Here is a 72,089-nt window from a genome sequence, read left to right as displayed (position 1 = left end):
GTCTGTCTGTGTTCAGAATAAAAGGAATAATTATGTATGCAGGGTTTTAAGGGACTATCACATAATTAGGGCTGCAGTTTAGAATGTGACCATGAATATGTATGGGGTAGGGGTTGCAGAAGTTGAGGGGATGTTTAGTTGTAAAATGTGTGGTGTGAAAATGTGACCCATGTATATTGGGGCATGATCACAAATAACATAAGTAGTGTTCCAGGGAATTCTGATTTATTATGACAGATTCTGTAGATTGGATTGGCAGTCAACACTACAGAGGTGATTATAACAGAGTAGGACTGGGCGCGGTGGTTTACGCCTGTAATCCCAGCACTTTGGGAGGCCAAGGTGAGCAGATCACGAGGTCAAGAGATCGAGACAATCCTGGCCAGCGTGGTGAAACCCTGTGTCTACCAAAAATACAAAAATTAGTTGGGCGTGGTGGTGCATGGCTGTAGTCCCAGTTACTTGGGAGGGTGAGGCAGGAGAATCACTTGAACCCCAGAGGAAGAGGTTGCAGTGAGCCGAGATCATGCCACTGCATTCCAGCCTGGTGAAAGAGAGAGTCTCCCTCTACCAAAAAAAAAAAAAAAAAAAAAAAAAAAAAGAGTAGAGTAGAACAGATAAAGTCTCTGAGGGAGAAAGTGGGAGGAGAAAAGGATGAACAAGGAGAGCTAAGATCGGAAAGCTCTTACAACTGGAGAAACATTCTAAAAATGAACAAACGATAAACATGAAAATAAGCAAGCAGCTACCAGGTGAACATGTGGATGGCAAGATCAGTATGACTGAGCATCTATATTCCAAGATGTGCAGTAAGTTCTCCAGCATCAGCAATGGACAGCCATGAAACGGAGTGCACAACTGGTATGGCGCATATATGATAGGATATTATAGGGAGCTTGTTTTGCTCAGGGCGGTGGTGGCATTGGTGCCACTGCCTGTAGAGAAGAAGACGCATAGGAATTCTTGAGCTAATAGAGTGGATAAAGTGGGAGTTATTGTTAGAATAATGGTTGTGTCGTGGGGAACAAAGGGATCCAAAGACGTGGGGGTATCTGAGGAAGTGGGGACTAAGGGAATATCAGAATGAAGAGATAGAAGAGACCAAGACAGAATTATTTTCAGTATGTAGCAATACTTCTTTATTAAATGTGTCAGGAGAGGCAGAAGTACATATTAAGGATTTACCTGTCATGAAAATTAATTTATTCCAATGCCTTGCCTGAAGCAATAATCACCAACTGATCATGGTTTCTTTTCATAGGAAGCCCAGACAAACCCTAGAATCTTTCTTGACTTAATGAGTGTATTCTTACTTAGGGAGTTTACCAAAGGCAATTATTAGTGTACAAAATAAAACTCATTGCTATTGATAGTTTGACTGTAAAGGAAGACAAAATAACACAAAAAAGAGAGGTCAGATTGTTAGTATGGATATTTGTATTAAGAAAGATATAGAGAGATAGAGGTGAGGAGGATCAAACTGATATGCTGAAATAATATATGGAGTAGGAAATTAATAGAAGTAACAGATAATCAATATTTGCAGTGATTTAAAGCATGTCCTTTCCTTCTTACATGTTAGTTAACAATGGCTTAAGAAAAATTGGTGCTTAGCATGATATTGGAAATTCGGAATTGCTAAATTCTTTCTTCAGGTGTGCTGTGCTTGATTTATTTAATGGTCTGTGCTCTTTGCAGTGTGACATCACAGTTCATTGGCTAAGTGGTTATTTGGGTTTATATTTACATTTTGTTCTAGGTACCCATATCAGGAATTGTATTTTAAGAACAATTTGAATTTTTAAAGAACTTTTAACTCAAAAGTGTTATAACAACATTTGTTAAAAAAAATAAAACTGAAATTTGTTATGAAAAAAGTAGGTCTGAAGGTCACTTATAACATGATCAGAAAGAAAATAAAAATGGAACCTCCCAAATCTCCCTATTTAAGCTAGAGGTTTTCTTTACATATTTAAACTTGTTCATTGCATATCTAATCCTTTTACCCTGAAGTCCTTAATTATAATACAGGCTTTAGTCCAATTTCATCTCATAAGAATTTTTTTCTGAAACAATAGCCATGCTATAATTTGGTTTTATTATTTTAAAAATTACAGCAATATATCAAATACTATCAAATTATATAACAAAAAGTGTAAGGAGTGGTTGTAGATGATTAAAAAGAAAGATGGCTTTTAGAGAGGAAATATAAGTATAAATTAGCCTTGAGAGAATAAAGGACAATATTCCAAGCACAGGGTGCCTAATAATGGTTTATGACTTATATATGAGAACTAGAGAAAAAGGATGAAATAATGAGTTGATAAGAAAAATATGCAATTTATATTCTAAGTGAGCTAAAAAATCAAATGAGAGAAGAGCCAGTAATTTTTACTCATTATAAAATACAAGAAGGACAATTCAATATATAAGCTTATTCATATATATATATAAACACATACATATATATATAATTTATTTGAATAAGACATAGAAAGTGGCTGGCCAGAGGGAGAGTGGAAAGAGGCAGAGGCCATATTTCTCTAATAAGTAAACTTTCTGTAACCCCATCACAACATTTACCACTAGAGGCAGCAGGGATGCTGTTGGACCACACGACACAAGAGCTGTAAATTTTTCAAAATTCCAAGCAGAATTTTCTCTAAGTTATTTTGCCTCAGAAGATTTCCACTTAATGGTGTATATTTATGAGATCAGTTGCTTAGAAACAGAATAAAGAGAGAAACTGATGACAAGAAAACCATGATACACTCTCTCCAAGATTTCTTGTGAAAATTTAGTTTTCATTGAATTTTTTAGTTTTAGTTTTGTATGTATTTGAATCAAGATATTTAGTGCAAGATATTAATAACGTTTCATAATTGAGAATTGTACTTTTTAAATACATAGAGTCTTTCCCTTTATCATTTTTATTTGAAATTATATCTTTAATAATACAGGTATTATAGTTTCTACTTTTATTTAAAATACATTTAATTTCATGGTTTCCCTTGCATTACTTTTACAACCCACATATCTGTGTCATTTGACTTTACAGACTGTTTGCAGTTGGGGTCATTATTATTCTGGTCTGCAAATTTTGACTTTTAATATTTGTTCGCTTTACAAGACCAATAGTCTTTCTGTGCCAGCCATTGTTCTAGATGCTAAGGATACAGCCATGAATAAAACAAAGTCCTTGCTCTCATGGACATCATGTTCTACTGTGAAGAAGCTGACAATAAAAAAAATAAATCTATAATATTTGGGATATTGATAAGTGCTAGAAATATATAAAGAAGAGTAGAGAAAAGGTGTGCATGTCAGACTGGAGGGCATTTGAGCAAGCCTTAGAGGAAGCAAGTCAGTGAGCCTCCTGAATATTTGCTGAATAGCAAAGGTTCCTGAGAATAGGAAGGTAGTAGCATGCTTACTGGGTTTCCACAGCTGGCCATCAGTGAGGCCAGAATGAGAAGGACAGAGCAAACAAGAGGAAGAGCAATAGGAGAGGTCAGAGAGGTAGTGGGGTTCAAGGCCATGTAGAATCTTGTAGAGCATGGGGAAAGAACTTGAGAGTTTCCTCAGGGTAAGGTGACAAGTGCCAAGGCAGAGGAATGGCATATATTGACACACTAAAGGATTACTAGGGCTGCCACCTGGAGAAAGAACTGGAAAGTGGGGCAAAAGAGAAGCAGCCAGGCTGTTTAAACAGCTATTTACCTTAATCCAGGTGAAGGGAATGGTAGGCTGAACTGAAGTTCTAAATAATCCACCTCGCAATTTACAGGCAATTTGAAAATGGGTAAAAGTGAGTATAAATACAGTTGCCAACAGCCCACACCTTGCCAATTCTGGGTACGAGGCCTATGAGTTAGCCCTGGTCTGCAAGAAACAGTACTATTCAATAATCAGATTTCTGTATGACACCACTGGCTCACCCTTGAATTCTCTCCAGGGCAAAGTCAACAACTCTCCCAGGTTAAGCCCCAGTTTTGGGGCTTGCCTGTCCTGCATCATAATCTTGGGGGAAAAATCAGCATGATGTGGACAGAGGAGACTCTACATACTTCTAAATAGAAAACCAAAGTTGCACGTGAAGATTTGAGATTTTTTTCAACCAGTATAATGAAATATAGAAAACACAGGAGCAAGAACTTTCCAAATTCTGAAAGCAAAACCTTTCAATCTAACAATGCATACCTAGTGTGACGATGATGCAGGACAGGTAAGCCTCAAAACTGGGGCTTACCCCAGAAGAGTTCTTGGTTTCATCCAATAAAGACTTCAACAGCAAGCTGGTAGTACTGGACAGTAATCTTTTGTTGAATGGTACTACTTTTTGCAGAGCAGGATTAACTCATAGCCAGCCCAGAGTGAGCAACACTCACTCTGGTGTTGACAACCCTATTTATACTCGCTTATACCCACTTTCAATTACATGCAGATTGAGGAGTGGGTTAATGCAAACTAAAGAGGGTGGTATATAGAACTTTCTAGGAAAGGGGCAGTAACTCCTCATTACCATGGAGGAGGGTGGTAGCTTCCAGGTCATTGCCCATAGCATTTGTAAACTGTCATGGTGCTGGTGGAAGCCTCTTATATTAAAGAGTAATGAGGGCAGCTATGGAGCGCTTTATTCCCACCAGCTGGTCCTGCTGGTTTCTTTACTTCAGGCCATCAAATAAATCCTGCCGGTTTTCTATCTCAGTTTGACTCAGTGGCTTATACTGTCATTCATTGTGCCAGACATATATGGTGCCTTCTCTGCCTAGGACATCGTATCTTCAGTTTTGCATAATTTTCTTAAAATATTTCACTGATGCTCATCTCAACTCTGTTTTCTTTTTAAAGTCTTTATAGAATTTCTACTATTGATTTGGAGAGTGGAGCTCTCTGACCACCTTTCTAACTTTCTTTTCTCTCCATATTTACTTCTCTTTGTTGCTTTGCTTTACTTTCTGGAAGCTTCCCTCAAATTTACTTTTCAAACCTTCTGAGCTTTTCATTTCTGCTTCCTTCTTTAAATTTCCAAGAGTGCCTTTTCACTCTCTGAATATTTCATCCCATTATATTCTGTCCTTTTGTAAATAATACAATATATTTACTTACATCCCTGAAGATATTACACATATTTTGAAGTTTTCTTTTTCTACAGAACTTGTTTTCTCAAAGTTGCTTTTACTTATTCATTTAAGTTAGTCTTGACATCTATATATTAGAGATTTTTCTCAAAATTAGTTGTCTACCTATGTTTACTTATTTACTATTTTTAAAAAGCTGGTTGTTAGTTTTGAGCATGTTATCAGGTCATTGAACTTAATTGCAGGATGGCTTACCTGGGTCTTTGGCAAAGAATCCCCATATTAGGAGGATAATAAGGAACTTAGTTTTCAAACAGTTTTAAAACAACTCCCCTTACTTTAATCCATGTCTCCTTCACTCTCATGTCTGGAGGCAACTGTTGCTGCCAAGTTCTGAGAATTCAGTGATATCTATTAAACTAGCTCTCTATGTTCCCCACTGTCATTTATGGCTCAACTTCTCCCCAGTCACTAATGCAATTACCACTTATCCACTTCTTTATAGTAAATATACATATACACCATACACACACACACACACACACACACACACACACACACACATATACTCACTCTGTTGAGTCTCACTCTGTTGCCAGGCTGGAGTGTAGTGGTACGATCTTGGCTCACTGCAACTTCCGCCTCCCGGGTTCAAGCGATTCTCCTGCCTCAGCCTCCCGAGTAGCTGGGACTACAGGCATGTGCCATAGTAAACATATTTTTCCAAAAATTACTGCTGCTCTTTTCATTCTTGTTTCTGAATAATTATGGTTTTGTTTTTGTTTGATTTTTGTCGGCCTAATCAGTAGTTTCAAACTCAAGGTTTTAGAAATAAATAAAAGTAGTAGGATATTGCCATTTTTTTAATTGGAACTCTTCCTCAGGTTTTATGTCTACAGGTGATTAAATTTATGCATTCGAAAACATTATTCCAAAACTTGTCTTTCTGGATATGATGAGGCAAAAATAAAACTGAAGTGCTGTGTCTCTTTTATGATACTTCCTACCTTCAGCACTGCTTTAACCTCCCATTTTGTTAAATATTGCTGGTAGTTAAAATTTGAAGTTTGAAATAGGAATTATTATGTTAGGATTTTTATAAGCAATTCCACAGTAAATATTTGGATATTTTATTTTAACTGATTTTTACTTAATCACTAGTCAGTTATTAGTGAGGTATACTCATTTTTTAACTTAATCTGTCAGCAGGTAGAAGTGTGTCTTCTAATTTTTTATAGAAATTCACATGAATAGGATATTTCTTGCATTTATGTTTATAACAGACAGTTTGGATGAATATAAAATTATTGAGTCTATATAATTTTCTCATAAAACTCACCAGATTTTCTTTAGTATAATTTCATGTTTAGCTATTATTCTAGCAGACAAATCTGAGGCGATCCAGATATTCTGATTTATGCTGCTCTATCTGTTAGTTGTGGTTTAGATATTGCTGTGAGTTTTTAGTCGTGTTTTTGGTCTTCACAGATAATATTGTCTCAAGTCAAGGCAATAGGATTTTCTGCTACAAGTCTCTTTTCAATGTAATAAAAATGATTTTTGAAAATTTAGGTATGGATTGAGTTTATGGAAATTATGAAGAGAGATTTTTAAACTGAACTGGTTCCTCTGCCCCCCACACCCCTGCTCCCTACCGCCAGGCCAGAAAAAGTGGGATTAAGAGTACCCGAGTATTGCACAGAAGGAAACCAAGGAGAAAAAGTTACCTTTATCCTTCTTTCAAAATATACTTCCCCAAACCAACCAAAGTGGAAAACTAGGCACACTGGGCCACCAGGTAATAGTGCTTCCTCGGCCCTTCTCTCTGCTCTGTGTTTTAGAGGCACTTAGAATTATCTGGACTATCTAGAGTCAGAAATATGAAGTGAGGTTGAGGGGAGTAGGGGAATCTGACCTGGTCCCACAGGAGCTTGGCTGGAGAACCTTCTGCCTGTTCAGCAGACCTATGCCCAAATCAGGGTACCAAGGGCAAGGCTTGCCTGGAGAGAACTCATTTCCCTTAGCTTCCAGGTAACTAAAAAGTTCTCAGGGAACAAGCTGCAGAGGCCAGATAATGATGTTTAAATATTTAGACCTATGATATATGGTTCTTAATTTGCACTCCCACCCTGGGTGAGTGCCACAAATTTTAAGAGCAAGATGGTTCATGGATATTTTAGTTAGCAGAATCTGTAGTGAGGGTTATGAGTCAGACAGTATTTTGAACTAAATAGCTCCCAGTTTGGTTTTTTTTTGGCAAATGTGTGCAAACATACATAGAACAACAAAACAAAACAAGAGATCTCCTCTTTGCGTGCTATACCAACTGGATACATAATTTTTCCCTCTCATTGCTACTACAAACCTTTGGGTGAATTGTCCCTATTTTTAAATAATTTAGTATCTAGTCCAACTGGCTTCTTCAAAATCCACAGTAGCTAATATTAGCGCTTTATGTTCTGGATTACACTGTCACCCAGAATTATTCCTGTTCTGGAATCTTAAATTCCAAATATGAAAACCTCTGAATGTTTTCTCCCATACTTCCAATGTATTCATCCCCAGTTCTTTCTAATTTTTTAAAAATTATATTATCAAGGTATCTATTCAAAAATGTCATCCTTCTTTTTCTTTCCTGTTTTTGGCTTATCTTCATTCTCTATCCAACCTGGATAACAGGGAGGTGATTCATGAAGCTGAGCTACTTCATGAGGCTTGTGGTTGAATCAATGGTAAAGAATAGTAAGACTAACAAAAAACTCACTAGGCTGAGGAAGCAACCATGTACAAAGCAACAGGAAAGAAGACATCTGCGAAACTAGATAACACTAGAGATTCAAAGTCATGGAGACTGGAGGTTGAGTCTGGAAGAACTTTTGTTTTCAAGGTATTTTCAGCTATGAGTATAGGGATCAGAGGAAAAGGATAGAAAGGAGTAAGATCATAAATTCTGCTGGCAAAAGAGGTCCATATTCTTGAGGTACATACCTATCATCCAGGTACTACTAGATTTGCAGGTAATAACTTACATGATGCAAGTCATTCAACTACCATGTGTTCTACTTTGATCATTTATTAAATGGGGATATGAATAGCTTCTATTCCATGAGCTTGTTAGTTACTAACCCAATTACTACGTGTAAAGTGCCAAAAAAAAAAAGGGGGGCTAATTTTAATAGAATTCAAGAAACATGGCCAGGTGTGGTGGCTCATGCTTGTAATCCCAGTACTTTCAGAGGCTGAGGCAAGAGGATCACTTGAGGCCAGGAGTTCCAGACCAGCCTGGGTGAAGTAGCGAGACCCTGTCTCTGAAAATAAAAAGAAATGTTACTTGTTACTATAGATATTATTCAAATGACAGTGAAACCTAATGAACCATCTCTGTCCCACTGCAAAGTACACTGCTGTGATACTTAAGTATTCTTCTACCTTCTACTTAATATCCTTCCTCTTAAACTTCAAATACAGGGAAATTCTCTCCTGATATAGAAAATGCCACTGATCAGGTTTTAAGTTTCATTCACAGTCAGTTAAGATGCCTGTTAAGATTTTCAGACCCTTCCTGCCTGTCTCTCCTCTAGCCTCACAGACATTCTGACTTAAATGGACAATGAAAGTAGCCAAATTCGTGTACTGTGTCTTGATTTCACACAGTACCTACTATGGTTTGTCCCCTCCTAAATTCACATTGAAATTTAATCCCTAATACAATAATATTAAAAGCTGATTAAGTCATGAGAGTGAAGCCCTCATAAATGGGATTGGCAACATTATAAACAGACTGGACGGAACTAATTTTGCCTTTCTACCTTCCGCCATGTGAGGAAGCAGCAAGAAGGTCCTCACCAGTCACTGAGTACCAGTACCTGGCCTTGAAGTTCCCACCCGCCAGAACAGTTAGAAAATATATTTTCATTCTTTACAAATTGGCCAGTTTCAGGTATTTTGTTACAGCACTACAAATAAACTAAGACAGTATCTTTCCACATAAGCACATGGTAATGGCCACATTAAAATATCAAAACTAATTATAAATTGAAACATACTTCAGCTGGGTGTGGTGGCTTGTGTCCGTAATCCTAGCACTTTGGGAGGCCGAGGCAGGCGGATCACCTGAGGTCGGGAGTTTGAGACTAGCCTGACCAACATGGAGAAACCCCGTCTCTACCAAAAATTACAAAATTAATCAGGCATCGTGGTGCATGCCTGCAATCCCAGCTACTCGGGAGGCTGAGGCATGAGAATCGCTTGAACCTGGGAGGTGAAAGTTGCAGTGAGCTAAGACTGCACCACTGCACTCCAGCCTGGGCAACAAGAGTGAAACTCTGTCTCAAAACAAAAAAAAAAAAAAAAAAAAAAGGAAATATATTTCAATCCAGTGAATGTCAGTTTATTCAACATAAACTCAATTGTTTTCTAAGACTCAATTTTTTTTATGGAGGAAAACAAAACAAAATAAAATAAAACAAAATAAAAAATCTAAATGAACTTGTCTATTCTATGGTGGTAACTGTACTAGAAATGTATTTAACAACTATATCAAGTACGATTAAATATTATATCTCATACAAGGACTTTTATGCACTATATAAATGTAAAAAACTTGATTGATAAAAATAAAAAAATCAAAATTACGGTATACAGAAGCAAACTATAATCTGAAAGATTATATAGAATTTTGTGTCATGCATACCACTGTACTTCTCTATGTGAATTTTGAAAATGGTATGTTAAAGTAATAAAAAACATTTGTATTTGTATAACAAATAACAATTAATGTTAATTGTTATTAACATTAATATTTAAGAATTCCACCCTTTGGGAGGTCGAAGCGGGAGGATCACGAGGTCAGGAGATCGAGACCATCCTGGCTAACACGGTGAAACACTGCCTCTACTAAAAATACAAAATTAGTCAGGTATGGTGGTGGGGGCCTGTAGTCCCAGCGACTCCGGAGGCTGAGGCAGGAGAATGACGTGAGCGCAGGAGGTGGAGCTTGCAGTGAGCCGAGATCTCACCATTGCTCTCCAGCCTGGGCGACTGAGTGAGACTCCATCTCAAAAAAAAAAAAAAAAAAAAAAAAAAAAGAATTCCACCAATCTAGATTTCTTAAAGAAAAACATCAAAAAAATAAAGAATTGGCCGGGTATGGTGGCTCATGCCTGTAATACCAGCACACTGGGAGGCCAAGGCGAGTGGATTACCTGAGATCAGGAATTCAAGACTAGCCTGGACAACATGGTGAAACCCCATCTTTACTAAAAATACAAAAATTAGTCCGGAATGGTGTCAGGCGCCTGTAATCCCAGATACTCAGAAGGCTGAGGCAGGAGAATGGCTTGAACCTGAAAGGCGGAGGTTGCAGTGAGCCGAGATTGCACCATTGCACTCTAGCCTAGGTGACAAGAGTGAAATTCCATCTCAAAAAACAAACAAAAACGAAAACAAAAAATGAAGAAAAAAATTAAAAATACAAAAGAATTGTATGATTTTTGGTTCAATATGTTTTATTTCATTTTTATGTCTTACATGTATGAAATATTTGTGTATAAATTTGTATGTTCTCAAGGAGCAGTTATTTTCTCTTCCCAATTTATATCATATTGTAAACATAATATACAAATAACCTCAACAAGTAAAAATGTGTCTAACTAAAAGATCTAAAAGCATATCGTAAAAACAAAATTTAAACCAATATAAACCGAATGAGTTTATATACATTAAATACTCCTCCTGTATATTTCCGGCAAAGGAATGGAAAAAGCCAAAGCTATGACTTCAACAACTTATTCTCAAAAAAAGTCATTACATTGCTTAAAAACTTCACTGATCATGCATCCTGTTCACACACAAAACTATTGTTGATTATATTGAAAGAATTCTGTCTGCAAAGATTGTAAAATCAAGTCATGTTCTGTGAACAATACTTTTAGAGACTTTAGTTAAATCTTTGACTCATAAAATTGCACCTGCATTTGAAATGGGTTTTACTCATCATCCCAAGTGCTCAGTTAAGTCAATGTGTGCAAAATTGTATCAGCAACTGCAACACTGAAGCAATGAAGTGAATTTTGAAAAACTCTGTGAGAATGGTAATGGAAACATAATTTGCAGAAGTATTCTGAGTTCACTGTAAAGCACTACATCATACTTGCTTGTGTATTTTATTTTCCAATAATAATAAACTTATAAAAATGTGTGGCATTTCTTTATATTGATTATATGGCTTGAGCACTGTTACATACATTTTAATAAAATGTTAAGGTTTCACAGTTTTATACTTTTATTTTGATCATGACAATAGTAAAGTATAACTCATAAGAAAATATTGATACAAATTTATGATTTACAGCCATCTCATACAAATACATTTAATTAATTTAAGGATTTGAAAACACATATATTTTAATTAGGCATGTAATTTGTTTTATTAGGAAATCTTACTGCTACATGTTATACGTGTCACAGAGATTATCAAAGTGAAAGGTGGGTCAACAGAAAGTAGTATCGCCTTCCACATCTGTGGGTTCCACATCTGTGCATTCAACCAACTACAGATCAGAAATATTCCTGCCAAAGAATGCTTGTACATGTACTAAACATGCACATCTTTTGCTTGTCATTAATCCTTAAACAATATAGGATAACAATGATTTACACAGCGTTGTTGTTGTGTTAAGTATTATACGTTATCTAGAGCTGATTTAAAGTATATTGGAGGATGTACATAGATTATATGCAAATGTTAAATACTACATTTTTCTATATAAGGGACTTGAGTGTCTGTAAATGTTGGGTTCTGTGGGTCATCATAAAACCAATTCCCCCACAGATAGAGAGGGATGACCGTATAAAGATTGGAACACACAAAGACACAAAGATTGACAGTACAGAAGGGAAATGAATATACCTGCCAAACGATGCAGGTATAAAATGCCTAGAGAATAGTTCATGGCATTAAAAGCATATATTAAAAATAAGAAAGGCTCAGAATCAGAAATATACAAGTTCATCTAAAAACATTTGAAAAATAACAGAAAATTAAGACCAAATAATGTGGATAAAAGAAAATATATAAGCAAATATTGCCCATGACCTTCAAGTTTATATAAAATGAACAAATGCAAAGACTCAACTTCCTAAAACCAAACCAAGAAGAAATAGGAGGTCTGAAGAAGGCCATATCAAAGAATATCCAAAAATATCCTACATTTAAAAAAAATCGTATCAAAAAAAGTGAACTCAGTTTTGAAAGTCTTTCTATAGAGAAACCTAAGTTCTAAAGGGCTCTACTGGTAAATTATTCTAGACTTTTAGGGAACAATTAATACTAATTTGGCAAACATTCATCCAGATAATAAAAAAAGAGGCTCACTTCACAACATCTTTTATGAAAGTGGCAAAAACTTCATAGTAAAACTCAACAAGGACATTTCAACAAAGGAAAATTCTAGATCAATGTCTTTCATGAACATGGATGCCAAAATCCTAAACAATATATTAATAAAATGAAACCAGTTCTATTGGTAAAAAATATAGTACATCAAAATCCAAGTTTTTTCTTGCAGAAGTTCAGCCTTAGTAACCATTCAAAAATCAATCATTATCATTCACCTGATTAATAGAATAAAGGAAAAAATATAGCAATCATTTTAATATATATGGGAAACTATTCAAAACAAGTTAACAAAAATTCACAAGAAAAAAAATTTAAGCAAGATAAGAATATAAACTTTCTTTATTAAGAGTATCTGCCAAACATCGAAGTTATTGTGAAATATTGAAGTATTTCCCAATAGGTAAAAGATGTCTATTGTCATGCTTTTAATGCGGCATTGTAGCAGAGATTCTAGTCAATGTAACAAAGTAAGAAAATTAAAAACAGTCAAGAGTTAGAAATAAATAAACTAAATAGTCGTTATTTGGAGATGACATGACTGTGCATGTAAACAAATCTAAAATAAACTACTGACGTATACACAGATAATCCTTGTATTAGTCAGAGTTCTCTAGAGGGATAGAGCAAATAGGACATATATATATTAATCAGGGTTCTCTAGAGGGACAGAACTAATTAAGAATAATAATAATAATATATATCTCGAAGAATATCTTTTTTATGTATATATAAGGGGGAGTTTATTAAGTATTAATTTACATGATTACAGGGTCCCACAATAGGCTGTCTGCTAGCTTAAGGAGCAAAGATAGCCAGTTCAAGTCTTAAAACGGAAGAACTTGGAATCCGATGTTCAAAGGCAGGAAATATCCAGCACTGGAGAAAGATGTAGGCTGGGGGCTAGGCCAGCCTCGCCTTTTCACATTTTTCTGTCTGCTTTATATTCACTGGCAGCTGATTAGATGGTGCCCACCAGATTAAGGGTGGGTCTGCCTTCCCCAGGCCACTGACTCAAATGTTAATCTTCTTTGGCAATACCCTCACAGACACACCCAGGATCAATACTTTGCATCCTCAATCCAATCAAGTTGACACTCAGTGTTAACCATCACAATCCCAGACTTACCATCCCTTAACTTAGCATGGTATTTTTTGACTTTATGATGGTATTTAAGTGATAATCTTTTTATATGATTCAATGGGGCTGTGTCCAAACAAATCCATCATAAATTGAAAATATTTTCCATTTATGATGGGTTTATCTGGATGTATCCCTATTGTAAGATGAAGAGTATCTGTGAAAACACACACACACACACACACACACACACACACACACACGCCTCTCCTATGGTTTGAATATGTTCTTCAAAGTTGAGGTGTTGAAAAACATAACACTTTAATATGATAGTGTTGAGAGGTGGGATCTCCAAGAGGTCAGGAAGGTTCTGTCTTCATGAATAAATTAATGCCATTATCCCAAAAATGGTGTTGATATCATGGAATTTTTTTTTTAAATAAAAGCCATGTGATGACGCCAGGCATGGTAGCTCACACCTGTAATCCTAGCACTTTGGAAGCCCAAGGTGGGTGGATCACTTGAAGTCAGGAGATCGAGACCAGCCTGGCCAACATGGCAAAATCCTGTTTACTAAAAATACAAAAATTAGCTTGGTGTTGTAGTGTGTGCCTGTAGTCCCAGCTACTCAGGAGGGAGGCAGGAGAATCACTTGAATATGGGAGATGGAGGCTGCAGTGAGCCAAGATCGTGCCACTGCACTCCAGCCTGGGCAACAGAACGAGACTCAGTGTGACCCCTCAATCCTGGACTTTCTCACTTCCAAAATCATAAGCCCAATACATTTCTGTTTATTATAAATCACCCAGTCTGTGGTATCCTGCTATAGCAGAACAATAGGGACTAAGACAATATTATATAATACATATGATGTATTCTCTGTATGAGAAACATTTCTAAAATGAATTTAAAATGTATCACTTGTAATAGCATCAATAAAACCAAATAATGAAGGATAAATCTTGCCAAAAATTGTATCATGTCTCTATACTAAAATAATAAATGTAATTAGTAAAACTGAAGGGGATATAAATAAAAGGAGGTGTATTTTATGTTCATAGGTTTGAAAGCATGGTTCTCAAATGGAGCTTTAAATTCTATATAATGGCAAAATGACATAACAAACTTTCAGAAAGAGATCATTTCTAAAATGCATTTGCAAATATAAAGGCTAAGAATAGCTGAACTAATCTTGAAGGAAAAAAAAAATAAGGGAGAAGTACCTCTACTAAATGTTCAGATTTTTAATTAACAATTTAGAATATGTGCTTTATTTTCAAATACGGACATGTAGAACAACGGAACGAAGTAGAGAATTCGGAAACATTGCTACACATATATGACTGATTTTGAATGAAGGTGGCGTAGTAGAGACAAATAGCCAGTAAATGTAGTAGCTAAGACAACTGGATATAAAATCCCCCTCCACCATTTTTCTGTCCTCTCTACCACTCACCATATACAAACATCCGTGTCAAGTAGATTATAAATATAAATGAAAAAGGAAAAAGCTTTAAGCTATTGTTAAAGTGTTGTCAAGCTATGCCATATAGACCAAAACCAACTTACGACCTGCTTTTGTATGGCCTGTGAGTTAAGAATGATTTTTACATTTTTAAATAGCTAAACAAAATCAAAAGAAGAATTTCATTTTATGACGTGTGAAAATTATATGAAATTCAAATTTCAGTCTCTATAAATGAGGACTTATTGGAACATCAATATTCTCATTAAATTAGGTATTTTTTTATGGCAGCTTTTGTGCTACAACGACAGTCTTCAGTAACTGACAAAACAGTGTGACCTGAGAAACCAAAGATATTTACTACCTGGCTCTTTACAAAAAAAGTTTTTGGCAACCTCTGCATTAGAGGATGATATAGAAGAATATCTTTTTTACCTTTGTACTGATAAAGATTTATTAAACAGGACTGAGTGAAGATGGATAAATTGGCCCTTAATAAATTAATAATTTATTTCAGTCAAAAGACATCTCATAAAGAAAGAACAGACAAGCCACATAATGTGAGAGGTATTTGCAGCATATGTTATTGAAAAAGGGTTACATTTACCAAAAGAAAAAAAAAAAAAAAAAAAAAAAGAGGAAAACTTTAAATGCACAAAATTTGATCAAGCACTCTAAAAGAAAGATATTCATATGGCCAATAAGCATATCAGAAGGTGTTCAATCACATAAATCATCAGAAAAAAATCAAAGTAGTAATAACAACGGAATGCTGCAGCAAATCAACAAATATGACAAAATTAAAAGGCTAAAACAGCAGTTATTACCAATGACCTAGAAAAAATAGGTATTTTATATATTCCTGGTGAGAAGGTAATTCGGTACAATTATTTTGAGAAACTTTTAGTGTCTGTCAAAGTTGAAAACACACATAACCCATTTATCAAGTAAATCCCTTCCTATCCAAAACAAAGGTACCATTTGTATTCATACAAAAATGTATAGCACTATATATAACATTACTATTCTGGAAGTGGCACAAACACCCACCAGCTGTAGATAAAATACATATATTGTAGAATGATCATACAGTGGAATACCATACAGAAGTGAAAATAAATGAACTATTTTTCCATGCATTAACATGAATAAATAAAATAGGCATAGTATATTGACTGAAAGAAACCAGATACAAAAGGGTATATCCTGTACAATCACATTTATACAAATTCCAAACACTGACAAAACGAATGTTATTGGTCATATTTGTAGAGATGAGAAGGGGTGTTAGAGACAAGAGGGTGACCTGGAATGTGCTGCTGATTTTATCTTTCTTGACCTGCATGGTGGTTATTTGAATTCATGATTTGCACACTGTCCTGTTTATTTTAAAACATGAAAGGATAAAATCAAATGAAGGAATTTTATGACATGTATTTAAATTAGACAAACAAATTTGTCTTAAGAACTAAACTTTCTTAGAAAAATCTTGGACAGATTGGAGTCTATAGTGTCATCACTTCTATCTAAATATCCAAGAAAAGTATATTCTTTTTTTATTTTTACAAAGCAAAGGAAGAGTCAAGAACAACAGTATTTTAAATAGCAATGTTCCAGACAAAACAGGCTATCTAAACCTGGCAATATTGTATTGAATCAGCCATAGGAGATGCATGATGTGCATTTTGGCACTCCTTTTAAGCAATACTATTAGGATAGAGTTTATGTTCAATAAGTATTATCGAAAGCTACTGCTTCCTTTTTAAATGGTCTATGCCAAAATATTTCTTCCTCATTTTAATACTCTACTTATATCTTTTTGCAAATTGTATTAAAGTTTTGAGAAAAGTAAATTGGTTTCTAGAAGAACTGAAAGCATGGGCACTTGCCTTTTGGCTCCAATTTATTATTAAATGCATCATACAGAAAATAATGTACATTTCTAATAAGTAAACTTTAATGAAACATAGAAAATTACAAATAAGTAAATTGAAATAAATACAGTTTTAAAAAATGTCACCCTAATGATGAGTATGAAATATTCATTCTAGCCCAAGTTATGAGAGTACTTTCTGGCATAGTTATATTTAGGGTAAAACAAATTCACTGTGAAATCATGTATGTAATCGATCTAAGTCTCCTTACCCTTATTACAAGACAGTATGCCACCTCTCATCAACAACTAATGCTATATTTAATCAAACAGAAAAGTCCTAAGATAGCTGAGGTATTAAAATTCTAGTGGACTAACACCCATTAAACATAAGATTTTTTAAAAGTTCAACTGAAGAGAATATAAAGCACCCTTTATTAAATGTAAAACAAACAAGACCTAAAGTAGAATATTAAGTTAACTCAAAAAGGATTTTTACAGTTTCTCTTTATTTTTATTTCTGGTTTTAAGGTTTAGAAATATGCTCATAGAGTTAATGTTTACATTTTATGCTTAGTCCTTTATTTATTTGGCAAACAGTTCAGAACAGGGAGGCACCTGCTCCATTTTACTTGTAAAATTCAATGGATAATCAAGAAAAAACTCATGGTGGATATAAACCTGCCTCCTCCAAAAAAATAAAGAAGGGGAAAAGGGAGCTCAAAGAAAAAAAAAAAAGAAAGAAAGGAAAACCTAGTAGTACTCCTTCCCTGGATGTTTGAATATGCTTTCCCTGCTCAAATGATAGAATTTCAGCTACACAAGTGCATGGTGAATGAGAAAGGGAAGCCACATCAAAGTGCCTAGAACAAGTGAACTGATTCCTGAGCCTTCTCCACAAATCTACACTCAACATCTCAGGACTGAGATAATCTAAAGGAAAACAATTATGGGAGAACAGAGAACCAGGGGTGCCTGCAAGACACCATCTCATTCCCGAGTCCTCCACAGTAGCACACACTGGGCCTAGTTTTTATTCTTATCTTTAGAAAAAAAATACGTTCTACCCAAGAAAAAAAATCATTAAACCTATGAAGAATTCAGACTCTTAAAGGAAAAAATATAATAAAGACAATCTATATCACTGAAGGCAAAATTAGTGGAGCAAACAGATAAGGTTTTTTTTTTTTTTTTAAGTTCAGGTTTATCGAAGTATAACTATACATACAGTCAAATTCTTAGAGATACATATCAAACGTTTCTGATATGGTTTGCCTTTGTTGCCACACAAATCTCATCTTGAATTGTAATGCCCAAATATCGCGGGAACTCCCTGGTGGGAGATGATTGGATCATGGGGGTGGTTTCCCCCACACTGTTCTCATGATTCTTATAAAATCTGATAGTTTTATAAGTGTTTGACAGTTCTTCCCTAACACACACACACTCTCTCCTGCTGCCTTGTGAAGAAGGTGTCTGCTTCCCCTTCCACCATGATTGTAAGTTTCCTGAGGCTTCCCCAGTCACGTGGAACTGTGAAACAATTCAACTTCCTTTGTTTATAAATTACCCAATCTTGGGTAGTATCTTCTTAGCAGAGTGAGAACGGACAAACACCGTATCGAAATCAAATGAAGAATAATTCCAACACCCCGAAAAATTGCCTCAAAATACTTTGTCATCAATCTCCTTTTCCCACAAGTCCTTGAAAATTGCTAACCTGTTTCCATTCCTTTAGTTTTGCGTTTTTCAGAATGTCTTATAAATAAACATCATATAATATGTAACCATTTGAATCTGACTTCTTTCATTTATCATAATGCATTTGGGATCCATGTATATGTTTGCTCATATCAGGAATAGTTAATTCTTTTGTATTTCTGAATAGTATTCCATTTTAAAGGATGTACTCTATTTTGTTTACCTATTTATCTATTGAAAAATCATTTGGGTTATTTCCAGATTTTGGTAATTATGAACAAAGCTACAACAAATATTGTATAGATTCTTCTTACATGTAAAACATAGAATACGTTTTACATTCTTTTGGGTAAATATCTAGAAGTAGGATTGCTGCATCTCGAGATAAATGAAAATTTGGTTTATTATAAAAAACTGGCAACTGTTTTCTAAAGGGGCTGTGCTATTTTGTAATTCTGCTATCAGTGTAAAAGAGTGCCAATTACACCATATCCTATCAGCACTTCATACCGCCACTTTTTAAAAGTGTAGTTATATTAAAAGTTGTTGAGTAGTACTGTCTTTTTAAAATTTGTATTTATCTAGTGAATGGTGATGGTGAATATCTTCATCTATTTATTGGCCAAATGTCTATTTCCTTAGGTGAATGGGAAATCTTTTGCCCATTTTTTCTCACTGTTTTAAAAATTATTATTGTGGTTCAGTTTTAAGAAACTTTAAAATCTCAGCAGACTTGTATCAGATATATATTTAAAAATATTTTTCTCAATCTGTAGCTTATGGTTTTATTTTTTAATATGGTCATTTGAACGTAAGTGGTTGATTTTGATATATTCCCGTTGATCATTTTTTCTTTAATGAGTTGTGCTTTTGTGTACTACTTAAGAAAACATTTTCTAACCTAGAGTACCAAAGTTTTTCTTCTCTGATATAGTCTAGAAATATTACAGCTTTGGGTTTATTATTTAGGTTTAGGATCCATTTAAATTTTAATACGCTTCAAAGTATGATTTGAAGTTCTTTTTTAAATATGGATGTCTAGTTGTTTCAGCACTCTGTTGGAAAGATTACCTTTTATGCATTGAATTGCCTTTGAGTCTTTGTCAAACATCAGTGAGCTATATATATGCAAGTTCCATTTTGCACTTTTTTTCCATTGACCTATATATCTATTCTTTCACCAATATTACACTGTCTTTTTAATCACTTTTATTTCAAGTTTGGGGGTACATATGCAGGTTTGTTACTTAGGTAAACTTATGTCATAAGGGTTTGCTATATAAATTATTTCATCACCCAGGTATTGTGCCTAGTACCCATTAGTTATTTTTTCCTAATTCTCTTCCTCCTCCCATCCTCCACCTTTCAGTAGGCTCTGGTGTGTGTTGCTCCCTGCCATGTGTTTATGTATTCTCATCATTTAGCTCCTACTTATAAGTGAGAATATGCAGTGTTTGGTTTTCTGTTCCTGTGTTAGTTTGCTAAGGATAATGACCTCCAGCTCTATCCATGTCTCTGCAAAGGGCATGATCTCATTCTTTTTTATGGCTGTGTAGTATTCCAAGGTGTATATGGAGCACATATTCTTTATTCAGCCTATTATTGATGGACATTTAAGTTGATTCCATGTCTTTGCTATTGTGAATATGCTGTCTTATTACTGTAGGAAAGTCTTGACATCAGATAGCGTGCATACTTCAACTTTTTCACAATTGTTGTGACCAATGAAAATTCTGTGATTTTCCTTATAAATTTTAGAATCAACTTGATGGTGTTTATGTGAGAAAAAACCTGTTGAGATTTTCAGTGAATAATGATAAATTCATAGAACAATTTGGGGACAAGTAGTGTCTGAACAACACTGGTTCTTGCCATCCAGGAACATGACCTATTTAGGTTGTCTCTGATTTCTCCTATCAGTGTTGTATAGTTTTCAGCATAGAAAATTTATCTATAAGTGGCTAAAAGTCTCATGTTTTTGGTGTTACTGTAAATTAAGCTTTTTATATTAACCTCATTATCCAATTGTTTATTGCTCATACACAGAAATACAATCAATTTTTGAAATTTTTGACTTTCTTAAACTAACTTCCTAGTTTTATTAGATTTTTGATAGACTTTTTGGGGTTTTCTGCATAAAAATTATTTTACTTTTAAATATTGATAATTTTATCTTTCTAAACTGTATGACTTTACTCCAATACAAGCTGAGTAGAAGTGGTGACAGCAATCATCTTAAACATCTTACCAGTCTTAGAAGAAAGCATAAAGGCTTTCACAGTTAATTATCGGTATATCCTTAGATTTTTCTTTTATGTGTGTTATCAGTGTTAGCGTATTTTTTGAAACTCATAGGCTTTTTATAATAATAGTTTTAGATTTACAAAAATGTGAGCCAATGGAAAATAGTACATAAAGTTGCCATATACCATTACCCTATATAGTTTCCCCTGTTATTAATGTCTTGTATTAGTGTAGTACGTTTGCTATAAATAATGAACCAATATCAATAGATTTTGATTATTAAAGTTTTTGCATTAAGGTTCATTCTTTCTGTTAAATAGTTTTATCAGTTTTGACAAATGCATAAATCATGTATCAATTCGTTACCATATCCTGTAGAATAGTTTCACTATTCCAAATATTCTTGTGTGTCACAATTCATCCCTCATTTTCCTCGTAAACTCCTAGTAACCTTTTTCTATAGTTTTGTCTTTTCCAAAATGTTATGTGTTTGTAACAATACAGTATATAGCCTTTTCAGACTAGCTTCTTCCACTTAATAATATGCGCTTAAGGTTTCTCTATGCCTTTTTGCATCTCCATAGTTTACTACTCTTGTTTTTTGAGACGGAGTCTCACTCTGTGACCCAGACTGGAGCGCAGTGGCGCCATCTTGGCTCACTGCAAGCTCCGCCTCCCGGGTTCACGCCATTCTCCTGCCGCAGCCTCCCTAGAAGCTGGGACTACAGGCGCCCGCCACCACGACCGGCTAACTTTTTGTATTCTTAATGGAAACAGAGTTGTACCATGTTAGTCAGGAAGGTCTGGATCTCCTGACCTCGTGACCCACCTGCCTCGGCCTCCCAAAGTGCTGGGATTACAGGCATGAGCCACTGCGCGCGGTCCATAGTTTGCTGCTCTTTACAGCTGAATAACGTTTGATTACATGGCTGTACCATCATTTATTCATCTACTCACCTATTGAAGGACACCTTTGTTACTTTCAGGTTTTGGCAATTATGAATAAAGCTACAATAAACACTCATGGAACCTAAGTTTTAAACTCAATCGGGTAAATAGGAGTGTAATTACTGGATCCTATGGTAAAAGTATATTTAACTTTGTAAGAAACTGTCAAACTGTCTTCCAAAGTGTCTGTACCATGTGCATTTTTACCGGCAATAAATGAAAGTTCCTCATGCTCCATATTCTTGCCAGCAAATGGTATTTTCAGGTTTTTTTGGATTTTAGTCATTCTAGAAGTTTTGTATTCGTATGTCTTGTTCTAGTTTGCAAGTCCTTAAAGATGTACAATGTTGATTATATTTTCTCATGTTTTTTTGCCTTATGTGTATCTTTTTGGTGAAATGTCTATTCATGTATTTTGTCAATATTTTTTCACGAATATTTCCTCCAAGTCTGTGGCTTGCCTTTTAATTATTTTAACTATGTCTTTTGCAGAGATTATTTTTTTATTTTTAATAACATCCAACTAATATGTTGTTTTGAATCATAAATTTGGTGTTTTATCTAGAAATTCATCATCAAACTTAATATCAGCTAGATTATACCTATGGTTTTTCCTACAAGTTTTACAGTTTTGCATTTTGCATTTAGGTCTATGATTCATTTTGAGTTAATTTTTATACAAGGTGTAAGGTCTATGTTCAGATTCATTTTTTGCAGATGTAGATATCCAGTTGGTCCAGCATCATTTGTTGAAAAATGACCATTTCGTTGCCTCTGCACCTTTGTTAGAGACAGGAAAATCGTTGAGCCCAGGAATGCTGTGACCAGCCTGGGCAACAAAGCAAGACTGCATCTCAATAATAAATAGATAAATAAAAAGAAAGATCAGTCAACTATATTTTTGTCCAAACTTTTGTAAGGAGGAATCTAATTTTATACACATGTATTCTTTTTATATAATTTTCAAATGTTTTAAAACCTGTTTCTTAATATTTCTCATGCAATATGTAAGTTTTACAAACAAGTATACTTTGCATATACTACCCAGTTTAGGAAATAAAGTATTTAAAGTCCTTTATGTATACTCTCTTTTTATAACATCTGAGCTTATCATTTTATTTATTATTTTACTACATAAGAATATATATCTAAGCAAATTATTTTACATATTTTAAAATGTTATATCTATAGTCACATTTAAATCTTTTTGCAACTTGGTTTTTGCTCAATATTATGTAGCTGTAGCATGTTATTAAGATTCATCTATTGTGAAGCTGTAGTTAATTTTTCCATTTGAGTTTTAGTTTTAAAAAATATTGAGTTGCAAAAGTATATATTCTGGACACAAAATAATTTTTGACATGTATTATAGAATATTTTATACCAGTTTTCATATTGCTTTTGCTTTTTACTATCATTTTAAAACTAAAATTGTACTGTGGGATAATTTTAGAATTACTTAGAAGTTTCAAAGATTGTACAGAGTTCCTATATACCCCTCATCCAGTTTCCGCTATTGTGAACATCTTACATACATATGGTACGTTTACCACAATTTATAAACCAACATTGTTATACTACTATAAATTAAACTCTGAACTTTGTTTTTATTTCACCAGTTTCCTGCTAATATCCTTTCTCTGTTTTAGAATTCAATCCAGAATACCACGTTGCATTGAGCATGTTATATTTTAATGAAGATACATTTTCTATTTTTTTAAATCAACTTTTATTTTAAGTTCCAGGGTACATGTGCAGGATGTGCAGGTTTGTTACATAGGTAAACATGTGCCATGTTGGCCACATGAATGTCTTCTTTTGAGAAGTGTCTGTTCATATTCTTTGCCCACTTTTTATGGGATTGTTTGTTTTATTCCTGTAAATTTGTTTAAGTTCATTGTAGACTCTGGATATCACACCTTGTCAGATGGATAGATTGCAAATATTGTCTCCTATTCTGTAGGCTGTCTGTTCACTCTGATGATAGATTCTTTTGCTGGGCAGAAACTCTTTAGTTTTATTAGACACCATTTGTCAATTTTTGCTTTTGTTGCTATTGCTTTTAAGCATTGAATTTTGTATTTTTTAATATTTATGTTGGAGAATTTTTCCTATAATTTGTATTCTGTGCAGTGTAAAAAAACTTCTTCCCCATCTAAAATAATAATAGAGTTTCCTACATTTTCCTGGAAGATTTAAAGTTTTGTTTTTCACATTTTTAGTTAATTAATCTTTATTTTGTTTTTGTAAGATGTAAGGAGGGTTTACTTTTTTTTCCCATGTGGAAAACCAGTTGTACTAAGACCATTGGTTGAATAATTATTCTTTCCACACTATCTTAAATGTCTTCTTTGTCATATCAAGTTTCCATGGATATTTTATTTGGTGAATTTGTTGACATCTGGGAGATATTGCATGGCCATTTTCAAACAGATCCCTCTTTTTCTTCTTTATAATTAGTAAATTTCATCCTTTGGTCCACAAGATAATTTTTTAAATTGTTTTCTCAATTTCTACAAGAAGTTTCTATTGGAATTATATTTGAAAATGCTTTACATGAGTAAGTTATTTGGAAAGAACCGGCATTTTTGTGAAATAGCCAAATGTACTATAATAATTTTAATAGGTGAGACAATTCAATTGTCCAAAGTGTGGGTATTCCAGATTGAGTTTCTTGGTAAAGTGACTCCAAGAAGAGTAGCATGCAGGAAGTTTATTTGACAGTGCTCTCGGGATCAACATGTTTTTGAGGCAAAATGAGGAAGCAGAAAGAAAAAAGCAGGATTGTCTAGAGGGAAAAGTTAGACTGTAATGCAGTCACGGTAAGGTGGCAACCCCAATGGGAGAGCTGATGGTAGGACTAGCTTTCAGAGTTGCCAGAGTTGGGCAAAAGAGGCCAGGCATCTACAGCTATGGGTAGACCAGCCATTGGAAAACAACTGGACATCCAGGTGTCTTAGCGAGTTTGGGCTAACATAACAAAGTATCATGGACTGTGTGGCTTATAAACAATGAAAATGTATTTCTCAAAGTTCTAGAAGCTAGAAGTCTAAGATCAGGGTGCCAGCATGGTCTAGTTCTGGTAAAGGCCCTTTTCCAGGTTGAAGACTGCAGTCTTCTCATTGTATCCTGGCAAAAGAAGGCCAATACCACTCTCTCTAGGATAATGAAGACTCCACCTTTATGATATAATTACCTCCCCAAGGCCAAACCTCATAACATCACATTGGGGGTTAGAATTTCAACATAGGAGTTTTAGAAGGACACACACATTCAGTCCATTGCATCAGGTTAGTTTTTCGTTTGTTTGTTTTTACTGGTTTGTTTTTTAATCCAAATTCAGTCTAGTCCTTGTCAAGGTTTGAAACAAACTAGCTATTGTCTATTCTAGTAAAAATCATTTGATCCTGTAGCTTCAGGAGAATTGCAGCTCGGAGTTGGGCTAGAAAATACGTAGTAGACTGGCTACCACCTCCGACTTCCTCATTTCTTAGCTCCCCACTGCTTTCTCCATTCACTTTTATTATTAAGAGCTACAGTGTACATGCATGTTGGTAGCCTTAACAGACTATGAAGTCCCAATGAAGATGTACACTATTTATACTCCAAAGCAGAAGGGAGAACAACTTCTTTTACCTCATCAAGAGATAAATGGTTACATCACAGAATAAGCTGCTAGGCTAATTCCTAGGGTAAGTGTTTACATTTCACGGAGTTATGAAGTCAATAACGTTGAGGACGTACTGCATTATAAACTGGAAATAGAGATTATCTAGGACATGGAGAGAATCATTTACATTCAAAAAAGTTATGTTTACAAAGAGGCGCAAGAGTCAAAGGGAAGTTGACTGCGTCTTTCCTCCTTTATAAGCAAATACAATTCATTTTTAAAAGTTACTTTTATAGAAGTCTTTGGGCATCTGATTCTGCTCTTGTTACTCTTGACTCTCGTGATACCTCATTTTCTTCCTTTTATAAAGTTTGTTTAGATTGTGAGTTCATATTTGGCTGACTCTAAACAGTAGAGATCATGAATGACCTGAGAGAAAGTATGGTCTCCCAGAAGATGATTCCTACAAGCTTTTCCTTTGGGCTCTGGGCCTCGATGCACCATTAATTTGACTCCAGGTTTTCCTTAATGTTTCTGTTTGAAATTCCCCAAATTGGTTACAAATTATATTGAGAAGGATACCTATTTCCAATTTCCATACATAGCTGACATAAAAGCTGACATACAGTTCTCCTTATTGGTACTTTTGCTACTATAGGATGATTTTTATAACTCTTTCACTGATACTATATTTCTTTGAGAGTCTTGACTCGTGTGTGTGTGTGTGTGTGTGTTTGTGTGAGATCTCATTTCCAACTGTCTACCTCATTTAGCCCCAAGGCTTTGTCTTCTATTCTCCACAAGGATTTTAAAGCCTGGTATTTGTATAACACCCTGGGCCATTTACAGGTTCAGTGCTTACTGTATATATTAAATTTCTTTTTTCTTTTTTCTTTTTTTTGTTGGGGGGACACCCACAGATTTCCTTTCTATTTTTTGAATATAAATAGATGTATATTGAAAAATCCTATGATTATAATTTATCCAGCAATTTTAGATTTTTTTAAGGGGAATGTTTGTCATATATTCATAAGCAATTTTGCCCATATTGTTCTTTGGAATATGTTTTATTTTCTGTTTATTCCTCTTTGTCTCATCTGTCTACAATCAATACTTTTTTATAGTTACAGAAAATCTCCCTCACGGTTATTAAAGGGTAAAAACAAAAGCAAATAGAAGTTTAATCAATGGATACGTACTCTCTATCATTCTAAATATAACCTTACAAGTTTACTAACCTCAAAAAGTCTTAACCACATGAAGATGAAATGATGCCCTGTTTCTCAAATTTGGGGCTAGTATGGGAATTGAAATAAAATAAAATATACGTGATTATAATAATTTTACTAGTTTATGTATCATTATTATTCTCCTAGAAATTTATAAAACAGGATTATTTTGGAAAAAAAGTATGAATAAGTATTGCATTTCACCAATAAGAAGAGAAATATGTTTACGTGTAGACAGAAAGTTAGAACTAGGCTTTCCAGACTTGGTAAAGGAGATGTAAGAATGAATTAACAGAAATGGAAAGGGTTTAAAATAAGCTAGGACAACAAATGACATTGGTACAGGGATAGAAAGAATACATAATCTGGTAGGTACTTGCATAGCCAATTTTATTGTCATATTTACTCATATAAAAGAACACCTTTTGCAGAAGTTTATAATATATGTTATATATTATATTTACTAACTTAGATATGCTTAGATATTATATTAATTATAATATCTAGGAGTTACTTCCTTGTTTATGGTACAGTGAATTTCTTAACCAAAGACTCTTGTTATATATTAAATATAATTCAGTTGTAACTTGAGGAACTAGTCAAATTAGTTTGACTTCTGTTTTGTGAAATTCTGAATACATCAGCTCAGAAAATTCATAATGTTGATCTGTCTCTAGCTTGATGATTTCTTAAAGTTTACAACCAGTTTCTTTGTATAGAATCAGGGTCCTGGCTTTGTTGGGCAGAGGGCCACAATTTTAGGGCTCTATTCTTTTACTCTATCTCATACTGGAAAAAGCCTTTTGTCACTAGGATTTTGTGAAGTTTGTCACATATAAAGTAATTTTCCAGGGTCAGGGAGAGCTTCTTCTCAAAGTCAAGATGAGATTTTTATACGTCTGCTAAAATCCATACACATTTGCCCTACCGTCAGACCACAACTAACCAAAACATCTCTGGCTGTTTAAACACAATGTCCAAACACACTTTCAAACTTGTCAACAATTCTGTAAACCCAATAAAAATAATGTATAAATAGAACACATGTAGGAAGGCTTTCTGACATTTTAAAAAAATCAATCCATGTCATTGAGCAAAATTTCCATTAAATGTAGAGAGAGTCAAGTAAGTGGATAGAAAGGTTTCCAAGTCCTAGCATCCCTGAAGTAAAAGAAGAGTAATTCAACATCCTTATTATTAGTTTGACTGTACAACTGGCTGCAATTTTTGAACACCACTTCTAGAAAAATTCAGTTTCAAATAGCATCAGTAAGACTCATATCAAGATTTTTTAAAGTTGGATAGTCTGTTAACCAAATTGCTCTGTAAATTCACTCCATAATATGCTTCTGTGTAGTAGTCCTTTGTTACTACAAGTTCAGTGAGAGTCCTTACTTTTTTATTATACACCCTTTGATTACTGGAGTTATGGAAATGAACATGACAAAGTTAGTTACCTGTGATTTGCTGATACAATAGAAGTCTCTTCAGGTAGTGCAAGAGGGCCCATAATCTGATTTACGTAGGGGGTCATGGAAAATCCTATGCAGTCAGGAGTTAGTTAATACTTAGTATACCAGATAGCCTGCTAAGGACTGGGAAAATGTATTAGGTGCCAGAAAGTTTGAAGTTGACCTGATTTGATATTTTAATAACATGCTTTGGTAAACTATTAGTTGATATGGAAGTGTGCCAAACAGTATGCTTATGACAGGAATATGTGTTTTAATTTTATACTGAAAATACAATTTTAAGATAAAAAGATTTAGTATATTTAACAGTAGTTTACTAATGTTAGTATATAACTTATAACTTTCCAAAAATGGTAAGCCTTCTAAACAACTTTTTGCTTGTGTTATTCTCCCAGTGGCACTCTGATTGTTAAAATTTAGACTGAGGATATTCATATATAATTTATATATATTGATGTGTCTGTGTGTGTATTGAGACATATATGATTATATAGTCTAAATCTGAGTTATACAAATGCATATGTACACATATATTGTTATATGTGTGTGTGTGTGTATAAAACCTTAAAGTATAACTTATGCTGTTATCATATGATATGGTTTGGGTCTCTGTCCCTGCCCAAATCTCGTGTTGAGTTTTAACGCCACTGTTGGAAGAGAAGCCTGATGGGAGGGGATTGGATCTTGAAAGCAGATTTTCCCCATGCTGTTCTTGTAATCATTTACATTTGAAAACGTTATGTTTAGAAAGAGGCCCAAGAGTCAAAGAGAAGTCAGCTGCCTCATTCCCCTTTATAAGCAAATAACATTCATTTTTAAAGGTTTACTTTTATAGAAGTATTTGGGGATCTGATTCTGCTCAAATCACTTGTAATAGTGAGTTCTCACGAGATCTGGTTGTTTATAAAAGTGTGTAGCACATCCCGCTTTGCTGTCTCTTCCTCTTGCTCCGGCCACATAAGATGTGACTCCTTTCTCTTAGCCTTCCACTAGGATTATAAGTTTCCAGAGGCCTCCCCAGTCATACTTCCTCTACAGCCTGTAGAACTGTGAGCCAATTAAACCTCTTCTCTTTGTAAATTACCCAGTTTCAGATAGTTCCTTATAGCAATGCGAGAACAGACTAATATACCATGTGACGTATGCTTGTCGTTTAATCATATCATTTTCTTTATCATTTTGAAATTCAGTGGCAGTCAATATATTCAGCTAGTATTTATCAGAAACTCTGGCAAATAGCTCACCATTAGGACAGCAATCTTATCTGCCAGATGTCTGGACAGTAATGATTCTGGAAATTCTGAAGAATTTTCCTCCCATCCCAGCCTTTGAAAGATTTACCTTTACAGACTGAACTGCAATAGCGTCTCCCAGGATATACTCAGAATATTCCTAATCAGAAGGTGATAAATGTACTGTTCTTGGGAAATCTTAGCAGCTTTTTACTTTTTATCATCAAGGCCTTAAGGCCATCAATTTTAAGTGTCATAGAATTGTGGCTAGTATTTGTTTAATTTCTTTTACATCTGTGACTATACAGCCTTCACCATTCTTAATCTTGTATATTTTTATTTTCCTGTTAAACTGCTATTTTGAAAGAAGCAGTTCTGGATTCATGCATTCTTCCTACTAATTCTTAGATTTTTACTTCATTCATTTCAGCGTGTATATTTATTAGCTTTCCTACATTTATGGGGACATTTTGTTGTTCTTTTTCTTAAAATGGACATCAGTTTAAATTTATTAGCATGAGCGTTAAGGAACTTTCCTTCTTAATAATGACATTATGTAGCTTTAAGTGCCTCTTTGTTCCTCTGTGAAGAGTCTGCCCTGTGCCTCACAGGTTTTATAGACACACTTTAACGAAAGATTATACAGTTTCTGTGGAGTTTTTTAGATGCGATTTTGCCTAAGAATTATCTCCTAATTTCTAAATAAAATTTTATTTTTCACCAACTTTTCATTTTTTTTCTGTTCATTTTTAGATTGTGATTTCAGAATGTGTCCTTTTACATATTACATTTACTGTGCTTATCTTGTCTACTGGCTCCATCCAAATCTTAAAGGGACTCATTGATGTTTCATAGTACATTTGTATTTATCTCATCTATTTCGTCTTGCACACTTTTGCTTTCACAACCAAAAGATTGACTTAAGATATTTTCATTGATGTCACAATAATACAAACTGATTTTACACAAGTGAATTTTTTTGGTCCCATTTATTTTGTCATTTTACTATTTTCCTATATACACACACATATTGTGACTTGCTCAAAAGCATTTCTTCTCAATTTTATTTTCTCTGGTGCTATGGTCTTTTTCCAGTTGATTTATGACTTGGCTTGAGTATTTGCTCCAGTGTTTTCTTCAAATAGGATTTGTGGGTGATATTTTGTCTCAATCCTGCTGTATCCACAAGCACCTTTCATTTATCTGTACAAGTGAATGACATGTTGGGTTGGTATAAAATAGATATATCCAATTTAGTCTTTCCTCAACTCAAATAAATGTTCTCTGTTGCTTATTCATTGTTTCCTCTCTGCCATTTGTTTCTTCTTCTCCTTCTGTACCTCATAGCATTCAGATTGATCTATCCTAAGACGTTCATGATTTCTATTCTTTTGCATTTTTGCTCTACGATTTAAAAAATGCCTGTTTTCTTAAGCCACCAACTATGCACTGAGTATCCTTTCCTTTTTGTCTCATTTTAAAAACTTGCTCTTATTATTTAAGTTGCTCTGTCTCCTTCATTGGCTCTGTTTGGTTGAATCCTCTTCATATTCTGTTTCTCTTGCTGTCTTCCTTCAGGTGTTCTTTTAAATCTCTGTCTGTTGTTTGAAGTTGAGGTGTAGGCATGCATTGTGAGTTTCAGTAGACCTGTGAGTGATGTTAGGAAAAGCATTCTCTGCCACATATGTGGTTTGATGTAGCTGGCTTTCGGTCTATGATTACACCACCAGCAGAGGGATGCCATTTTCCTATACTCTAACTTTGGAAGTAAGGCAAGTAGCCCACCTTCTTAGCTCCCTTTTGGATGTTTGGGGATCAGAGAAATCAGATGCACTTTAAAGGACTCATGTCAAGCTTCCCACTGAAAGGTCTACAGATATCAGTGAACTCAGTATTTCCCATAATGCTCTGGGTTCTGATGGACACATTTGGGCAGTCTGATCAGGTGCCCAGCTTCTCTACTTACCAATCAAACAGGAAATTCCATACCTCTCCCTCAGTCTGGTTGCATAGGCACCCCAGAACTCATTCACAGCAAACCACTTGCTGACCTAGTATCTGGCCCAGAGAGGGACATTCGTTGGAGTTAAAAGGGGGGCAAAAACCAAGCCATTTCTCTCTTTAAAGACAAATTTCCACCCCAGCATCTCTTTCAAGTTCATTAGAAATAAAAGTTTCTTAAACAATCACAACTGAAATAACTTTAAAACAAGAAATGCATTAGCATCTTTATTACAAACGTAATTGGTTTTCTTTTATTTTTCTTCATGGAGATAGGGTCACTAGTTAAAATACACCACTGTAAAATCTGCAATTTAAATTTCATTTCATGCTGCATTGTAGAAATAGTTTACATAAATAGCATCCATTAATCATTTAAAACAAAGGTTAAATGTAAATTAGGATCCTGTTATTTATTTCTATGATTATTTATGGGTTTCTAGTAAAGTTTGGTTTTTCTGAGGGTGAAAGAATTAATGTTTTTGAAAGTAAAAGATCTTTAAAGTTGATAACTTACAGAAATAAATTGACCAGGGAAGAATGCTATAACATCACAAACAGCATTTGAAGCTGAAGAGCATGCTAGCTTTCAATCACAATTTTAATTATGTGATGATTTTATTGTGAAATTTCTTTCTTTAAGATTTCTATCCATTGATACTAAATAACTACATTGAACATAATTCTAGGAAAAATGATATCTTTCTGGTTGCTTCACTTTTTTGAAGAGGGTTAGAATCTTGGTTTCATTATCAGTTTATTCATCAAAAGAAGATAGTAAAAAATATACACCAGTATTAGTGAAGACTAGTGTTAAACTACATTGACAAAGAGAAAATATATCTGGATAAATGCCCTGTTTTAGTGGTTTGTATAAATCATTGTTCATCCCTTTATTAGAAAATATCTGAGTAATTGATCAACTTTTATTGATCATTCTAAACTATTGCTCTTGGATAATTACAGTTAAAGTATTTCTATTCTTCAATTTGTTTCTTATGGTTCACTCTTTTATCACAGCTTGTGACATGATACTAATATCAAGAATGACAGTCTGAACTTTAGGAAAGAAGTAAAATAATTTTACAACTTATCATTTTACTAAAGTTCAGTGTGAAAGCATAAAACATGTTACCTAAATTAAATATATTTAAAAGAAATTAGCGTTTTGATGTGTAAGAACCCAGAAATATTTAAGGTCACAGTCATTTTAAAAAGTGAAGCAGCAAAAGAGAACAATTATGTTTATTTCAGTATTCAGTAGCATCATATTTTATTGTGTTTCATTCTTTATGTAGGCTGTTAGGGGTATATTTAGCAGTGATATTTATGAAATGGTACCTTTTCTGAATACCTAAAATGAAAAATTTTATATTCTGAGAAGCAATATCATTTGGTTAGGGGTTGCTACCTTTTATTTAGTTTTCTAGATATTTTTGAGCAACAAAGTCCTGAGAAATATTTGGAGTTACAATAGGAAGTGTTATTTATTAATACAAGAACATCTATAATGTTGAATAAAAAATTTTTAATATATTTATGCTTATTTTAACAAATTATTATAATATCCATTCATAGAAAATTTGGATTACTAGAAGTCAATTTTAAATATCTACAGCAAAGTTCAAGTAATTTTTTCAATAAACTATTTTAATGGCTTCACATTCATATTATTTTAAGATTATGTTATCCAAGATAGGTTATGTGCAAATACAACAGTTTGTAGCTCATTGTCTCACTCAAAATCATACTTTAATTATGCTCTAAACATATTTTGTGTTTCTCTTTGCTAGTCCAAGAAGGGAATTACACTTTAACTGTTCCTTTTTGATTAAATAATAATCAGAATGCATTAACTGGTTTAAAAAGTTAGATTACTCAACCTAGTATCATTTAGAGAGTGGAAATAAATGAGTCAGTTTCCAGAAATAATTATCAGGGCTTGGATAACAGTAAAACTTCTTTTTTTTTTTTGAGACGGAGGCTCGCTCTGTCGCCCAGGCTGGAGTGCAGTGGCCGGATCTCGGCTCACTGCAAGCTCCGCCTCCCGGGTTCACCCCATTCTCCTGCCTCAGCCTCCCGAGTAGCTGGGATTACAGACGCCCGCCACCTCGCCCGGCTAGTTTTTTGTATTTTTTAGTAGAGACGGGGTTTCACCATGTTAGCCAGGATGGTCTCGATCTCCTGACCTCGTGATCCACCCGTCTCGGCCTCCCAAAGTGCTGGGATTACAGGCTTGAGCCACCGCGCCCGGCACAGTAAAACTTCTTACAATGAAACCAATCAAGAGAAGATTCAGTTTGAAATCTAGGTCTCCAGGACTACCTCTAAAGGCAGTATGACTCCAGAATGATCCTTTACAATTTAATCTTCAAAATGAGCAAGGTCTGTATTTTAATATCTCCTGTGAACATGAAACAATATGTATAGCAAGCACACAAGGGGAAAATTTATAAATTGATTTACATTTTAGAACAAATGTCACACAAAGTACATTTTTGATACTATCCTGAAAGGACAAACATCAGCCCTTGAACACCATATGTGGTCTGCATGATGGCTTCTTGGCACCAATCCATAATCTATTTCTAGCAGTCACCATTTCAAAAATTTATGAGGACCTGGAAAGCACAGAAGGGCTAAAAAAGCCACTTGAGTTCTGCTTATTAGCATACTCATTAAGCCTAATCAATAATTGATGAACCATTTGTGGAAAACATATGGATTAAATTACATCTTGGCTTATACCATTCTGAAAAGCCGTAAGTATTTTGCCCCATTGTTTGCTGTGTAAACATGTTGTCAAAACTGATTCCGTAATAGATAACTGAAAAAATTTGGGCTTTCATTTCTACAGGCCAGAACTATAAATTATGCCATATTTTAACAAAATATTTTAAAATAATATAATATAGAAGCTATTGGCATGTAAAATTATTGGGATATGATATAAACTTTAAAAATTTTTTCAAACAATCCTTTAATAGTGCTTGAGAGAGGGAAATAAAGGGCACTCATGAACAAGTCATAGCGAAGATTTAAAACGTTAGGCTACCCCCAATGTTAAAGATACTCTTATGACACTCATCTTGGGGTGATTTTGAGCTAATAAATTCATATATTTTGTGTGTGATTATAAGAATTTAGAATCAGTACATTTAAAACAAATGTTGATTTTAGAACAGTATTCTATTTACAAAAACACTGCAAACACAGTACAGTTTCCACACACCCTACACCCAATTTCCACTATTATTAACTTCTTAGATTAGTATAGGACATTTGCCATAATTAGTGAACTGATATTAATATATTATCATAAACTAAACTTCATACTTTATTCTGATTTTAATTCTACTTTCTTCTTTCTTTTTCTAAGATTCCTTCCAAGATATCACATTATATTTAGATGTCATGCCTTCTTAGGCGCCTCTTGGTTGTGACAATTTCTCAGACTTTTCTCATTTTAGAAGACCTTGATAGTTTTGAGCAGCATTGCTATTTCATAGAATGATCTTCATTTTAGATTTTTCTCATGATTAGACTGGGTTTGGGGAGGAAGACTAGAGAACTAAAGCGCATTTCTAGTCCCATTATTCTCATCACACTGTATCAAGGGTACATACTATTCACATGACTTGTTACTGTTGGTATTAGCCTTGAGCACCTGATCAAAGTTTTGTATTTTATTGCATGTAGCTTCTGTAGACATTATTACAGAATTATACTTAAGTGTTTTTCTTTGTTGGTGTTATTTTATTTTGGTATTAAAAAAAATTTTTTAATTGCAATTACTCATTGCAGATGTATCCAAAAAAATAAATAAATAAACAAATCTTGCTAATTAATCCTCTGACCTTGCTAGACTAGCTTACAAATTTTAGGATTTTGTTGTTGTTTTTGATTTTTTGAGATTTTCTACATGGACCATCATGTCAGCTATAAATGAAGACGGTTATATTTTTTCTTTTACAATCAATATATCTTTAGTTTTCTTTTCTTGTCTTACTATGCAAGCTATGACTTTCAGTAGAATGTTGAATAGCAATGGCGAGAGAGGAATTCTTTGCTCTTAATATGATGATGCTAACTCTAGAGCTTTTGTAAACATTATGATACCTTTTAAATTAAAATGTTGCAAAGCCTAATCGTCAAAATTTTGTTCCAAAAATTGTATCAAATTTTCACACATTTCTCTAGCTTATTATTTGTTCACTGTCAGAATTTTTTTTTTTTTTTGAGACAGAGTCTTGCTCTGGCACCCAGGCTGAAGTGCATGGCATGATCACAGTTCACTGCAACCTGGAACTCCTGGGTTCAAGCAATCTTCCTGCTTCAGCTTCCCAGGTAGTTGGGAGTACAGGTGTGTGCCATTATGACCCACTAATTTATTTATTTAGGTAGAGATCAGGTCTCACTATATTGCCCAGGCTGGTGTCCAACTCCTAGGCTCAAGTGATCCTGCCTCGGCCTCCTAAAGTGCTGGAATTACAGGTGTGAGCCACTGTGCCTGGCCAGGAAAAATTTCCTAATTCTATCTTAGAGAAACATAATTTGGCTTTAGTTAGTAGTTGGTAGAGACATAGGCTTAAATTTAAACTCTACGTAATTCTAAAAGACCAGAGATAATTATAATTATAGAAGTTTGGCTACAGTATTTTGTAAATATAAAATAAATTTTCATAAATATCCAAGGGTAAAAACTCAGAAAACTGATGCAATAAGTGAAATTATACAATATAGACCAAAAAAAGAATACTCAAGAAATATTTAGTGCCTGACATTTAGGTAGAGAAACTCAGACCATAGAAGACACCAAAACAGCAGATATTTGGTAATTTATATTTTCTTCTTACTCTATCTGTAATAATAATTTTGTAACACCGGGCTTCAGATTATTTCAGATACTGTAGTTAAAGAATTAAAAATCAGATTTGACAAAAAAAGACATGAAGAATATTTTTCAAACAGAGACACTTTATACTGCCCTAGATTAAAAATCTTCTCATAAAGCAGAGTTCCTTTTGTATGTTTACAGCAGTAACTCTTTATGAAGACTCTTTGAAAATACTGTTCTCCATTAAATAAATCATGCTAGGATTGATACTCTGAATGTTGAGTGCGGCAGTATTTAAATGCAATAATGGTTGTTTAAAGATAGTAATCATAGACTCAATATCAAAAATTGAACTATTCAAAAATTCTACTGCTGAAGAGTAATTTTTAAACAAAGTTAAAATCATGATTTCTATAAGGTATAAAAGAAATATGACAATAATCAGATAACTCAGAACAAAGTTCTATAGGAAATATATAGTTTTCCATGAGACAATTTTTTCTCTACACTGTCATTTGTTGTTTAATGTATACAATTCTCATTGATAACTCACTCATGATCTAGTTGTCCTCTCGTGCATTATTTAGTTATTAATTGGAATAGCTGCACGTTGACTATGTGATGAGTACCATCACATAGTAATTGGAAGAAAAACATAAACAATATGTGCCGTTATATAACAGTATAATGTAATTAAAATATTTACAATGTACTAATGACTGTCCTGAGAGAAAATTCAAACTCTGTGAAAGTTGGGGAGGCTGAAGTGAGGGTATTGAATGATCAGCTAACTTTAAGAGATCAACAAAGAAGAGTAAAAATGAGATTTCTAGAAATAAGGACTAAAACCATGAAATTGAGTTTATGACTGGAACACCTTGAGAGATTTTTGTATGATTGCAGAGATGTAGGCGTAGAAAATAGATCAGTAGTAGGATACTGGGAATATTAGTTAGGGAGCTGTTGGCAAATGACCTCACATATCAGGTTGAAGAGTTTCAACTATGTTTTCTGGCCTCCGTGAGTTGTAGGATATTTTAGAGCAGAGATTGGTGTGTCTTTACATAAGATAATTGAAGTAGAAATTATAATTACTGACAATGACCACCCTAAGTACTAAACTACAAGATGACAAAAATACAGATCACCCAACCCATCAACTGAGAATACACTCATGCCAGAGGCTAAACAAGACTGGACAGATAGATTACTATTTTGGTCATCATTCAGTCTGCTCATCCAATAAGAAAAAAATGAATATGAATTTCTAGTAAGTAGAGAACAAAAGATTGAAACTGAAGTAATTAAGTGCTTGCTGTTTGCCCATTGACCAGATAGTCACTGGTCATAGAACTCTCTGCATTCTTTATGCTGCATCACTTGTTTTTTCTACTTTTATCTAATGATGTTTCCTTTTCTTTATTATTTATTTTTCTGGTAATGACAATTATAATTCTTTAAAATGCTTGTTTAAATAATCTTTACAGTTAAAAAGAATGATAAGGTCAAGTTGATATTTTTAAAACATTTATTTTTAATTTGTGGTAAAAATGTGCAGATGACAGATTGAAGAGCAGAAGGGAGAGGCAACAATTGTTTCCAATTGTTTCTTTTGCTTCAGAGAGAAAAAGGAGCATCTTCATATGTTAAATCAAGCAAATACTCTTTTAAAGAGTCAACTTTTATAATGCATCACCTCAAAGGGGAGAATTTAAGAAAATTTTAGAAACAATGTATTGCCACTATCATACTGTGATTCTATATATATCTGCTACCCAATTGATTACATGTTGTAAGATCATATCATTAATTCTCATATATATCATAGGTTTTTGGTATATAGATGCCTGATTCACTAGGCCAGTGGTTGTGAACCTGCACACCTGAAGTTTAAGGACAATATGGGCTGTGGTAGAGTCATTAATAACTCCATTTTCCCCTCCATAGACTGCATTCTTTGCCAATGTATTTTGCACTAAATCTGTTAAAGAGGCAGGGTCTATTTATCCACTTTAAAAATCCAAACTCAATCATGTAAATTGCTTTGGTCAATTGAATATAATAGAAGTATAGCTTGTCAATTCTGATCATAGGTTTCAAGAGACATTGTTTCTGCATGTTTGTGCATTTTTACTTGGAATTCTGCCATCACCATGAGAAGACACTGATTGTTAAGCAGCATTATAATGGTGGCATATAACTTATACATGGGTGTCTTTTTCTCAGAAGGCACTTGTGGTTATATACATGAAATGCTCATGTATTCTCAGGGAGCAAATCTTATTTTTCAGCTGTTAACTGAATATGAGAATAAAACTCCTAACACCAGACCAAAACAAAGCAGACATTTCTAGGTTACTTGTGGCTTTATTTCTATATAAAATATTTTTCAAAACCCGGTCTCCCGGGGATATTTTAAACATATCATGCCCTTTGGCAATTTTTTTCCTGTAGACCAGTTTTTCTAATCTTCTGTGTTCCAATGTTTTTACCACATTTTGAACACTGACATTTGTTGAGGCTGTGTAATGATTCTTCACTTAGAAAGTCTTTTTTTTTAAACAAAACAAAACAAAACATGTGCTACAAACACTTTCAACTCTTTCATAGTCACAATAAACAGTTATGTACATATTTGTGTTCAGGCTAACTTCCATCTTCTATTTTAAGTAAAACCGTTTATTCTAGTTACTACTTTTCTACTTACCTTAACCAATTTCTTTTTAGCTTGCAAAACATTTTAGAAATAGCAAACATGTTTATTCTATAAATGAACTTTAATTCATAGCTCCAATAATTACTTCCAAATTATAATATTTCACATATTTGCCTTGTACTGAACAAGGTAGAGTTACAGCTACTGGAGGTGACTTAGATATACTTCCTGATTTTAGAATTTCCTAGAGGGACAAGATGAAAGCATATAGTACACAATACAGAGATATTTATACCCATTTAAAAATATAAGGTGCAGACTACATACTGATTCAAAAAAAGGATAGGTATTTTGGGGTAACCAAAGAAAACCCTAGTAAAAATCTAGTTCAAAGTAACTTACTAGACCCTTTCAAACATTATAGCATTAATTATTGGATGTTCCTCAGAGTTTGGGAAAAATACACATATATTCCCACAAATCTGGTTGTTTTGTGAATCCAGTGAATATTACTCTACATATTATTTTTTTCTTTTTTTGAGACAGAGTTTCCCTCTTGTTGCCCAGGTTGGAGTGCAGTGGCGTGATCTCAGCTCACTGCAACCTCTGCCTCCCGAGTTCAAGCGAGTCTCCTGCCTCAGCCTCCCAAGTAGCTAGGAGTACAGGAGAGTGCCACTACACCCAGCTAATTTTGTATTTTTGGCAGAGATGGGGTTTCACCATGTTGGCGAGGCTGGTCTTGGAAGCTTGACCTCAGGTGATCCACCCGCCTTGGCCTCCCAAACTGATGGGATTACAGGCATGAACCAGTGCACCCAGCTAATATTCATTTTAAGATTCGTTTGGATCTGGGATGTTTTATATCATTTTGAAGCTTCCTTTGAAACCAGTATTTGGCAAAAGGAACCCCAAAGGGACTTGACATCCATTTGAATTTTACTGAAAACAATCCAGGGAGATTTTCAAAGTCAGTCAAAATTCTCAGAGAAGGGCAATGATACAGTTCATTCACATAAGCAGAAGTCAAAATGACTAAGTATTTTTAAGTATCATATGAAGTAGAAGATAAACTTTATCTTATAAGCTATTGGAATTATAACTTTTATTTATTCATTGAACAAATATTTATAGTGCACTATTTTTTTCTAGGTATTATCCTAGGTGTTTTCAGTTTTAGTGCATTTTTAATTTTAGTGCGTTGACCACATAATTCAACTTCTAAGATTTAGTGTGAAGTAAACAGAGAAACCATGAAAAAATGTAAACATGAGAATGTTCCTTGCAACTTTGTTTATAACAGGAAAACTCTGGAAACAACTTCAAAGAAATAGAGCACAGGTTAAATACATTATAGCATACTGATTTAATGATATATTATGCAGCAATTGATACTGTGTTATATGAAATTTGAATGTTGAGAGGAAACATTCATAATACATTAAGTGGGAAAAGTTAAATATATAGCTATATATACACATATATTATATATATGACTCCTCTTATTTTATTATTTCTTATTTTTTGGTGTATCATATTGCCTGAACCGAGATTCCAAAAGACATTTTGAAATACAAAAGTCTTTGTCTTCTCAGTAGCAGGGGCTTGAATTATTCTTTGCATTAGTTTTCTTCTGCATGGGGAAATGTCTTAAATGAACCCTTTAGTTGTTCACATATAAGGCAAATATATACTCCCTATTTAGAAGGAAAAACCTAGAATAAACCTGTAACTTGAATGGAAATATTGTTCTCAAATAATGTCCCAAATGTTCTGTAGGGTATGCATTTTATTCTGGTTCTTTTTTTTAATGAGAGATTGTCTCTGCAGAAATAGTGTCTTTTAGAATTTATGTTTCTTGTTCTAAATATGGAATTTGATGGTTCTGTGCTATGCATATCTACTCATTTTGTGAAGCTGTGTTCTTTTTTCAGTAGTTACTTGCAGGAGGTGCAGAGCGGAGGCACAAGTTGCTGAAGAAGGATGTATGGATCTCACTGGTTCTTTTTTTTAATGAGAGATTTGTCTCTGCAGAAATAGTGTCTTTTAGAATTTATGTTTCTTGTTCTAAATATGGAATTTGATGGTTCTGTGCTATGCACATCTACTCATTTTGTGAAGCTGTGTTCTTTTTTCAGTAGTTACTTGCAGGAGGTGCAGAGCAGAGGCACAAGTTGTTGAAGAAGCATGTATGGATCTCACTTTCATCTGACACTGCAGGGGATAAAGTGGGGGGAAAATAGTGATCCAGGCAAAGCTCAGTCTGTACTAGGTTGTTATTGATGACTGTATCCATAATTTATTGCTACTTTGCAAATCACTCTAACACTCCATGGCTTCAAACAATGCTAATTTATTATGATTCACAAATCTGCAGATGAGCTGGAGTTTGGCTGATCTAGGCTGGGCTCTGCTAAATGTTTCTAATTCAAGAGGCAGAAGTTGGGACAGCACCACTTCTCACAGCAGAACTGTAGATCATATGTCTTTTTCTCACTCTTCTTGAATATGTGAGCTAGCTGGAGCAGTTTTTTCCTGGCAATGACAGAGGTGCAAGAAGTACAAGTATCATATACAAACTTTGTAAGTTTAGTCTTTGAACAGGACCGGCATAGTCACTTCTTCCTTTCCAACATGGGTCACACAAGTCAGATGGGATGCATAAGTTAAGGTGTGAGGGCATCCACTATACCTACAGTGAAGCCAACAATGCAACCTTTCACAATGTTGTCTAAGCATGAACTACTTTGACTATGGGAAATGCACCAACATTGGAATAGTGTTTTCTGCTGTGACCCGTTGACGTCATTGTAGGAAACTACATCTCTGAGTGTTGGTTCTTCTCTAGAGTACGTAAACATTACCCACTGTTAATCATTCTTAAAAAGTCACAAATTCTGTGGTTCAGTTATGGTATTCTTCTCCATGGGTCTTGTTCATGTTAAGCTTTTGTGATCAATCAAATTCTATGGTTTTAGAGGTCCGTTCTCAAAAATGATATCACATTGCACAACACAGTAAGTCTTTATGCATAACATGCTGTCATGTCCTAAGTTTGATGTGCTAATTTTGGTTTCTTTGAAAAGTGTGGCCTTTACCTATAGTCTCTAACTTTTAGTAGGATTTCCTTGAATTTTCCTTATATGGAGTAGCTAGCTCAGGGTTTAATCCTCATTCTTAAAAGCCTGAATAGGCAGAAGATTATCATAGTCATCATAAACTAAATACATTTGGTTCATTTACTTTTGTTATTTTTACATATTTAGGGGGTACGAATGTAAGTTTCTTACATGCTTATATTGGATAGTGGTACAGCCTGGCCTTTTAGTGTACCCATTGCTTAAAGAGAGTACTTTGTGTCCAGTAGGTAATTTTTCAACCTTCACCCCCACTCCCACCCTCCCACTTTATGTAGTTTCCAATGTAGGAATAATAGCCACTTGGATCATTTAAATTAAAATTTTGTAACACTCAGCCTCTTACAATAAAAGCCAGTTTATTTGAGGATATATTGGTAAATTAAACAAAATGATGTGGCATTTCCTTCACCATACGTCAGCCCAAGAGTTGGATAATTCTTACGTGATGCCACATAGGGATATCGAGTCTATCAGTGAAAGAAACAGTAGAGGCAGAAGTGAGCACTCTTATCCAGACTGATTCTTCATGCATAGTTATTGCTAAGTCCCAACTTCTATATTGGAAAAGCACCCAGACCAGGGTTAGGAGTCACTTGATATCTCTCAGTTTTGCAGCAGCAGTCATCACAATAGCTAGGCCCACTGATTCATAAGGTTCTGTTCTACCTGGGACATTTAACTCCTGCTTCAACACTGGTACTGAGAAGAACCAAAGCTAGATATATTTAGGGAATGTATCAATGCTTTATGGTAGTGTTTGAAAATAATATTCTTTAGACAATTCCTCTGTCGTTATCCACTTGATGATGACTCTTATTAGTATGTCTTTATTCTTTCTCCAAGAAGAACTTTAGAACACAAAACATCTTCAATGCACATAATTAAATCAGCACAAAATTTTATAAGTTAATTTTTGCCACGTCTTATATATATCCATCTTACATCAAACTTGCAAATATGTCTCTTATTTTTACGTAAGATAATTACTTTCATACACTGTCCCGATATAGAACATTATAGACCACTGAGATTATTGTATCTGGTTAACGTTTCACTAACACTTCTTGTCACATATTCCAGAATGTAAAAAGATATGAGAATTACATCACAATTCCAGGATGTAAAAGACACCATTACATGGCCTAGATCACATGAAGAGAAAAACATATCCAAAAAATGATTATTTTATTTTATGATATGCTATTAGGAAAGACAGAGGAGGACATCCAAAGAGGGTAGGGTTGGAGAATCTGAGGTCCCACTGTGTAATGAATGGGACTTTAAAGTATTAAGATTTATTTGGAGATATTAATATTACCTAATTTATACTTACATGTTTGTCAGTCCAGTTATTTATAATAAGAATTAAGCACTCAAAGATGTCATCATTGTTTATTTAAAATAGCAGTAACAATAAATAATACTGTCTCTGTCAAAAATATAAATAGGAGCAGGTGTCCTTGAATTTCTGTGGTAAAAGGTAGAATCATTGAAGTGCTCCCTTCATGTTTTCTATGCCATCCCATAGTTCAAGGATATAAATCAGGAGTCCCTAGATCATGGCAGTGGTTGTTGGGTGTGAAGGTTGATGAGAACCACAATAGGATTCATGGTCAATTGCCTTGATGATTTAGGTTTTGGCATCACATAGAATGTCACTAAATGGACATAGAAATTCTCACCTACCCATTTTGACTTATCAAAAAGATCATAAATTTAGAAAATAATATATGTAAATGGATCTTGAAGATCATTTTTTCTTTGCATTTGTCCTAATTTGGTCTGCTATAACAAAATGCTGTAGATTGGGTAGCTTGTAAACAACAGAAATGTATTTCTCACAGTTCTGGAGGCTGGGAAGTCCAAGATCAAGGAATATTTGATCTCTGGTGAGAGCCTATTTACTGGTTCATGGATGGTGCCTTCCAACTATGTCTGCCAATGATAGATAGAAAGAACAAATAAGCTCCCTTGGGCCTGTAAGAGCATTAATCTGATTCATGATGGCTCCTCCATCATGATCTCCCATGATCATGATGAGACCTCCCAAAGTTCCTACCTCTAAATACCATCACCTTGGAGGTTGAAATTTCAACATGAATATGGAGAGGAGGGAACACAACAAACATTCACACCACAGTGCCACTTTTCTGTTTCTGTGCTGTGATGAGTACAGGTGTAAATTGCAAATTATTCTAGAAAATTAGATGATTGATGTTTTATCAAGTGTAATAGAGAAAAGATAGAGATTAAAATAAGATTAAATATTACTAAACAAATAATAATGTCCTGCATTTTCCTTTTTGTTCCCAGTGACCAATTCACTCAATCCACCCTTACAAACATCAAGAACAAGAAGTTCTGTAACATTTTCCAGCTTCAACTGAAGCTCATATTATAGTTTGTGAATGGTCTTTTGCTACTTATTACAATACTGCAAATAGCTTTGAAAAGAAAACACAGATTTCAAATGCAGGATGAAATTTTCATGCATGAGACAAAATATCGAATAATATTATTTAATATGATCTGGCTGTTATTCTGAAATTTCATTTGCACTGAATTATTAATGCCAAGGAATGAAATGTTTTTGAAAGATGATTTAATATTCCCAGGAGTTATTGGTTCATATCTGAAAAAGAATAGTTGGTTTCTTGATGATTAATTAGAATGTGATGAATAGTGTCAGATAAAGGAGTAATACCAGGCACATATTAATGATAATAGAACTTAGGTATTTGTTCTACATTACAAAAACCAGTGACATCTTAACAAAAAGAAAATAATGTAAATGCGTACTATAAATGTTGTTTATGATACAGACTTTTATATGTGAGGATTTGCCTTGTGTATAGGCATTAAAATATTTTTTAAAGTCACTTAGAGTATGTTAATTTGCCATTATTTTTGGCAAAATTCTTTGTTTCTTCAGTTTTTTTTCTTCCACTATTCATGTGCTTTTGCCTAATGTCTTAAATTATAAATAGAAACCCAAGCAAATGCACTAGACTAGAAGTTTCAATAACTAGACTGAAATAACTCTTAAATATCAACTGTCGAGGAAAAGAAACTTCTAAACCATTTTTTATTTTATTATTATTATTATTATTATTATTATTTTTAGACAGAGTCTCCCTCAGTTGGCCAGGCTGGAGTGCAGTGGTGCCATCTCAGCTCACTGAAAACTCCGCCTCCCGGGTTTACGCCATTCTCTTGCCTCAGCCTCCTGAGTAGCTGGGACTACAGGCGCCCGCCACCATGCCAGGCTAATTTTTTTTTTTGGATTTTTAGTAGAGCTGGGGTTTCACCGTGTTAGCAAGGATGGTCTCGATCTCTTGACCTCGTGATGCGCCCGTCTCGGCCTCCCATAGTGCTGGGATTACAGGCGTGAGCCACCGCGCCCGGCCACTAAACAATTTTTAAAACACCAAAGTCTGAAAAAAAAAAAAAAAAAAAAAGAAAAGAAAAAAGAAAAAAAAAGGGGGGCCATTAAGAGGTCCTTAGATATATTCTTATATATGAAGAATAATATTTTCTTTTTTAAAAAATTTTACTTTAAGTTCCAGGATACATGTGCAGAATATGCAGGTTTGTTACATAGGTGTACACGTGCCATGGTGGTTTGCTGCACCTATGAACCCATTATCCAGGATTTAGGTCCTGCATGCATTAAGTATTTGTCCTAACACTCTCCTTCCCCTTGCTCCCCAACACCCAACAGGCCCTGGTGTGTATTGTTCCCCTGATGAAACTGGAAACCATCATCCTCAGCAAACCAAGCACTGTATGTTCTCACTCATAGGTGGAAGTTGAACAATAAGAACACAAGGACAAAGGGAGGGGAACAAGAATAATATTTTCTAATTATAAATTGGATGCTTGCCAGGGATATATTGTATTACATTTTTTTCCTCAAAGACAAATGGTATATAATTTGAAATTGGTTCAAATAGCTTTTAAATACAATGTTAATTATGTTATTGTACTGTTAATTATAGCTACTCATTTTCTATAAAATATAAATTCTGTAAAATACCAATTCTACAAAAATGAAGCTCAAATTTATTGTGAAAATGTCTGATTAAAATGGATAATATTTATAATTACTCTTAAACTCATCATTAGGAGATAATTAGAGTTTCTATTATTCAGTTTACTGGATAAATTTTTGTTACATTCCAAAAGTTCATTTGGAATTTAACAATTAATTCATTCAACAAATATTTACTCCCTGAACACTGTGTCCCAAACACTGTGCTAAGAGTTGGAATAAATCACTGAATAGTACAGACATTGTTCATAACCTCATTGTGCTGACAGTATATTGGAGAAACGTATATAAAAAATATAATAGTTAAAAGTAAAGCACTTTGCGATGCCGAGGCAGATGGGTCATTTGAGGTCAGGAGTTCAAGACCAGCCTGAACAACATGGTGAAACCTGTCTCTACTAAAAATACAAAATAATTAGACAGGTGTGGTGGTGCATGCCTGTAATCCCAGCTACTTGGGAGGCTGAGTGAGGCAGGAGAATCTCTTGAACCCAGGAGGCGGAGGTTGCAGTGAGCTGAGATCACGCCAGAGTGAGATGACTCCGTCTCAAAAATAAATAAACAAATAAATAAATATACAGTGTGGCGAAAGAAAATACATACTACTTTGGAAGTGAATATAGGAAAAACAAATGGCTTATAAAGTAAAACAAAAATAAAAAATGCCACACACACACGCAAAAACAAGATGCTTAAGCTATGACTCGAAAAATGAATGTAACTCAGATCATAAAGAGAGGTTAGGGAGAAGAGTCATGATGAAGTATGAGGAGGACAGAGTCTGGGAAGTGTGAGATCATTCTGGGAACTAACAAAAACTTCAAATAGGGAAGGCTCAGGGTACATCTCAGGGACTGCACGGAGAAACATACAACTGAAAGATAAAAACTGAAGCAGAATATGTCATGTGAGGTTTAGGTGAAAGTATAGGTCAGGACTTTATAGACCATATTTTGAAATGTTGTCTTTATCTTAAGAGCAATGGGCATCTACCAAAATTATTTTAAGAAGGAAGTGAGCTGATAGATTTGAATGTCTGAGTGATCTCTCAGAGATTGAACTGGAGTGTAGCTGGGGTAGTTGTTTCAAAAGGAAAGCCATTGCAGTCATCAAAGTAAGAGATAATGGCTTCACGTGAAATGGCAGCGGTAGAATGTAAAGAATAAAAAATGTTTGAAAAATAATCAAGATGCAGAAGTTATGTCAGTTAGTGAATGTTTATGTGTAGGAGTTAAAAGAAAAAAAAATGTGTCAAAAATAATCTCCAAGTATCTGATTTGAAGAGCCAAACGGATGGTGGTGCAGTAAAACATACCAGAAGAACCACATTTGAAATTGGGAAAAATGGTTTCAGTTATTGACATATTGCATGGGAGTTATCTGCAAATTATCCAGGTAAAAATCAAGTAAACAGTTGTATACGCAGGAGATAAGAACATAATTCAAATACTATGTTATCACAGTACATTCAGTCATTCAACAATAACAGCAAAATTAGGAGCCTATTATCCTAGGCACTATTTTTCCATTTAAGCTATGACTCGAAAAATGAATGTAACTCAGATCATAAAGAGAGGATAGGGAGAAGAGTCATGATGAAGTGTGAGGAGGACAGAGTCTGGGAAGTGTGAGATCCAACACACAGTGAAGTATCTGTCCAACACATCAGAATTTGGGAGGTTTTATTAGGGAACAGGAGTGATAGGCAGTCAGCAAAAAATAAAAATAAGTATATTCATATGATCCAACCTGAACTGAATTTAATGTTTAAATTATGAAAAAATTGTGATTGGCTATTAACATGAGATTTTCTTTAAAAATATTACCACAGAACACATGAAAGTACACCAACAGAAACATATGCATACTGTTTATTGGTATTATTTTCAAAATATTAGTAGCTATAACTTTTGGTCTATTCTACATAAAGCACAGTGAGAACCGCTTTCTGCCAACTGTACCACCAGGAAAACTGCAAATAAACTTAATGAAAAATTTGAGTTATGGTAAATTTTATACACTGTGCGTCTAGTTTGAGGGGTGGTGTGGATAAATGGGTGCAGAATGTTGAGATTAAAAACTCGTATCTGTTACTGCCTTTTCTTTAAACTTCAGAATATTAACCTTAAGTATCCAGATGCATGAGACATATAAGAAATATAAGTTAAAGAAATTTGAGAAGGATGGAAATATTATAAATGTAATATATATTGCTTTCAGGACATTCCCAATGTATGCGATTAATGACAAAGTAGGCACATCACAAAAAAATTGATTATATGAAGTATATCAGAATATTTTTGAAATTTTACTGGTGTATAGTTTAAGCCATTATGATTTGCAGTTTAGCATTTTAAGTCCCGTTAATTGTAGAATAAAGTCATGCTTCATTTTTGACAATTAAATACAATTTTACTAGAAGGGAGAAAGAACTCTGAATTGGACTCAAAGGAGAAATCTTCTTTAAAGGTCACCCTTATTAAATGGCATGACAATTTGATTATGCCATTCATGCTTAATACCCCAGACTATTCTCAACACAGTGGCTGGAGTGACACTTTTAAAAATTAAAGTAAGATCATGTTATTCCTCTACTCAACATACTACCAAGTTTCTACATGTCCCTCTGAATAAAAGCCAAAGGCAGTACAATAACATACCAGACCTTATAGGATCTATTTGCCCATCGCCCACCTGTCTAACATCGTATCCTCTTACTCTTTCCCTTGGCCACTCTACAGCGGCCACACTGATCTCCTTGCTCGCTCAAGAATACCAAGCTTGTCCATCTAGGAGCCTCTTGTACTTACTCTTTTTACCTCCTGGAAATTCTGTTTCTCCACAGGGTGATATCCACAGGATGAATTTCATCTCATCAAGCCTCTGGCCAAATTGTACCTTCTCAATGAAACTTTTCTTGACCACCTCATTTAAAATGAAAGTCATTACCTAATGGCACTACTTATCTCCCTTTCTTCTTTATTTCTTTTTGCAGTGGCATTTAACAACCTTTAAAATAGCATAAAATTTATGTACATATTATTGATTTTTTTTTGCCCTCCTCACCCCATAAAGAAAGCCAGCTACATGATCCTATTGATATTTGTCTCTTTAATTTACTTCAGCCTTCTGAATAGCACATCACATGTAGAAAGTGCTCATTAAAATTTGATGAATGAATAGATGCTTGTTAAATACTATCCTTACAGAAGCATATTAAAATATTTTTGTGAATAAACATTCAGAAGAAAACTGGTATACTTCAGGCTTCTACTAGGGATGTAAACCTAAGAAAAAACAAGTCCCTGAGAAAAGAGACAGATAGCAAGCAGGCACTTTCTTAACTGAGACCAATTCAGTTGGATATACCTAAAAAAAGAATTCAGCTAAAATTGTTAAAAATTCATAAAGGCTGAGTGTGGGCTACCAAGAACCAAATCTGACAGCATATTCATCTTGGACCTCCCAACTTCCAGAACTGTCAGAAATAAATGTCTGTTGTTTAAGCCACCCAACTATGGTATTCTGTTATAGCAGCGTGAGCTAAGATGCCATTTAAATACAAAGATGTGGATAGGTTAAAATGAAAGGATAGAAAAATGAATACTATGCAAACACTATTTAAAAGTAAGTTGGAATAGCTGTCCTTCTATAAGACAAAGTAGACTTCAGAATGAGAATATTACTAAAGAAAAGGGAGGGTTTAGATAATAATGATGGATCAATTTTCCAAGAAGTCATAGCAATTGTAAATGTATATTCACTAACATCAGAACTTCAAAACATTGAAGCTAATATTTGTGATTTATTATATGCAAATTATGTATGAAACTAAGAACCCATATTTTTAGAGGACTATAAGGGAAAATAAATAAATTCATATTTCCAGTTAGAGATTTCACCACTTCCCTCTCGGCAAATGGTTTAGCACAAGTAAACATATATCAGTAAGGATTTAGAAGACCTGAACAACATCAACCGATGTGACCTTAATTGGCATTTAGAGAATCCTTCACTCAAAAATAGCAGGAATATAATGTACAAGTGTGCATGGAACTTTCACTAAGATATGCCATATTCTGAGCATTACAACACATTTTAACACATTTAAAAGTTTATCATATGATGTATGTTTTATGGACCATGACAAAATTGAACCAAAAGTTATTAACAGAAAGATACTGGAAGGACTCAAATATTAAGTCGAAGAAGTCAGGAAAAAGAGAAGGCCCCCCAAAAATTAAAACCATTGACCAAATGGAATTTTAAATATATCAGAATTGGACAGATAGAGTCAGACAGTACTAAGTAGGAAATTTATATAATTAATTGTTTCTATTAGAAATAAAGATATTTAATAAGAAGCCTGATCTTCTCCTTTAGAAAACTGGAAAAATCAGGGCAAATTGAACCCATATCAATCAAAAACATGGAAATAAGAGCAATCTAATTCTTTTGCATGTGAATGCCTGTTTTCTCAACTTGATTTATTGAAGACTGTCATTTCCCCAGTGTGTATTCTTGGAACTCTTGTCAAAGATCAGTTGATTATTTATTTTTTAGCTTATTTTGGATCTTTATTCTGATCCACTGGTCTATACGCCTATCTTTAGTAACATACAGATTTGATTTCTGTAGTTTTGTAATATAGTTTGAAATCATGAAGTATGTGATGCCTTCCAATTTGTTCTTCCTCAAAATTACAGTGGCTCACACCTGTAATCCCAACACTTTGGGAGGCTGAGGTGAGCAGATCGCTTGAGGTCAGGAGTTCGTGACCAGCCTGGCCAACATGGTGAAACCTTGTCTCTACTAAAAATACAAAAATTAGCCAGGTGTGGTGATGCAAGCCTGTAATCCAAGCTACCCAGGAGGCTGAGGGAAGCTGAGGCAGAAGAATCACTTGCACCACGAGGTGGAGGTTGCAGTGAGCCGAGATCACACCACTGCACTCCAGCCTGGGCGACAGAGCAAGACTCTGTCTCAAATAAATGAATGAATAAATAAATAAATAAAATTTCTTTGACTGCTCCTGGTCTTTAGCTGCTCCATTTGAATTTTAGAATTTTTTTCTATTTCTCAGCAGGACACCACTAATTTTTGATAGGAATTCAATTGAACTTGTAGATCTCTTTGTGTAGCATGGACATTTTAACAATATTTATTTTTCAGTGTTTAAATATGAGATGTCTTTCCACTTATTTGTATCTGTTTTAATTTTTTTTGTCGGTGTCTTACAGATTTCAGTGTACATGTCTTTTACCTCAGTTGTTTATTTTTAAGTATTTAATTATTATTGATGTTATTGTAAATATAGTTGTTTTCTTAAACATTTTTGAATAGTTCATTGTTGTTGTATAGAAATGCAACTCATTTTTGTATGTTGATTTTATAGCCAGTTAATTTACTGAGTTCATTTATTAGTTCTAATGGTGTTTTATGGTGGTGGGGTGACATATAAGAGTGGTGGTGGTAGAAGACATATAACATTATGTCTTCTACAAGCAGAGATCATTTAATTTGTACTTCTGATTTGGGTGCCTTTTATTGCCCAATTTATCTGGCTAGAACTTCCAATATTATACTGAATAGAAGTGGCAAGCATCAGTATTTTTGCCTTGTTCCAAATCTTACAGGAAAAGCTTTCCGTTTTTCACCGTTGAGTATGGCGTTCGCCATTGGCTTATCATGTATGCCTTGTGTTGCATTGAAGTAAGTTTCTTCTACACTCAATCTATTGGAGACTTTTTACCATGAAAGGGGGTTACATTTTATGAAATGTTTTATCTGCATCTATGAAGATGATCATGTGATTTTTTATCCTTCATTCTACTAATGTGGCATATCACTTGGACTGAACTTGCATATGTTGAAGCATTATTGCATCCCCAGAATGAATCCCACTTGGTCAGTGTGTATGCTCCTTTTGATGTGCTGTTAAGTTTAATTTGCTCGTATTTTGTGGAGGAATTGTATACCCATGTTAATTAGTAATACTGACCTGGAGTTTTCCTTTCTTATAGTATCTTTGCCTGGCTTTGGTATTCTGGTGATGCTGGTGTCATATGAAAAAGTTTGAAAACGTTCCCTCATCTCTTATTTTATGGAAGAGGTTAAGAAAGATTGGTATTCATTCTTCTTTAAGTGTTTGGTAGAATTCACCTGTGATATCATCTGGTCCTGGGCTTTTCTTCGTTGGGGGCTTTTCATTACTGATACAATCACCTTAGTTGTTATTGATCTATTCTGTCTTTCTATTTCTTTTTGATTCTTCCTTGGTATAATGTATATTTTTAGTAATTTATTCAGTTCAATATAGAGCCTTATCTTAAACCATACACAAAACTTAATTCAAAATGGATTAAAAATTTAAACACAAGATGTGAAGCTATAAAACTCCTGAAAATATAGAAAAAAATGTATTGACATTGTTCTTGCCAATGATTTTTTGGATATGACACCAAAAGCACAGGCAACTAAAAGAAAATTAGACAAATAACAAGTAAGAGTACATCAAACTAATAGGCTTCTGCACAGCAAAACAACCTACAGAACGGAAGAAAATATTTGCAAACTATGTATCTGATAAAGGACTAATTTTATACAAAACAATAGCAAAAAACAAATAAGCCAATTAAGAAATTAAGAAATGGGCAACAGAACAGAATAGGTGTTTTTCCAACGAAGACATACAAGTGGCCGACAGGTATATGAATATGCACTCAACATCACTAAACATCAGGGAACTACAAATAAAAACACAATAAAATATTACCTCATTCTAGTTAGGATGGCTATTATTAAAATAAAAACAATATAGCAATTGTTGAGGAGGATGTGGAGAAAGGGAAACATTTTTATACTGCTGGCAAGAATGCAAAATGGCATGGTTGCTATTGGAAAAATGTATGAAGTTTCCTCAAAAAGTGAAAAGTAGAATTACTATAGGATCCAGCAATCCCTATGGGTATTTCTCCGAATGGATTGAAATCAGGATCTCAAACAGCGATCTGCAGGCCCATGTTTATCACAGCATCATTTGCAATTGCCAAGACATGGAAGCAACACAAAAGTCCATTGATGGATGAATGGATTTAAATTTTTTTACAGAAACATAAAATGGAATATTATTAAGTATTAAAAAAAGAATGAGATACTGCCATTTGAAACCAAATGGATGAGCCTGAAAGACAATATGCTAAGTGAAATAAGCCAGACACTGAAGGACAAATATTACATGATACCACTATATGAGGAATCTGAAATAGTCAATTTCATAGAAATAGAGAGTAGAATGGTAGTTGCCAGGCACTGGGAGAAAGAGAAACAGGGAGGCATTCGTCAAAGGTTACAGAGTTTTAGTTATGCTGGATGACTAAGTCCTGGGGTCTACTGTACAGCAGAGTACCTATCTTTAACAATACTGTATTGTAGACCTAAAAATGTGCTCATAGGGTAGACCTTATGTTAAGTGTTCTTATTACGAAAAAAGAAGGTGAGAAAAAACTTTGGAAATGATGGGTATGTTTATGGTATAAATTGTAATGATAGGTTCATGGACATATGCTTATTTCCAAACTCATGTTATATACATTAAATATATATAGCTTTTTAAAATGTCAATTATACCTCAATAAAGTGGTTTTTAAAAGATAAGGTCTTCTAAGGTTGAAAGACAAAAATAAAAAAATAAATTTAAGTGCAGAGATTGGTGACATTAAAAATTGTAAACCAATAGAGAAAGTCAATGAAATCTAGAGCTGATTCTTTGAAAAGAGCCATACAACTAACAAACATCTACCAGATTGACCAGCCAGTGAGAGAGGGAAAGAATTAGTGAATATACAAATTGCCAATACCAGGATGAAAGAAAGAAAATCGCTATAGACACAGAGACATACACAAACAAATAAAGGAATATTATAATCCACCCTCTGCTCATAAATTCAACAATCTAAATGAAATTATTCAAAAGTTAGAAACTCCCTACTCATACTCAAAAACAAATAGGTAACATAAATAGAAAAGCATGTATTACAGAAATCAAAATTATGGTTAAACACCCTCCAACAAAGGAAACTCCAAGTCCAGATTGTTCCACAATACCTAGCAGTAAAGGCAGTCCCAGGACTTACGAGAATATTCCCTCCCTTTCAGATTGAACTTACAGAAACTGCTCTGACACCTCAGTTAAAGCACAGAAGAGATTAATTATTGGAAATTGAATACTTCAGTGAATGAATGCACAGGCTTATGGAACGCCAGGTAAATTTACAGAACATAATTATATCTAAAAAACAGGCTAGAGACTTGGGTTTGAGTAACCTTCATAGATGTCTAATGTCTTGAGAAATTATAACCATTCTTGGGATTGGAAAAAAATTATTGTAGATTTACCTAATCTTCTTTAGTATCATTAATTCACTCATTGAAAAGAGTATTCCTTAAAAATTGGAATTGATACTGAGAGAGCAAGGTAACTAATACCAACTAGATTACTGGAAGCATTAACTGATGTTATGTGTGGGAAAAAAAAGTCAGGTAGACGAGAATTTTGATTGTCTTATTTTTAACACACAACTAAAATCCTTCAGGGAATATGCAGGACTTCGAGAAGAAGTTGTATCAACTAAGAGAAAATCCACAAATTCCTTCATGTCTGTGGCAGAATGTGTGGCAGCATTTGAAAAGGAATTTTGTAATCTGGATAAATGTATGTGAATATGTCAAATTTTTGACCACATGCAAGGAGAAAAGGTGAAGTTGTCTCTTTAAATGGTATAAAATTGGAAAGATATTTGCAAGAGTTTTATAACACAGTTATCCGAAGCACATTTTGGAAAATTAGACCCAGCTAGAGCAAGGTAGTAATATATTTATTCCTGGAGAAGCATAAACTTCCCTGGTGGCTGGGAAACATATACATGTGAAGATTGGGTAAATAAGACAATTGGAACCAGCTCTGTGATGAGACTTCTGTATTCCCATGGAATGATACTCATTTTTTTCCACTAAGAACACAAATCACATAAATCTTAAACTTACAAAAAAATCACAAGTCTTTGGGTATCCTTTTCCACATTATGAAAAAAATCTAAGGACAAATATTTTATTAGATATACTAGCCCAGGTATATGAAATCAATGGGAATGTGGGGAGGGAAGGAAGAATGTTTATAAAAATTAATGTTATATTCAAATAAAGACACAACCATATTTGAGCAGGCATAGTTTGCTTATCCTTCTTTATATAGCACCTTTTTAATTGCTTTTATTGTATTTGGAGCTTGGTGATATCAAAATTATTATCTCTAAAAATATAAAACATATGTTGTAATCCAAAATATTCTCCCAGAGAAGTTACTTCATCTAGAAAGAAAAACCATATAGGGTTTTAATTTTGCCCCATAATTTGTCGTTTTGTATACCTTAACATGAAAACAAAGTGTATATATTAACATTAACTTATACTTAGCCAATGATGATGATATACTATCTATATAATATTTAACACTACCCCATTATTTAAATTAGAAAAGTGTTTAATTTGATTGAATTTTTTGCAGTTTTATTTTCAGATGTTTAAATCTTATACACAACTGATTTTTTAAAAATTTGATAATTGTTATTCATGAAAAATACAATATATCATTGAATTGGCATTATATCCATATAATTACTTTGAGCAGTATTTGAAAATTAAGACAAATTAAATCAAGATTTTTATAAATAGCACCATGCTGAAATTAAGTAGAAGTAAATAACATAAAACCAAAGCATCTGACAAAATTAAGGTACTTAATTTGAAGGTCACCAATATGAAGCCTCTGATAATAAGTAGTTTGCATACCAGTAATGTAAACACATCTTCTGGTCATTTTGTCATATTACAACTGTGCTTCACTGGGCTGTTTTGACCTATTTCCACCAGGCACTCTCTTCATTAATTTAGTGATTCTTTCCCTTGACTGTCTGCAAGACACTTTCTAAGTGACTCAGCCCTTTCTCATTTGTCACCTCATTTTTCGACATACCACATTCCTTGACAATTCTGTTTGTGTCAGATTATTTTTCTGTCAAATGGAAAATGCCAATACAGAGTTGTACTTAATAAAAGAAAGAGGAACAAGTTTAAAAAGCTAAAAAAATGAGAATTTTAGGAGACTATCGACAATTACATAGGTGAGGAATTGGTGTTTACGTTACTCCACATTCCTTTCACAAGTATTTATTTAAGGATTTGCCTGATCGAAGGTGATTTTTAAATTATGTTTCTGAATTTCATATTTGATGGAATTTATGAATTATGTAGAAGTTTTTATATTTAGCTTTCTATTTATTTTTTTTAAGTTTTTATATTTAGCTTTCCATTACTCTAGCATTAGAAACATTTATTGGCAGTATTTAACATTTTAAATTGTAATGAACTTGTTTTCCTACCACTTTTCATTTGGCTCTACAGTTTTTTTCCACTTTTAATCTGCTGCTGCTTTCTGAAACTAATGCACATTAACTTACCGATTTTGAGAGATGCCAACAAAAATAAATGCATGTGGAAGAGTTAATTGCTAATTACAGTTATATGTAAATTAGATCCTATATTGATCCCATTTTTGCTGTGGTAACAAGTGTAAATAAATTAGAAATATGCAGTGCTGTAACATTTGTTATATCAAAAACCATGTGTTTATATACATATACACACATACAGTTAATTATATAAAAATTACACTCCTGTATGTACACATACATATATAGCTTGAAAATTATTTATACTATAGATATGAGTATAGATATTAAATATAGATAAATAACAGCTGGCTAACTAGTTAGTCACATAAATACAGATAATATAGACAGATATAGTTGATGTAAATATAGATAAATGTGGAGGGAACATCATGGAGATAGTCATTCTATCTTATCAAGTGCTTTTTCTTTTTTATTTTAATAGAAGTTCATTTTAATCACAAATTTCACACAATGCTTATTTACTTCCCTGCTTTATGCTCTGCAGAACACAGAGATAAATATTTTCAGCTATGGATGACCTAAGCTCTGATTTTAGTTTATAGTCATTGGTCCTGCAATTTTCTAACCACTTTCAGTTACATTAATGGATAGTATTGATCAATATACCCTAGGAATCTTAGTAATATTTTCTTCTTATTTATTGAAAGTTAGAATACTTTTAAAATTATCTTTTTTATTTCTAAGATGCTAATTAATTGAAACTAAACTTTAATAAGAAGTACAAGATTTATAGCACAATTTAATTACTGTATTAATTTTCATTTAGTATTTTGACCTTACCTCTTTATGCACTATCTTCAAGTGAAAGAATGAATTCAGTTTTAGTAACATTGCCACCACTGTGGGTTTTAGCAACATCATCAGGTTAAAATCTAACAATTCCAGGGCTGTAATACCTTGAAATCATTGATATTTATATAAGATATTATGTATAGGACTATCTTGTATTTGTTTGATGGTAAAGTTCCATTCCTTTCCTATCATTAGGTTAAGCAAAGCTGTAACTAATAGGATGGCCAGTGATTTTATTCATTTGGTAGAACCACACACTTAGTGGTGGTAAGTTAGTAGCTCATGTTACTCAAACATTCTCTCAGTACCCTGTGTTATCCTATTGTGGTTTATACCAGAGTTTACACTGGTGTTTTTTTCCTCAGGTATCCTCAGCCACATTGAAAGATCCATGATAACCTCTTCTGTCAGTTTTGGTCACTCTTGTGCCCCTGGATCCTAGAACCGTATCAGAAATACAGCAGGTACTCAATAAGCTTTTGTCAGATAAGTGAATAAATACATCTGTACGCTTATTTTTTTCATTTATTGTCGTCAGATATGTGATAAAAGCACAACTTTAACATTTTTTTAGTTTATTATCATTATAAGATATCCATATGGTTTCTCATTTTCTTCCAGTAAGATTATTTCTGATACCAACCAATTTTTCTTAATAGTTCTTAAGATTAACTCTCAAATGTAATGAGAAGCTTCAATTTTTAAAGGTGCTAATGAATTTTGAAACAATCACTTCATTACAAAAAACACCTGTAATGTATTAGTTAAAAAGTAGACACTTGTGATTTTTGCACATTAATTTTGTATCCTGAGACTTTGCTGAAGTTGCTTATCAGCTTAAGGAGATTTTGGGCTGAGACAATGGGGTTTTCTAACTATACAATCATGTCATCTGCAAACAGGGACAATTTGACTTCTTCTTTTCCTAACTGAATTCCCTTGATTTCTTTCTCTTGCCTGATTGCCCTAACCAGAACTTCCAACACTATGTTGAATAGGAGTGGTGAGAGAGGGCATCCTGTCTTGTGCCAGTTTTCAAAGGGAATGTTTCCAGTTTTTGCCCATTCAGTATGATATTGGCTGTGGGTTTGTCATAAATAGCTCTTATTATTTTGAGGTACGTTCCATCAATACCGAATTTATTGAGCGTTTTTAGCATGAAGGGCTGTTGAATTTTGTCAAAAGCCTTTTCTGCATCTATTGAGATAATCATGTGGTTCTTGTCTTTGGTTCTGTTTATATGCTGGATTATGTTTATTGATTTGCGAATGTTGAACCAGCCTTGCATCCCAGGGATGAAGCCCACTTGATCATGGTGGATAAGCTTTTTGATGTGCTGCTGGAACTGGTTTGCCAGTATTTTCTTGAGGATTTTTGCATCGATGTTCATCAGGGATATTGGTCTAAAATTCTCTTTTTTTATTGTGTCTCTGCCAGGCTTTGGTATTAGGATGATGTTGGCCTCATAAAATGAGTTAGGGAGCATTCCCTCTTTTTCTATTGATTGGAATAGTTTCAGAAGGAATGGTACCAGCTCCTCCTTGTACCTCTGGTAGAATTCAGCTGTGAATCCATCTGGTCCTGGACTTTTTTTTGTTGGTAGGCTATTAATTATTGCTTCAATTTCAGAGCCTGCTATTGGTCTATTCAGAAATTCAGCTTCAGCTTATACACCAGTAACAGACAAACAGAGACCCAAATCATGAATGAACTTCCATTCACAATTGCTTCAAAGAGAATGAAATACCTAGGAATCCAACTTACTAGGGATGTAAAGGACCTCTTCAAGAACTACAAACCACTGCTCAGTGAAATAAAAGAGGACACAAACAAATGGAAGAACATACCATGCTCATGGATAGGAAGAATCAATATCGTGAAAATGGCCATATTGCCCAAGGTAATTTATAGATTCAATGCCATCCCCATCAAGCTACCAATGAGTTTCTTCATAGAATTGGAAAAAACCGCTTTAAAGTCCATATGGAACCAAAAAAGAGTCCGCATTGCCAAGACAATCCTAATCCAAAAGAACAAAGCTGGAGGCATCACACTACCTGACTTCAAACTATACTACAAGGCTACAGTAACCAAAACAGCATGGTACTGGTACCAAAACAGAGATATAGACCAATGGAACAGAACAGAGTCCTCAGAAATAATACCACACATCTACAGCCATCTGATCTTTGACAAACCTGAGAGAAACAAGAAATGGGGAAAGGATTCCCTATTTAATAAATGGTGCTGGGAAAATTGGCTAGCCATAAGTAGAAAGCTGAAACTGGATCCTTTCCTTACTCCTTATACGAAAATTAATTCAAGATGGATTAGAGACTTAAATGTGAGACCTAATACCATAAAAATCCTAGAGGAAAACCTAGGTAGTACCATTCAGGACATAGGCATGGGCAAAGACTTCATGTCTAAAACACCAAAAGCAACAGCAACAAAAGCCAAAATTGACAAATGGGATCTCATTAAACTAAAGAGCTTCTGCACAGCAAAAGAAACTACCATCAGAGTGAACAGGCAATCTACAGGATGGGAGAAAATTTTTGCAATCTACTCATCTGACAAAGGGCTAATATCCAGAACCTACAAAGAACTCAAACAAATTTACAAGAAAAAAACAAACAACTCCATCGAGAAGTGGGCAAAGGATATGAACAGACATTTCTCAAAAGAAGACATTCATACAGCCAACACACACATGAAAAAATGCTCATCATCACTGGCCATCAGAGAAATGCAAATCAAAACCACAATGAGATACCATCTCACACCAGTTAGAATGGCAATCATTAAAAAGTCAGGAAACAACAGATGCTGGAGAGGATGTGGAGAAATAGGAACACTTTTACACTGTTGGTGGGATAGTAAACTAGTTCAACCATTTGGGAAAACAGTATGGTGATTCCTCAAGGATCTAGAACTAGAAGTACCATATGACCCAGCCATCACATTACTGGGTATATACCCAAAGTATTATAAATCATGCTGCTATAAAGACACATGCACATGTATGTTTATTGCGGCACTATTCACAATAGCAAAGACTTGGAATCAACCTGAATGTCCATCAGTGACAGACTGGATTAAGAATATGTGGCACATATACACCATGGAATACTATGCAGCCATAAAAAAGGATGAGTTTGTGTCCTTTGTAGGGACATGGATGCAGCTGGAAACCATCATTCTCAGCAAACTATTGCAAGAACAGAAAACCAAACACCGCATGTTCTCACTCATAGGTGGGAACTGAACAATGAGATCACTTGGACTCAGGAAGGGGAACATCACACACCGGGGCCTATCATGGGGAGGGGGGAGTGGGGATGGATTGCATTGGGAGTTATACCTGATGTAAATGACGAGTTGATGTGTGCTGACGAGTTGATGGGTACAACACGCCAACATGGTACAGGTATACATATGTAACAAATCTGCACGTTATCCACATGTACCCTAGAACTTAAAGTATAATTTAAAAAATAATAAAATAAATTAAGAAAAAGTAGACACTAATCGAAATTTAGTTATAATTTTTAATGTCACAACTACAAAGTATCTAAAGAAACATTGTTTTGATAAGTGAAATCTATTTGAACAAAGCATAGAATTAAATATTATGATAAATTGGCAGTGTAATATCTAAAATTAAAGTTCAATGGAAAATTATTTTAATTTTAAGATTACTTTGTGTCAAAGTGTATTTAGAAGCATGTTGTTCTTTTCAACTTTTATTTCTTCTTACCTGAGAAACTCTTTCCTTGTATCTTACATATTTCTTTAGTAAAATGTAAATCCTGAAAGAATTTAGGACCAGTAAATTAGAGGCTGTAAAAGAATGTGGTGAGGAAAGTAGATTATAGAATCTCAAAGATGCAACAAAGACAGAAATTGATGAAGATACTTTTAAACTCAAAGGAATGTGAACATTTAACTTTTTACTAAACCGCACATCTCAAATTATTTAAAATAGCTATTAATCCTGACTTCAAGCAACAACAATTATTTTCTTTTTTTTTTTTTTTTTTTTGAGACTGAGTCTCGCTCTGTCACCCAGGCTGGAGTGCAGTGGCCGGATCTCAGCTCACTGCAAGCTCCGCCTCCCGGGCTTACGCCATTCTCCGGCCTCAGCCTCCCGAGTAGCTGGGACTACAGGCGCCCGCCACCTCGCCCGGCTAGTTTTTTGTATTTCTTAATAGAGACGGGGTTTCACCATGTTAGCCAGGATGGTCTCGATCTCCTGACCTTGTGATCCGCCCGTCTCGGCCTCCCAAAGTGCTGGGATTACAGGCTTGAGCCACCGCGCCCGGCCAACAACAATTATTTTCAAAGTAACTTTACCTAAATATACAAATGAACCACATATCATTCAATAACTCTCACCAAGATACACAATAACTAGTATGCATTGGCAACTACTAAAAAGCAAATGTCCCTATAATTCCCGAGGAAAACACCCAGACCTCAGCTGGCACTAAAAAGAAGTGACAGCATAGTTTGTTATCGCAAGAATGTTGCTGTATTCTGTTCATTATGCCTTACTCTCTGTTATTGAACAGAACTGGGTGATCTTTATTTCATTTACTTTAATAGAAGACTCTTCTAAAATGCTTCTGGTTAATATTTGGTTTGAATGAAGCACTTTATTAAAAATGCTGGATGTTTCCACTTAACATAGCCTGAATAGCTGAAAGGGAAATAATGGCACAAGCATAAAATGGCATAATAAATCAAAGGACACCCTTTTCCTTCTAAACATGTCCAAGGTTAGTTTTCATCTTAATAGAATTGCTGATCTGTCAACTGATCAACTGTAGATATGCTTGTGACTTGTTTCAATGGAAAGACGGATGCCAAAAATAATGAGAAATAACCCTTTGAGTCTTCTCTAAAAGCATTTTTGTTTTGCTGAACATGCTTTGTGTGCATTGAAAAATCTCTTCCCTTCCTCAGAGTAAAATTTCAATTGATTAAAAATAAAAAGACTTGGCTGGTTCATATTTCTAAGTGGCATGGGACAACGGATCATTATGGCCTAATAGTATTTTCAGGATTGACTTTAAGTTATAATGGTGGTAACAATACCTGATCAGAAATATCCAACTCTATCAGGGATGAAAAGGTGTTATCACCATTTGAAAGATTAGAAAACTATGTAATCTGAAATAAGAACAACCTTCACCTTGCATCAACAATAATTAGAGACCTCAAGATCAACTCTCTCTCATTTCCAAAGTGAAAGGGGGAGGGGGAAGAGAGAGAGAGAGAGAGAGAGAGAGAGAGAGAGAGAGATCGTTTCTTCAGCCATATATTCATACCCCTCACTGCACCCTCTCTGTGTAGTGGACTACCAGTTACACTATCACAGATAACAAAAATTTTGAAATCCCTTCACACACAGTGAAAGTCACATGAAAACTCTCATTTAATCTCCGAAAAAAGATAAAGAGTCTCTGAAGAAGACAAAAAGCCTTGGTTGTGCCATATCATATCAACCACAATAAAACTTTTAGTCAGGAAGATGGCACAATGTAGAGGTATTTTAAGCAGTTTTGAAATTAGATGCGCAGAAAGGAAGCAGAGAAAACATCTATATTGTTCACCCTTATGTAAAAGGTCAGGTTGGGCTAAGTGGCTCTACCGTAGCAGGCTAAGCTTTCAAGTCTTGCTGATACAGTATACTCCTGTATTAAAATATGTCAGTTCAAATTATCTGTCTAAGCTTCTTTATGTAGAAACCAAGTCTTATTCATGATGGAACCCCAGTGTCTAGTGCACAGTAAGCATTCCATAAATCCTTGTTGAGCCCCTGCAGAGGCGTACATTTCATTTTATTAGCCATCAAATTTCAAGGTCCTCCCAGGGATGGTCTAAGCAGGATTTTGCTCGAGTTCTAATCAAGGACTATACATAGAGAAGCAGAGACTCCTAATGCTTCAAAGGGCAATTAGCACAGCTTTAACTCATTCACAAATCCTTAAAAATTCGAGCACATACTTTTGCACTGGAGGATGGCCCTTTCAATAAGGGCAAATCATTTAGAAGTCTAATACAATATTTCATTTGGATACATGTCCTGGTGCTTGGATACAGCACAGTGAAGAATACTGTAAAACTTTAATTTGGTAGAGCACAAAGGCATCTTTTAAGTTCCTTTATTTAACGTTATTAGTCAAATTATTTTAACCTGAGCTTTCAAAAAGGTATTCTCAGGAGAAAATCAGAGAAAATGATGCATTTAATATATGTCAAAGATCAAGAAAACACACACACACATACACCCCAACCCCCACAAACAATCGTCAAAATACTTACTACAATCTTTTGGCCCATCAGCTTAAGAAAAAAAAGCTGTAACATCCTTTTTTTTTTTTTTTTTTTTGTGTGTGTGTGTGTGTGTGTGGCTCAGGAGGAACATAGTGAAATGAAATAAGACAATTCAAATAGGTCTTCGCTTTTCATTTACTTCTATTATTGATACCATTCTGATATTTTCAGGACATTTCACTTTCATTTTAATCTTCTGATGGCACAGTTTGCATCTATATTGCTAAATTCAGCTCCTCAGGTTTCATTACTGCATTTTGCCAAAAAACAAATACAAAAACTTTTCTTCATATGAATTATCGAATAAATGTAAGAATGGAAGTGCAAAGGTAAAGTGAACAGATCAAAGAAAAAATACAAGAGACAGACTAATTTCATTAAGTAGTATTTTAGTTGTGTTTTTATTGCATGTGACTTTGAGATTTATAACATTTATTTTAAAATTCAGGATGCAGTAGAAAATATATCAATAGATCAATGTATTTATGATCAATCACTGTGTGCAGCTTGATAGATTTCAAGTATAAACAAAGACAAAAGAAGTAAAACTACTAAAAAAAATCAAAAATAGTAAAAAATGATGTGTACTCTAAGAAGACTTTTTTCCCCTGAAGAATCTTTCTTGAAATTATACCTTTTCAAGACTACAACTATAAAAGATAAGAGGAAATTAAAATTCTACTTCTGAAAATGCAGCACAACTTGCCGAAAATAATGATTCAGTGACAGAAATAAATGCATCTAAGAGTATGTGAGTATAATTATGTACTACAGGTAGTAAATGTCATGTTATGTTTCAATGGTTTTATGGATATCAAACTCATCTGTATGCTATTTCTAATAGCAATTTTATGACTAAACTAATAAATATAGGAAACTGTTCTGATTTTAATAATACATGGCTTCTTATGGTAGTAGTTTATTTTGGCTAATGTAAAATGATAAATCTGAAGGCTAAGGTTAAAGCAGACCTTGAAAAATAGCTCAAAATATTATATGCAATCCTTGTCCTAGATCTTCTTAAAGTCATTATTGCATTTTTTGGAAGTATACTGTAGGGGCTTCTTTTCCACTTCAAAGTTAAAGCCATTAAACTTACTGTTCCATGTAATAAATTAATAAACAAGAATAGATTAACCAAATGATATGGAGCATTACCTTCTTCCAGTTCCTCTCATTCTCATCTAGTTCATTGTTGTTTCTCTCTTGGGAAGCGGTGAAAAGTTCTATTTAAATTTAGATTGAATAAAGTGCTCAGTAAGAGATTTCAGAATCCCAGAAGTGTGGTATGTGGTGGAGAGAGGAAAATGGCTTTTTTTTTTTCCTGGAGCTTTTGAATATGTTGGCCTGTGAGCAGGTCTCTTGAGTATGGCTGCCAAAATACACTGGCAATCATTTAGGCTCCCACCAGAGCTGAGAAAGCAACCCAGAAACAATTTCCCTAAATACCAACTGTCTTATGTGGCTTCATGAACTGTAATATTGACCTTCTTTATGAGCGTTTGCCTTCAACTTGTAAAAATACCACAGGCTTTGCTGTGCCAAAGAGAGAAAGATCAACAGCAGCAACCACTAAACAGCCTTTCTTTTTGATTAAAGCTCTTCTTAGACATTTACTTTCACTGTCACTTCCACCAGGAGGGGCCTCATCATGATTAGGAGGGCCACCCACACTGTCTATGACTGGGGTGAGATGTAATTTAGCAAACTGGAGCAATGTTGATAATGAAAGAGGGTCCAATTAACCATGACACTAGGACAATAGTATAAATTATGACTCTCCCAGGCAACCAAGACAGGCTACTCATTTATGATCACCCATCTATGACACACAGCAGCTTGACGGTTCTTCAGCTTTTCATATTGACAAAACATTTTCATCAGTTTGAAAAAAAAATCTGATCATGCCACTTTGTTCTTTATAAGCAGGTGTGGTCTGTGAACTAGTGGTATTTTGACAATCTGTTGAGGCTAGAAGCATTTGGTTTATGTTAATATAATGCTTCAAATTATTTAATTTAAACTAAATTTTATAGAATGCCTTTTGATTGACTATAAGTATCTCATACAAATTAAACATGTAAATTTGTGTAAGTTCCTTGTAGGTTCTGGATAGCAGACCTTTGTCAGATGCATAGTTCACAAAATTTCCCCCACTTCTCTAGGTTATCTGCTTAAACTGTTGATAGTTTCTTTTGCTGTGCAGAAGCTCTTTAGTTTAATTAGACCCCATTTGTCAATTTTTGACTTTGTCACAATTGCTTTTAGCATCTTCATCATGAAATCTTTGCCCGTTTCTATGCCCGGGATGGTATTACCTAGGTGGTCTTCCAGGGTTTTTATAGTTTGGGGTTTTACATGTAAGTGTTTAATACTTATAGGATTAATTTTTGTACATGGTACAAGGAAAGAGTCCAGTTTCAGTCTTCTGTATATGGCTAGTCAGTTATCCCAGCATCATTTATTGAATAAGTAGTTCTTTCCATATTGCTTGTTTTTGCCAAGTTTGTCAAAGATCAGATAGTTTTAGGTGTGCATTCTTATTTCTGGGCCCTCTATTCTGTTCCATTGGTTTATGTGTCTGTCTTTGTATCAGCACCACGCTGTTTGGTTACTGTAGCCCTGTAGCATAAAGTCGGGTAGTGTGATGCCTCTAGCTGTGTTCTTTTTGCTTAGGATTGTCTTGCCTATTTGGGCTCTGTTGTGGTTCCATATGAATTTTAAAATAGCTATTCCTAGTTCTGTGAAAAATGTCGTTGGTAGTTTGATAGGAATAGTATTGAATCTATAAACTGCTTTGGATGGTATGGCCATTTTAATAATATTGATTCTGTCTATCCCTGAGCATGAAATGTTTTCCATTTGTCTGTGTCCTCTCCAATTTCTTTGAGCAGTGTTTTATAGTTCTCCTTGTAGAGATCTTTCACCTTGCTGGTTAGCTGTATCTAGATGTTTTATTCTTTTTATGGCAATTATGAATGGGATTGTGTTCCTGACTTGGCTCTCAGCTTGACTGTTGTTGGTGTATAAAAATGTGAGGAATTTTTGTACATTGACTTTGTATCCTGAGACTATGCTGAAGTTGTTTATCAGCTTCAGGAGCTTTTGGGCCAAGACTATGAGGTTTGCTAAATATAGGATCATACCATCTGCAAACAGGGATAGTTTGACTTCCTCTCTTCCCATCTGGTTGCCCTTTATTTCCTTCTCTTCCCTTATTGCTCTGGTCAGGATTTCCAGTACTATGTTGAATAGTAGTGGTGAGAGAAGGCATCCTAATCTTGTGCCAATTTTCAAACAACCCCATTAAAAAGTGGGCAAAGGATATGAACAGACACCTTTTAAAAGAAGACACACATGCAGTCAACAAACAGATGAAAACAATTTCAACATCACTGATCATTAGATAATTGCAAATCAAAATCACAATGAGATACCATTTCACACCAGTCAGAAGAGCTATAATTAAAAAGTTAAAAATAACAGATACTGGCAAGGTCATGGAGAAAAAGGAATGCTTAAACACTGTTGGTGGGAATGTAAATTAGTTCGTCCATTGTGGAAAACAGTGTAGTGATTCCTCTAAGACCTAAAAATAAAAATATCATTTGACCCAGCAATCTCAGTACTGGGTATACACCCAAAGAAATATGAATCATTCTATCATAAAGACACAGACATGCGTATGTTCATTGCACCACTATTCACAATAGCAATGACATTGAATTAACTTAAATGCCCATCAACAGACATTTGGTACATATGTATGATGGAATACCATGCAGCCATAAAAAAAAATGAGATCATGTCCTTTGTAGGATCGTGGATAGAGGTGGAAGCCATTATCCTTAGCAAAGTAAGGCAAGAACAGACAACCAAATACCACATATTCTCACTTATAAGTGGGACCTAAGTAATGTGAATGTATGGATACATACAGGAGAACAACAGACACTAGGGCTTATCAGAGGATAAAGGATGGGAAGAGGGAGAGGATCTGGAAGAATGACTAATTGTTACTACTAGGCTTAATACCTGGGTGAAAAAATAATCTGTACAATGAACTCCCATGACACATGTTTACCTGTATAACAAACCTGCAAATGTATCCGTCAACTTAAAAGTTAAAAAAACCACACAATTCAAATTGCCATCTCTATTTTATATATCTTCAATTAGATTACTCTTTCCTACTTCTAAATCCACTTCAGTGAACACTCAAACTCTCCTAAACCCATATTTCCTCTCCTTTTTGAGAATCACTGGACTTATGTCATATCTAAGGGATAACTTTATACTAATACATAGAGAAAAGCAAAGTTCAAATATTGAACATTGATTATGTTGTTGTGATGAAAGAAATGTATTCTTTTTAGTAAACAAAAATGCTAAATCTGCTTGTATTTTACAAATATATTTTGAAAAATAATCATTTAATGGTGTAATAAGTTCTTGCTTGTGTCATTACATGCAACACAGAATCTTATTTTTTAATTATCTTCAAAAAGCTCTCTATCTTGATAAGACATCTGCCTGTGAAGGATAGCCTAAAGGGCCAGGCACAGTGACTCATGCCTCTAATCAGCATTTGGGAGGCCAAGGTGGGCAGATCACTTGAGGCTAGGAGTTCGAGACAAGCCTGTCCAACATAGTGAAACCCCATCTCTACAAAAAATATAAAAAGTAGCTGGGCATGGTGACGAGCGCCTGTAGTCCCCACTGCTTGGGAGGCCAAGACGGAATAACTTGAGCCTGGGAGCCAGCAGGTGCAGTGAGCCAAGATCACACCACTGCACTTCAGCCTGCCTGGGTGACAGAGTGAGACTCTGTCTCGAAAGAAGGAAGGAAGGAAGGGTGGAAGGAAAGAAAGAAAGAAAGAAAAAAGGAAGGAAGGAAGGAAGGAAGGAAGGAAGGAAGGAAGGAAGGAAGGAAGGAAAGAAAAAGAAAGAAAGAAAGAAAGAAAGAAAGAAAGAAAGAAAGAAAGAAAGAAAGAAAGAAAGAAAGAAAGAAAGAGAAAGAAAGAAAGAGAAAGCAAGCCTAAGAATAGGTGGTTTTACTTACTTACCTTTTCTAGTGATTTTAAAATAATGTTTGTTGATGGTCTCAGGTTCACTTATTCAACAAATATTTTTTGAGCACCTACAGTAAAAAGGCATCCTTCTAAGCACTGGCAGGAAAAATACTGAAGAAGTTATACAGGGATTCTGCTTCGGGACGTTTATATTTTAGATTAGAATGGAAAGGCAGAAAAGAAATTAATAAATCAACCAAAAACACCAGTAGTGACAAATTATAATCAGATAAACAGGGTAATGTGACAGCAAATGACTAAGTCAGGGAAGGCCTTGCTAAAGAGTTGTCATTGAAGAAGTAGAGTTAAACTTGACTAGAAAAATCAATCTAATGCTGTCCTCAAAATAATTTTGCCCCCTTCTTATTTTTTTTCTATCTTCTTAATGTCTCAATATCATCTAATTTTGTACCTGTTGATTAAGGATTCAAACAAAACTTACACATTTTTTGAATTTTGTAACACTCCATAAATGTCTTGTCCTGTATATAAGCACTTCTAGGATGGCAAGCTATAAGGTGAGAAAATCTATTAACCCTACATCTTAAGGGTTAACAAAATAAAACTGAAAGTACTTATTTATTTAATGGGTTTGGAATTTTTAAAAAATGACAATTAAAATTAATCCTGACAAATAGACCAATAGAATAGAGAATCCAACAAGTGACCCACATATATGAGGTTCCATGAATTATAACTAAGGTGACACTAATGTACAGGGGGGAGAAGATGGTCTTTTTGCTAAATAGTTGTGGGTCTGGGCCAGTCACCTAAACATATGAAGCAAAAAGTTATCTTGATTCCTACCTTGCACCATGTATAAAAAAATTTTCCAAATGAATAATATATAAATGTAAAAGGTAAAATGATAAAGCCTTTGGGAAAAAAAAGATAGGCAACTTCAGGATTATGAAGCTACAAAAAGTGCTAACTCCAGATAAAATCATTGATTATAAGATCACATTTTTAACTTTAAAAATCTGTTTATTCACAGACACCAGGAAGAGAAACGCAAGCCACAGAGCAGGAGAAAATAGTTGCAACACATAGATCCAATAAATCCAGAATATAAAAGTGCCTCCTTCCAATTTAGAAAAAGTCATGCAAGTCAATGCAAAATTGTCAAAAACCTTCTATAGGACTTCTATAACAAAGAAAACTAAAACGACAAATTGATATAAGAAAAAGGGCTCAAGGGCCAAGCACAGTGGCTCAAGCCTGTAATCCCAGAACTTTGGGAGGCACAGGCAGGCAGATCACATGAGATCGGAAGTTCGAGACCAGCCTGGCCAACATGGTGAAACCCCGTCTCTACCAAAAATACAAAATTAGCCAGATGTGGTGGCAGGCGCCTGTAGTACAGCTACTTGGGATGCTAAGGCAGGAGAATCACCTGAACCTGGGAGGCAGAGGTTGCAGTGAGCTGAGATCTTACCACTGCCCTCCAGCCTGGGCGACAGAGCGAGGCTATCTCAAAAAAAATAAAGAAAGAAAAAAGAAAAAGAAAGAAAGGGGGCCCAACTTCCTAAGTCATTATGAAAATAAATAGTAAGCCTGCACATGACACCACTGCACACATATCAGATTGGATAAAATTTTTAAATAAAATGACACATAATCCCAATTATTAGTAATGATGTGGAATAATTGGAACAATCAAGCAGTGAGTGCAGGAGTGTGACTTGGTATAACGCTTTGGAAAGCATTTGGCAATATGCACTAAAGTAGAACATGCATATTGCTTATGACTAGCAATTCTATTCTTATATGGTTCCCCCTAAATAGTGGACATGTGAGCTCACCAGAAACAGGTATAAGACTGCTTACAGTTGTACTACTCTTAATAAGCAAAAACTGGAAACACATGTCCATCCACAGTAGAACAGATAAATCAACTGTGGTAAATTAATACAGTTAAATACTACTCAGCAGTGGTTGGCAACTCTGACCTATGGGCCAGTTCTATGGCCCTGGTTTTCTATGACTTGCACGCTAAGAATAACTCTCATATTTTTGAAGTACTGTAAAACACACAGACACACATAAAGACACACACCCACAGAAGAATATGACAGACATCTGTATGTGTCCTGCAAAGCCTAAAATACCTTACATCTGTCTCTTTAAAGAAGATATCCACTGACCCCGTTATACACTAATGAGAATAAACAGATACACCTACGCAAAACAACATGGATGAATAATAGACATAACGTTAAGAGAAAGGTGCCAGACATAAAAGAAAACACAAAGTACAATTCATTTTAAAAAATTTAAAAGCTAGCAAGACCTACATATGATGTCAAATGTCAAGATAATGGTTTCTTTCAAGGGCGGGTAACCCCTGGGAAAGGGTTCAAGAGGTCTCCTGGATTTGGGATAGTACCTTTAAAAAAACAAAACAGTAAACTAGTTATACAGCTGTGTTTATTGCTAGAAATTCCTTGAGCTGTACACACGTAGTAATATGCACTTTTCTATGTGTATATTTATACTTTAATAGAATTTACAAAAAAGAAACCCCCAGAATAATTAACAAGAATGCACATCATAACAGATAAAAACTAGAATAAATCAAATTGTCCAAGAACAAATCTGGTTAAATAAATTATAGTTTACCCATACAATGGAATTCTATGCAACCACAAAACAATGAACTTATAAAATATTTGTTTATACTGAAAGACGCAAACAATAGAATTTTAAATGATGATTTTTAAAACTGTATGCTGAATAAATATTTTGCAAAGACACAAATACAAACGAAGATCTCAGCCTAGAAGAATATGCCCAATGAATGGATCATAGCTTCTCTCTGAATGTGAGATTAAATATGCTTTCACTTTATTATTTTTTTGTTTGTCTATTAGTACTTTCTGATAATTTTTAAATAAAATATTTTTGCAAAAAAAAAAAACCTACCCTAAAATGTATATACCATTTTAAGTACTTCTGGAAAAGTTTTCAAATGATACTATAATTTGAAAACTAGAGGAGCTGCTCTGGCCAATGTCATTCTGAAAGTGTTTGAAGATATGTAGAAAAATGTATTAGTATCCGCAGCTGCAGGAGAGCTCTATAAATACACAGCTTCTAGTTAGGTCTCTCAGTATAAGATCCCAACCTCAAACAGATCTAAGGGTTTACAGTATCAAAGGTGTCATGCTGACATTGCCATCACCATTCATTTATAAGCATCATAAACCCCTGGGGGTGATAGATGACTTCCGTCTCTTGCTGATAAAGAGAAGCTGACATTGCTTTATTATCTCTTCAAGGTTAAAAATCAATGGTTTACTTGTGAAAACATCTGTTTGTAAGCTTGTCTTTGCTTCTCT

At 34.4% G+C, this 72,089-nt stretch overlaps 1 long non-coding RNA gene across 1 annotated transcript; it reads right to left on the bottom strand.

The window, feature by feature from the left end:
• Positions 1 to 15,878: 15,878 nt before the first annotated feature.
• On the bottom strand, positions 15,879 to 68,822 carry LOC139356558 (uncharacterized). Its single transcript, XR_011608563.1, has 3 exons — positions 68,746 to 68,822; positions 39,001 to 39,070; positions 15,879 to 16,402 (listed from the first exon to the last, which is right to left on the bottom strand). It is a non-coding gene; the product is annotated as an uncharacterized lncRNA (long non-coding RNA).
• Positions 68,823 to 72,089: the final 3,267 nt, after the last annotated feature.

This window comes from Macaca nemestrina, chromosome 1 (genome assembly GCF_043159975.1).
Source record: "Macaca nemestrina isolate mMacNem1 chromosome 1, mMacNem.hap1, whole genome shotgun sequence".
Taxonomy (NCBI): Eukaryota; Metazoa; Chordata; class Mammalia; order Primates; family Cercopithecidae; genus Macaca; species Macaca nemestrina.
The sequence above is the reverse complement of the archived record's forward strand: the minus strand, read 5'-3'. Positions and strand labels throughout refer to the sequence as shown.